Source organism: Spinacia oleracea, chromosome 3 (assembly GCF_020520425.1).
Source record: "Spinacia oleracea cultivar Varoflay chromosome 3, BTI_SOV_V1, whole genome shotgun sequence".
NCBI lineage: Eukaryota > Viridiplantae > Streptophyta > Magnoliopsida > Caryophyllales > Amaranthaceae > Spinacia > Spinacia oleracea.
Genome location: NC_079489.1, coordinates 56,126,997 through 56,199,085, shown reverse-complemented (window position 1 = coordinate 56,199,085; position 72,089 = coordinate 56,126,997). Strand labels below are relative to the sequence as shown.

At 36.9% G+C, this 72,089-nt stretch overlaps 3 protein-coding genes across 4 annotated transcripts; 1 reads left to right on the top strand and 2 right to left on the bottom strand.

Moving 5' to 3' along the window:
- The first annotated feature begins 25,645 nt into the window (after positions 1-25,645).
- LOC110803581 (auxin response factor 1) lies at positions 25,646-37,667 on the top strand. Of its 2 annotated transcripts, XM_022009109.2 has the most exons (15): positions 25,646-26,045; positions 27,698-27,821; positions 31,107-31,210; positions 31,679-31,774; positions 31,887-31,943; positions 32,199-32,351; positions 32,539-32,623; positions 33,028-33,118; positions 33,244-33,408; positions 34,220-34,339; positions 34,417-34,492; positions 34,758-34,929; positions 35,008-35,423; positions 36,240-36,430; positions 37,021-37,667. In XM_022009109.2, the coding sequence occupies exons 2-15, from the start codon at positions 27,776-27,778 to the stop codon at positions 37,193-37,195; spliced, it is 1,947 nt and encodes a 648-aa protein (XP_021864801.1). In that variant the 5' UTR covers positions 25,646-26,045; positions 27,698-27,775; the 3' UTR covers positions 37,196-37,667. The 2 variants fall into 2 exon arrangements, with proteins under 2 accessions (XP_021864801.1, XP_056696310.1); XM_056840332.1 differs by lacking the exon at positions 37,021-37,667 and having other exon boundaries at positions 25,683-26,045; positions 36,225-36,363.
- Positions 37,668-45,424: 7,757 nt separating this feature from the next.
- On the bottom strand, positions 45,425-46,435 carry LOC110803576 (uncharacterized). Its single transcript, XM_022009103.1, has one exon. The coding sequence runs from the start codon at positions 46,433-46,435 to the stop codon at positions 45,425-45,427; it is 1,011 nt and encodes a 336-aa protein (XP_021864795.1).
- Positions 46,436-51,035: 4,600 nt separating this feature from the next.
- On the bottom strand, positions 51,036-71,461 carry LOC110803579 (DExH-box ATP-dependent RNA helicase DExH9). The gene is made up of 14 exons (XM_022009106.2): positions 71,047-71,461; positions 69,770-69,970; positions 69,451-69,669; positions 68,209-68,544; positions 64,353-64,457; positions 55,504-55,614; positions 54,972-55,222; positions 54,617-54,740; positions 54,247-54,529; positions 54,016-54,170; positions 53,440-53,589; positions 53,134-53,366; positions 52,339-52,603; positions 51,036-51,665 (listed from the first exon to the last, which is right to left on the bottom strand). The coding sequence occupies exons 1-14, from the start codon at positions 71,308-71,310 to the stop codon at positions 51,387-51,389; spliced, it is 2,976 nt and encodes a 991-aa protein (XP_021864798.1). The 5' UTR covers positions 71,311-71,461; the 3' UTR covers positions 51,036-51,386.
- Between the last annotated feature and the right edge of the window lie 628 nt (positions 71,462-72,089).

Here is a 72,089-nt window from a genome sequence, read left to right as displayed (position 1 = left end):
TTACCCTTCACTTGGTCAAAATTAAGTTACATTATATAAAACAATTAAAAGACTTACTCTGCATTCACTATGACAGGATCATCCAGAAGGCAATAATCAGCAACTTCTTGATACAACCCAGGCATACGTTTCATGTTCCTCTTGTAGGAACGCATGAAATGTCCGATAAGGAATTGTTTAGTGTTAACCTTACCACATGGAATTCCAACTTTAGCCTTGCCATTAGAGAAAGAAGAGTGTATAATGGAATGATAACCGATAGTAGGATCGTAAACTTTTAAGCAGTTTCAGCACTTGGAAGAGGGTGAACACTTGGAAGAGGTTCAACACTTGGAAGAGGTGCAACCGGCTGCTCAGATAAGCTTGGCTGTACATCAACCTCCAAAGTTGCGAATGTAGTAGAATAAATGATTTCTTATCATTTAATGTGAAAAGGTTAAAGGTTTTTTTTGATATTTCTAACTTTTCAACATATAGTAAACTGGAATATAGTAAAGTTGCACCCATTGGTCTGCTGAGCTGGATCAGTGGTAGTATCGACAATACGAGGTTCTTCACACTGTACAGCAGTCTCGTTAGCGATTTGGTTGACATTAATTTGATGAAGAACTTGTTGAATCTTTTGATTTGGACTAACATCTCGAGGTATAGCAGAAAGTTTTCCATCACAATAAATGTTCTCCAAACCTCCTGGCATAGACTGAACTGAAACTACCATCTCAGCCAATTTTTGCATCATAGCATAATACCTTGGATCCAAATCATCTTCCGGCAGCGATGGAGATGCACGGCGCATCACTGCTGATTTAGCTTCAAGTTGTTTCAAATTGAAACAATTTCCAAGTTCCTCTTCATTCTAAAAACTCAGCATGAATTTCCTTCAAGATTCAGGAAAAGTTAGACTTTTTGAATTAAAAGTTAGACTACTAAAACCTTACCATTAACTACTGAAACCTTAACTTTAACTTCAGAAATCTTAACTTTAACTTTAGAATCCTTAACTTTAAGTTCAGTATCCTTAACTAATTTAGAATCCTTAACTTTAACTTTAGAATCCTTAACTTTAACTTTAGGATCCTTAACTTTAACTTAAAAATCCTTAACTTTAAGTTCAAAATCCTAAACTTTAACTACAGAGTCCTTAACTTTAAGTTCAAAATCTTTAACTTTAAATACATAATCCTTAACTTTAACTTTAGAATCCTTTAACAGCAAATTTCCAAAATACAATAAAAAATTTAATAAAATAATAAAATAATTACAAAAATGTTGAGAAGAAACTTACATCAGTTGCAATTGATTGAATTACTGAATTTGACAATTGACCATCAGGAATCATGAACCGTATATGGTTCTCATCATCATTGGCAGCATCATTCCTACCACAAATCTTGGCAAAACCATCTTCAAAACCCAACTTTTGACAAACAGGGTAGGTCACAGTATTTAATATACCACTGCCAAAGCAAGCTGAATCCTTTTCCAAAACAAGCCTCTCGTGAATTTTGGTACCAGACCAATGCTTCATCAACGAAACACTACAACTCTCTGCAATGCCTCTAAATTGAAGGCGATGAAAATAGACAACTTGTAAAACCCACAAACAACCACCAACATTACCCTGGCAGCCTGAAGTTTTATACTTCCTAATAGCTCGACAAAGTCTCTCATGGACATATCCACACCAATCGAGATTCTTTATTTCATCTACATCCTCAGAACTTTAACTAAACCCAAATCAGCAGTCCTATTAGCTATAGGAGCTAAGAAAACAGAGAATGCAAACATCACAAATATTCGCTTGAACATTTCTCCACCATCCACTAATTCACCCATCTTAATCTCCAACAGACGCAGTGGAATGGTTGCATTTTTTTTAACTTGAAAGTAATCTCTCCACTGATTTTTCAAACCTACATCCTTAGTCCTAGTGCTGCTATCTACAATAGTGTTGTCAGAATGTAATGGGAGAAGAAACACATCATGCACATCAAATGGACTAAATATGAATTCCTTACCAGCTTCTATTTAAATAACCAACTAAAAGGATCAAAATGATCAATCAACCATGGAAATAATGTTGTATCTAACTTAGAAGTTTGCATAGGTAAAGATAACAACCAACTGAATCCAATTTCCGAAACAGCGTTAATTTGATTTGTATTGAATTTTTGTATGACAGCAATCAAAGCAGTTGGTCTACACTGGGTAGTGATGTTTGAAGTACTGCAACCCCCATCCAAGCTGAAAAAAAGTTAAACAAATAAAAGTTAGACTTTTAGCAGTTAAAGTTTGGTTATTAACAGTAAAAGTTAGGTTTCAGATGATGGAAGAATTTCTTAATATTTGCAACAAATACCATAACTTTAACATACATAACTACAACTTTAATATTTAAAAGGAACAAGTTGACTTTTAGCAGGTAAAGTTAGGTGAAAAAAGTCAAAATCCTTAACTTTAACTTCAAAATACTCAACTTTAAGTTTAGAGTCCTTAACTTTAACTTCAAAATCCTTAACTTTAATTAAGTTCAGAATCCTTAACTTTAAATTTAGAAATCTTAACTTTAACTTTAGAATCCTAAACTTTTAATTTAGAATCCTTAACTTTAATTTCAAAATCATAAACTTTAACTTTAGGATTCTAACTTTAACTTTAGGATTCTTAACTTTAACTTTAAAATTCTTAACTTCAACTTCAAAAATCTCAACTTTAACTTCAAAAGTCTCAACTTTAACTTTAGAGTCCTTAACTTTATATCATTACAATAACTTTAAGGCACACAAATACAACTTTAACACAGAAAAGGTCAATTTGAGAATTTTTTTTTTTTTTTGTAAAACTCACATCTGGACATCATTATCAGATTCAACAGGAACATCAGCATCCACCTCAGCCTTAATCCTTGCCTTCTTCCCTTTGGCTTTTATTTCAACCATCTCACTCTTGACTTTCTTCTCCATGACTCCCGGCTTCTTCTTCCCTTTGCCGGCCGGTTTAACATTAGTCTCATCATCCAAATCAGCATTAACATCCTCGTCCTCGTCCTCATCAGTATTAACATCCTCGTCATCTTCATATTCAACATCGTCATCATCTTCATCATATTCAATATTATCTGAATCTAGATATTGTATTTCCTCATCTTCTTGTAAAATCTCCCTCTTATTAGTAGTTTTAGTTCTCGGCATGATTCAATGATGTCAATAATCACTGCAAAAGTTAAACTAACTTAGATAAAAAATTTGGAAATATAAAAGTAATAGATTTAGCTGTTAAAGTTAAGATATTAATAGAAAAAGTTAAATCTTAAATGATTGAAAACTGTCTTAACTTTTATGCCAATTTCCATAACTTTATTATATAAAACTATAACTTTAACACAACAAAGTACAACAGTGAAATAAAACAGACTGAAAACTCAATTTAGTTGAAGAAAGGTAAAAACGTGAAAGTTAGACTACTACCAATTAAAGTCAAGTTATACACAGTTAAAGTTAAGTTAAATGAAATGAAGTTAAGTTAGACTCTCTAACTGAGTCTTGGCTTCTACTAAACCAACAACAAGTATTTCTTAGGAAGATATGAACATTCAAAACCTAAACGATACAGATTTAAGTATTCATCATGCTTGCAACTTTGAATACAATGTTCTTCACTATTAGGTGAATAACCTTAACTTTAACATTTATATAACAGAAATTAAAGCACAAAATTGAAATAATATGCTAAGAAGCTATCTGTGCAAAGGAACAAAATCGCAACAAAAACAATTGAAACCTAAAAACCGCAATAATCGATAAAAACCTAAATCAAAACACACAAAAACAAATTCGAAACAACACAAACAAAGAAAAAAACAATCTCAACATAATTCGAACAATAATTCAAGTAGAACAACTAAAATAAAAGAACCTAATTATCAAAATACAAAAAACAAAGAAAATAGGTAGAAACCTAACATTGATGAACAGTCGAGGTAAATGTAACCAAATCGCGAAGAAATTGCAGAACAAATCGCGAAGAAATTGAGGTTGAACTCGCGAAGAAGAAGCAGAAGAATTCGCAGAAGAGAGAGAGAGGAGAGAGAAAAGAGATAACAGCGAAAAAATTAGAAGAGAGAAGATGAACGACTGAACAGTTCCCCCAATTCGAAAAAAAAAATTCACTTCACACGTGCCATATTTTCGGGTTGCCTAATATGGGCTTGGTGTACAATAATTTATTTTACACTCATTTTAAACAAGATTTTGTGTTGAAGGACACATAAGCAACACCATTTTAAAGACACGTGGCGGACACATAATTATCACCACTTAGAAACATGTGGTCAAGAATACATAATCAATTCTTCATTTAATACATAATAAGTCACCTCAACATTTCATCATTCCCTTTCCAATTTTAGTTTAACCGTTTAGAATAATTTAATTAGAGACATTGATTAATACATTGGCGGTTATGGTGAATCAAGAATGAGAAACGTTTCAGATGGTTATAATTCTCGGGTAATGAATTTGACTATTTATTAAACCTACATGTGTACAATTTTTTATGGACCGACATTCCTCCCTGACTTATTTTGCTAAATTTCTTCATTTTGAAGAATTTTACTATTTTTGTATAGGTGGCAAGGTGGGTGAAAGTTAAAACTATGTTATGAACGTCTAATTCATGCCCACCCCATTGTTTTATGAAAATATATTTTTTCTAATGAGGTTGGTATTAGTTATTTTTTTAACCCATTTAAATCAACGGTGCATCTTCTTTGCATCCCGTTGCCTGACTTGCCTCAATCGTCATCATATTTCAAGTTCTTTTACAAACAACTTAAAAAATCGACCCACGGATGCATTTTTGTTTTGAAATCTGTATGACATTTACCACTATCACACCCCTAACTCTATAAGCATAATTTTGAGCTTTTAAAAAATGGTTTAGCCTTTAATATTTTCCAGAATTTTGACATATCATGTTTGGTTAGCTTGATCAACAACTCTTAATTCTTAGGTCATTTTCCTATTTGGTAGTTTTCTTGATTGTGATGCAAAGGATAGAGTGCGAAACTTCATGTATACTTAGCAACTGAAACATAATTTTTAATCCAACAAACAACAATGTTGAATTTCTTAGCATATTGAAGATTTGTGGATTTCTTTGTTTTAATCCAAATTAAGAATACATATGCTTAACTTAGTTACTCTGTATTACCATATTTCTCTTATTCTCATTTTTTTTAAAACCCCTTGGATAAAAAGATACACTCCTAAACTAAGAATGTATTTGTGGTCTTGTGGAAGCTTATAATATATTCCATAAACGTAATGCTTTCCACCCAATATATCTTGAAAATTTTAGTTTGTCTACGTACTATCAAAATTATTAGAGAAAGTTTTTAGTGAATTATTATACATTTATAACTTTATCATTTTGGTATGTCAATTTACCATTTTTTTAATTGAGTTTCCTAAAATATAGCCCGTGCGTAGAACGGGCCAAAAGCTAGTTGGGTTTATATTCATGTCACTCGAATAGTTTTTCGGTTTTTTCACAAAATTCAATAAATACTACTCATCTTTTCAAAATGCATCAAATACCTTCATTTATAAACTTAACTAGTCTTTTATGTACCTGTTACGTGAGATAAAAATTCTAAGATAGTCATCATAAAAATGACCATGGTAGAGAATTAATATAGACCATACAAATTGGTTTTCTTTTTTCTTTTTTTATTTTTTTATTTTCTTCTATCTTTATTTTTTTATCCAAAACTCGTTTAATTGATTTTTGAGAAATATGAAAAATCAATATATTTAATTTTTTGAAAATCAATAAATAATTTCCAAAAATAATTAGGAAAATAATTAACTTTTGAGTTTTATTAATTTATGGGTTAAGTTCAATTCTCTCTCCTCTCCCTCTCCTCTGCCGGCGCCGGAAAACTCACCGGCGAAACCAAATCGAGGCGCGTTGTCACCATCTCCTGCCCCCGACATCCACTCCTCCTTCTCAACTCTCTCAGTACACCATAAGATGATTTCCATCATCTTCAACCTCTGCTCATACTCCAGGAAAAAAAATTGAATGGCGATGGTTGTTAACGAGAGATACAACGTTTCCGAATGCAGATTAATTTGATGATGTGGAGAAATGGTTGTCGAAGTTTGGTTAAGAATTGTTAAAAAAATGGTTTCTCAATTTTTCAGATCAGTATTGCTAATTTATGTTTTAGATCTAGAAATTTTGTTGACAGTGTACTTTGTAATGTTGTTTGGTTGAATTCAAAGTTACACATTGACACTTTGGGTGCATGTAAGCTATTGGGGGTCCGAGGAAAAAGATGCTGAAAATTGCGTTTGGGTTTAAAGGAAGAAGACGATGAAGAATAGTTAAATTTAGAATTAAGTCCGGCCGTGGCAATCACAAAACTTGAGTGACAAACCCTGATTATAGTACTGTCTATGAATATTAGTGGCCACTACCAACGTACAATGATGATTAAAAAACCACGCACAATAGGACATTACCAAGTATATATTTTTGGACATTACCGACCATATAAGATGAACTATAATAGTCTAGTAGCTGAGTGAAATCACCAAATAGGTGTAGAAGTTAGGACACTTATCAAACGTGTAAGAGAACAAACAAGTAAATCATATAGATTCAACAGATTACCTACCATCTGGAGTACCATACTTGAAGTAATTAGGAAGGCCACTGTCAGTATGCATATGATGGAAGTTAGGGCTTTAGGAATTTTGTGGGGATTTATGAGGGAATCATATTTATAGGTTTTGACAACCATAATGGGCTAGGATTAAGAATTCCCTTTCGGGCTTTCATTAAATACGAACTGGAGTTGTTTTAAATCGGTTGGACTTTAATTTAAAACTCCACTGGGCTTGGCTCGTTCAAATTCATTTTATTTTCTCAAAACCCAATTAAATTTCCCAACTTAATTTTAAAATTATTTTCTCTCCAAATAAAATTAATTAATAAAAATAAAATTAAATAAATATTTAAATGCAGTTGTTTATTTGTCTTAGTGATTTACGAGCCTTCAATAGTGCACAATCACGTAAGGGTCCTCCCTCCTCTCGCTCCTACAAATTCCCTAGACCACAAGCACATGAGCACACCGCCCAACCCATGCTCATGCGCGTGGTGGACAACATCTATCGCTTAGGTGATTTTCTCGCTCGTCCCCGATGAAACCAAACATCCAATTCTGTTTCCAAGTTAAAAAAATTTAGGTTACGTAATTTCATCAAATTAACAAATCCAATTATTAAAATTATGAAAATAATTAAATTAGGGCAATTTAATAAATTTCACAGATTCTAATTTATATAAATAATTAGTTTAGGGTAACATTATTCTAAAAATATGAACGAGTCCAATATAAAATATTTCGAACACTTAGATAAAATAATCCACCAATTTAATCCATTCCAAACAATTATATTTCAGATTTTTATAAAATTATGATTTAGGTGAACGATTAAAATTAACGAATTCAATCAAAATTTAATCTTTGAATTTATAAATGAGCCATTTACCAATGAAAACATATTCCCCTATTCACCTAAGCATTAATTATGATCCAACCAACCAATCCAATTAATTTTTGACCAAAACATATTAAAATTTAGGTTTTCCAGAATTAGGGTTTATGACTAACTATGAAGAACCAGTCTAATAAATTTACATCATAAAAATTAAAATCAAATAGTAAGAAAATTCACAATTAATTATTCATTGGTTAGCAATCAGAATAAAATTTGAAAGCTCGAATTATTCAAGAATTAATAATCCGGAAAACCCTCGAAAAACCACTTTTCGAGCAGAATTTGGTATTTTTCGGGCAGGTTTCGAAAAAGAATTGGATCTTTTTCATAATGTTATTTCCTCTAAGAAAACACTAAGGAATCGATCAAATCTGGCGATTTCTAACATCCTGCAGTTTTTCTACGAATTCATCCAATATTTTGAATTGAACTTTTTAATTAGCGAAAAAACTCTAAAATTGAAACCATTAATGTATTCCAGCCATATTAATTCAAGAAAATACATTAAATAACACTTAAAACATGTAGCTTCGATACCACTATTGGGATTTATGCTAATCTAATTAATAAAGCGGAAAGACAATCTCGAAACCAAGATCCATGCAAAAGTATAAAATAAATATAACATGCATTCTATGCGTGTACTCCCAATAGCTTTACAAACATGAACAAGATAACTTCACGTATAGTTCATCTACGATAGTCCATCGGTACGTTCAGATCTGCCTTGATTCCGTTATCTTAGAAGTTTCTCAAGGTATTTGGCTATGGAGGAAATTAGTTCAAACTTAGGATTTTTCTCTCACCGGAGACAAAACTCTAATTTAGGGTTACTAAGGTGAAGTATGTGTAGAAAAACATAATAGGGTTTAGTAAATAAGCCCCCTGTACAAGCAAGTGTAACCTGCCAAAGGCACAAGGCCTTGACCGACCACACGCGTGCACATAACCCATACCGCCGCATGGGCAAACAATCTAGGGGCCTAGCTATCGCCCAGTGTTGCTGCTTTGGTGCTGTTATGCAACACTTTTTAGCGCGCGTTCCTAAGGCAAGCAATGGGTCGCAACTTTCTACTTCTTGTACCAGCGCTGCATCACCCATGGGCCTTGCGGGCTTGGTTCATGGGCTGACAACGCTTGCTCGCGGCCTAATACACATGCTCATGGCATTGCGGACATAATTCATCATATAGTACATGACGATCTAATTTCTTACGATATGATGATTTGTGCGACCCAACCCACGACATACGCGATATGATATACGATTACAATTCAACGACTTATCGTATATGTATATTTTTCCGAACCGGATTTCCGATTCATTCAACTCGACAGTCCATTATATGCCATTTGTGTGACCTTGTAGGTTCAGTCAATAGTAAGTTGTGAGCCTGATAAGGATTAGAACTCACTCATCGGAAGCATTTCTCCAGCTAGTTGTTCCGATCACTTGACCTTACTGAATTAAATATTCCGGTAATTAATCTGAACCTTGGTATTAGATTTAAGGACACATTTCCTTCATCTCTCTCCACTATTCGAAAATCAAACCCAAATAATCAACAAATTACAAGTTTTTAGTAGTTAAAAACTCATATTCGACATCAAGTTTAACACCTAAAAAAATAAAAATTTAGTGTTTTTGAGCGATTGAGAGAGAGAGAGAGAGAGAGAGAGAGAGAGAGAGAGAGAGAGAGAGAGAGTAAATCAAAAGCATGAGTATTTAGCAAAGTCGGTTAAATTGTTTCGTAGGATCGACAACTAATTGAAGGAAATAATGCCCTTGGTCCAAGTATGCATTTAATGTTAAGTCTAATAAATGCGGTTCAGTATTAATTAACAAGTTAATAATTCAGTGAGATCAAGTGAGCTTAATGCCTAGCTAGAGGCCGCTTCAGTTCAAGTGGAATTAATGATATTAATCCACAGCTTACTCTTGACTGAACCCGTAGAGTCACACAAATAGTACGTAAACGGATCAAGTATTTAATGGCATTAAATACTCTATCTAATGCATATTCGGAATCGACGGATCTTGGTTTCAGTGGGAGCTGAGATCGTCAAAGGCAAGTAAATGAATACTCCGGAAACGATGATATTGCCGGAAACGGAAATATGGATCGTATCGGAAATATAAATATTATCCAAGTCGTAGATTTTGCCGAAAACAGAAACATGGTACGTATCGAAAAATTTTAATGGAAATGGAAGTATTGCCGGAATCGGAAATATTGCCGGAAACGGAAATATTGTCAGAATCAGAAATATTATCGGAATCGAAAAATAATTCCGAAAACGGAAATATTAAATATTTGTTCGAGACGGAAATTAATTCCGGAATCGGAAATGTTAAATATTGTTCGTATTGGAAATGAATTCCGGAATCGGGAAATTAATCGGAAGCGCGTCGTACGAATTAGCATCGGACGAGCTTGCTAGACGAAGGCCCAACACGAAGCCAGGCCCACGTCCAGCAAGGGAATCGCGCGCCACAACACGCCAGCCCAAGGCTGCGCCAGGCTTACCGCAAGGCAGACCCAGCGCGCGCCCAAGGCTGCGGCAGCCCGTGGGCTTCATGGCGAGTGGGCTGCGTTGCTCGGGCTGCTGCGCGCGCGCATGGCGCCCCTCGTGGGCTGCTGTGCGTGCGTGTGTGTTTGTGTTCACATACGAAACCTAAAGCATATAAGATTCGTTTAATGATTAAATTCCTAATCCTAAAAGATAAATTAATTAAATAAGAGTTCTACTAGGATTCTAATTTAATTAATTTGTATCCTAGTAGGATTCGATTATTTATTCCATGGCCTATAAATATGAGATCAAGGCTCATAATTTATAACGAGTTTGAAGTATTCAAAGGTAAGAATTTGAGCAAAAATTCAGCCATACACTTGCCCATAACAGCCGAATATTTTAGTACCTTAAGGGCGATTCTAGTTGGTCAATCTTAAGGCGGATCCGGACGTGCTGTGGACTTTCTACGGAGGGACGACACTTGGAGTCCTAAAGACTTGTTCTTGTTCGGTTCGGGCGCAGCAAGGGAGGGCACGCTACAAAAAGTATGCATCCTAATTATGCTAATTGTTATGTGGCAATTAATTTGGAATCCTGGCTTTTATGGTTTTTCCGCATGATTTATATTCGTTTATAGTATCATAACCTAACAGTGGTATCACGAGCCTCTAATTAATTCCATAATAATTGCGTAACATGGTTAAATTTTACAAATTTGCAAAGAATTAAAAGGGGTGATTAATTTTCGTAATTGTTAATTAATTGCAAATTGCGTTTATTTAATTATATGTACGCAGTTTTTCGGCTGTTTCTTCATTACTCAACGAAATCGAGTGATTTTTGTGTCAATTCGCATGTAAAAGGCATTCTAAAATTTTGACAAAAATACTGTTTTTCAGCCGAACCCAGAATTCCCAAATTCGAAGCCTAACTATGACTTTTCGGAGGTTTTAGTTTTTCGAACGCAAAAATTTGTAATTTTAAGATGTTAAATTGAATATTTGCGATTCTTGATGTTAAATCTTGAATTTTTGATTGACCTACTGTATACGTTTAACAAATTTGAATGCCTAAGCTTGTTAATTATACAACCTAATTTGTAATTGTAATTAATTTGTTGAAATTCGAATAATTTAGAATTGATTTGATTTTCATAATTAATTAACGATTTAATTAGGTATCCATGATTAAAAACCACCATAAAAATTGTTAATTTATGATAAATTTTAGATTTTTATGACCTAGATTTGAATCCATGATAATAGGAAATTAATTGATTAATAGATTTTCGATTTTTCGCCCTAAAATTATGAAATTAATATGATTTATTAATTTGTCATTGATTTTAAATAAAAGTTTTAATTTTTATGCAATTCGCTCATAAAACTTGCACGCACAAAGCAATGGACGCTACGTGTTACCCTTAAGGGGTGTTGTATAGTGCGGGCATGCGACGACGAGCAAGGGAGCTCGTCGCCCATGCGGTACAATGCAGCGAGCAAGGACCATGGCACACGAGCACAAGGCAGCACGCTGCCCTTGTGTCGAGTGCTGTGTGCAGCATGGGCGAAGGGGCAAGGGCAAGGGCAAGGGAGAGGGGCGTTGGCGCAAGCCAAGCGTGCAGTCGCGTGTGGGCAGCAAGCGAGCTGCGCAACAGCGCGCGCTGCCGCGCCCAGCGAAGCAAGCAGACGCGTCGAGTGAGCGGGCTGCGCGCAGCGTGGCCTGGGCTTGCTGTGTTGCGTGTGGCTTGCTCACGTGATGCCATACGATCAGTCAAGGGGCGTTGCTGCCTCGTGCACTCGATGGGGCTTGGGCGCAAGCCCAAGTGCCTTGTCTTGTTACGATTGATGCGTTTTGATTTTAATTTTAAATTTTCAGTTCGGAAACGATTTTAATTAATTTTAAACACTACTACAGAAATATCATTTAATAGCGTTTATTTAATAGCGCTTTTCCCCCTTCCGCTGTCAAAAATGTCAAATATAGCATATTATAGCGCTTATAAAAAACACGCTGTCATAAATACACATATTATAGCGCTTGTCCGATATACCCTGTCATTTTTCATACATATGATAACGCTCCTTAAAAAAACGCTTTCAAATGTTATAGGAAAAAACTTAAAAAAATATATACACTTTCAAAATTGACTGAACGCGGCTTGTGAGTGCCTACCTTCTCTCCTTCTCACACCTTCCTCGTTATTTTTCTCTCTCTCTTCTCACCTACCTTCTATGCTTCTACTCTCACCAACTCCTCTCACCGGCCGTCGAAAACCAATGATCCGACATGGAAGGAAATCATAGGAAGCACAACTACACTGTTGTGTTCATTCTTGTCGGCATTTTTGGAATTGAGTTTAGGAAATTAGGGTTTGTGAATTAGGATTTGGGGATTTGGGACTACGCGAGCATGGCGCACCAGTGCTCCACCACGGAACCACTCCATCTGGTCTAGCGACGTGAGTGACTTCCGGTAGCCGACATCGGTGATCGACGACGGAGCCAGATTTGTTTTTTATTTTAGTAAATTTTCAATTAAAATTCTAATTAAATTGTATTCAAATATTTTTGTAATTACGTATTATAATTTGTTAGCAGATTCGCATTGTCAATCGATCACAATCGGAGCATAGAAACCCACGGTAGCAATTTCCTTCATGTGGCGGGGCTTTCCTTCTCACAGCAAGAGTGGAAAATCGAATTTCAAGGTATACTCCATAAAATTTAAGGAGTTTTGCTGATTTATGTTTGGGTTGTTCTTAATTTTATGTTTTGAAATGTAGGGTTATAGTTAATTAATTTTCTTGAATTGGTTGTGTGGGGAATTGAAGGGGGGTTGAATTCAATTACAATTAATTAAATTATGGGTTTTGGTCATCTGAATTTGTATATGTAGGTTGTGAGTATTATGTGATTTCATTATTGTGTTCCGATTTTTAATTTGATGGGTTGTTGAATTGCCAAGGGTGGAAACAATGTCACTGTCATTTCAGGATGGAGGAGTACTGAGTTACTTTTTTTCAACTGGTTTTTATTAATCAAAATTTATATTTGCCTGAGATTTTTGATTTTTTTGTGGAACAAAATTTGTTCTTCTTGAACTGCTCTTAGCTGAAGTGAATTTTTTTTATCATAGCTTATCTTTGTTACTGATCTGCAACTTGCTCACTTGTACTTCGTATAAGCATACAACCTTTAAGAAGATGCATGAGCCCCATGAGAATTTAAACATTCAGTTTGTTGTTCCTCTACAGCTCTATACTTGTTGTTAGCTTTACATGACAAGTAAATATGGTAAATGATAAACTTTCAATGCTCCAACATAATTTATTTTTGAACAATAGAAGTTAGTACTTTTCTCAATAGTTGCAGCACCTCTAAGAGCTTCCTACAAAATTTAGAAAATTAAAGTTAGAATCATTCTAAAAACAATAACCGAAAGCTTTTTCTGACATCTGGAGGAGTTACAACAACAGGTATCTCTAAACTATAATTACTCCTTGTGCTTATTCTTAATCTGTTAGTCAATTCAGTTCGATTGTTTGGCAGTGAACTGAAATTAGAGAATTGCAACACCAACCAGCATTCTAAAAGTCTATAGTTTGTATTTTCAGTTTTGTAATGAGCACTTGTAATTTGGACTTGCATATGCGGGTTTCATCTAAGATGGGTAACTTGCAGATTTCCCTTTACTGGCTTTATTTTAATGATTTACATTTGCAAATTTACATTTTAGATAGATTAAATTCTGTTCTGAGGTAATTAAATTGCTTGAGATTGTCCATTACTGGCTTTATTTTAACGATCAAAAGCTGCTTGTTTAATCAACTTATTTTCTTTTGTTATGCCTATAAAGAAATCAAATATGATCTGGGTTTTAAGGCCCTGCAGTCATAATGGAAGACTTATGGCCCGTCAATAGGCGAAGAGTGTGTTTTTCTGATGTTGTTGTGTTGATATATGATTCTGTACTGTTTGTTTTTTGTTTCAGAATGAATATTAAATTGGAAGGATGTATTTCGAAAATTTGGGGCAGTTACTTCAGAACAATTTTTTATGCAAGAGCCTTAGAATGACAAGTAGAGAACACATACTGATGTTCAGTAGCACATATATCTTCAGGTCTTTGTTGATAAGATTACGATGAGTAAGCAGTTAAGTTTTGTTGCAGCTGATTACCAGAATGAAGCTGAGGTTAGGGAGGCACTTGCTGATGCATTTCAAACTGGGCTTGTTAAGAGGGAGGATCTTTTCATAACCACTAAGGTCAGTCTGTTTTCAAAGGGATAAAAGGGGACAGTGTTTCTAATTTTGGGAGATATCTGGCTCACTAGCTGACTACTGCACTCATGTATCATATCTGATCCCAATTGCAGCTGTGGAACTCTGACCAAGGACATGTACTTGAAGCCTGTAAAGACAGTTTAAAGAAACTTCGCCTTGATTATTTGGATCTGTACTTGGTTCAATTTCCTGTAGCCACAAAGAATACTGGTAAAATTAAAAATCTCGACTGTTGAATCATAAATTGCAAATATAGTTATGCTAGGAACAACATCTGACTGATATAAAGATGTTGGGTTTTTCTGATAATGCTACCGAATTGGTTTATAAATTGCACCAGTCTTATTGTGCCATGTTTGTGAAGAAGCTTGCTCGTGCTCGTGTAAGTATTATTTATTGGTTGGATACCTACGACCTCATTGTTACAGGAGTAAAGAGTTTAAGATAGGATACCCTGATAACTTTGCATATTCCTTGGTTTCAGTTGGTTTTTTTTTATCTTAATGATTCAGTCATTCAGACAAGGCTTTACTTCAAAGATATGGGTAAGCAGCTTAATTGGCCTGGTTAATAGACGAAGCAATCTCAGCTTAATAGGCAGCTTAATTGGCCTGGTTATCGTATAATATTGGTTCAGGCAAGGCTTTGCCTGAGTAAGAATCATTGTTTTTATGTCACAATGTTACTGGTCTTAGGGGTTGATTTATGCTTAGGATCTTATTCGCTGTCTGTGGAATCACGTTTTCTATAAAATGTTTTTGTTAATTGTTTTCTTTAAAAGAACTTGCAATCCTCTAGTGCTGATCTAAGTCAAAGATGAAGCTTTGCAGAATTGGAGATTCCATTAGTTATAGAAGTTGTTTACTTGTTGCTGCATTGAGCAATCATAATAATCAGCCTGTGGTTTATTTACGAGTCATTTGAATTGTCATTATAATAATTAGTCCCTACAGATTCTGTGTAGTTTAGTTTTAATGGGTTCTGAATGTTAATGTTATTGTTTTTTATTGCCGTTGTACTTGAGTTTTTGAGTAAATCGGATCACTAGATTCCTTGCTTGGATTACTACTGTCTTGTGTAACCGGTTACTTTGTCCCAGATTTGACATCCCAGATGCTTGTGAGAGACTTAATCCCCTCAGTGCCTTCTTTAGATTCACCTGGTCAAGTACAATTTATGATAGGAGATTGTTAAGCTGCAGGTAATGCCTTTCTCTTTAGTTAGATATTGCAGTACCTGCACAGCTTCAATTTATCAGCAAGGCATATTATTTTCTAGCTTCAATTTATCAGCAAGGCAATTTTTGCAATTCTTTTCCAATAGCATCATAATCTATTCCTATAATGTGAAGTTCATATTTTTTTCCCTTCATCTATGGCACTTATTGTTTATGGTAATATTAGTTCATTCGTTTTATTCCCTTCTATATATATATATGAATCCTTATGCCCCCATTGATTCGCAGTACTTTTCAGATTGACAGTTTTCAAGTTAGGACAAAGAGCGGATTGACGAAGCAAGAACCGAATGGGTGCGCCATGTTGTTCAACAATTGTGTAATCGCTAGGTTATGTTGAAGGAACCAAAAAACATACGATTCTATTAGTTATTAATTAATGTATTTTGCATAGTTTAATGTTTAGAATTTTTATTTTAGATCTATGCAATCGGTTTTGTAAGGGTGATAATTGTAAAAATTCTTTTAATAGAGGTTTGGAAATTAATTTCAACTATTTACTATTCTTCAATATATGGTGTTATTTTGTGGCAAAAAATGAAATGTTTTTCTAGTATATTATAAATAATTAAAAATAATTTAAAAATAACTTTAATAGCGCTTCAGATACATCCACTATTAGAAAATAATTTAAAAGTTGGCGGTAAATCTTTGACAGCATTTCTTTAATAGCGCTTATAATGTGATATGAAAGAAACATTTGAATTATCCTGATATGACATATTACAACGCTTTTGAAAAGCGCTATTAAAGGTACCTTTTACTTTTAATAGCGGAGCCATCAACAGCGCTTCAAGAAGCGCTGTAAAAAGCATTATTAAGCGCTATAAAAAGCATTTTTTGTCGCAGTGAAAATTCGTAATTTAAATTGTTTTCTCGGAATTTAATTTTGAATAATCTAATTATTATAAATTTTAATTTATACTAATTATTTTACTAAAATTAAAACCTTGAATTAATTTAAATTCCTTTTAATTCAACTGAAAATAAATTAAATGGATTCAATTATAAATTTATATGAGCTTTAAATTTTAATTAAATTTGTATGTTTCCGGTTAGACTAGGAAATACATTTTTATGTTTAAAATTAGTAAAGCATGTGAATTTATTGGTTTAAGTGGGAGCATTTTAGTCATAAACTCTTGATTAGGTCTACATTCCTTTAAGGTTAAACAACTTGATTAGAATTAATAAGGGCTGAATAATTGGTAGATTATTGGTGCCCTTTTTAATTGATGCAAATATTTATGTGATGCATAACATGTTCTACTAACCAACTATGTGGGCCATTCATGATAATGAATGGGTGAATGGTATATATTGTATATGTACTGTTTCGCAGGTTATTGAAAAGTGACTAGTATGGCCCAAATAGGATAGAAAATATGGACTACGTACCATTAATTTGAATGTAATATTGGTCTAAAGTACCAAATTTTATTGGTTTTAAATATGGTCTGCGTACCATCAAATAGTTGTAATTAGTTTAATTATAGCTTATCCTATTTGAAGAAAATGGCGCCTCCCATGGTGAAATTCAAGACGGAGTTTCCAATCCATTTTCAAGACGGACTTTGAAGTTGAAGCTTCAAGATGAAGTCGGGCCATACTAGATCACATTTATATCTTATGCATGTTTTAAGTTATTTATTGCTTTAAATATGTCTTAATTATGCATGAGATTATGGCTTGATTATGTTGCATGATTAAGGATTTTAGTTCACTTAAAATCTAACCAACATAGTAAGAGCCTTAAGTTCCAAACTTAAAAATTGAGTTAAAAGGTGCCATGCCAAAATAACACTTAGTTGGATAACCTTTACATCAATCTTAGTAATAGTTTTCAGCCATAGCGAGGTGTTACTTATTGATCCTAAAGGGGTAAGGTACACAAATAATTGTGAGTACATGTTAGTTTTGGTGAAACTCAACGATATAAGTAAGGAGTCCTTTTATGTCGTGGCAAACGGGATAGGTTTACCTAATAAGTTCTTAGACGTACCTATCAACCAAGAGTAGTTTCTAGACTATTAGCAAAGGATTTGCTTACCTAGAATATTTTAGAATTGAGTCTAAATACATAATGTGCTTAATTTTTCAATGATTTTAGGATCTTGGATTCATTTTATTCACACCTGCCGGAACAATAAATTCGAATAAAATGCTAATGACTTGTTTAAATTGCATGATTGCTTTAATTTTCAAGTTATTACTCATGATAAATGTTTAGACTTTGCATGCTTCAATGTATTTTTTAATTATTAAATATCTTGCACTGCAGTAAATCCTTTTAGAAAGGTAACAGTAAATTTCCTCGGTTGGTAGTGAATCCAAGAACGATTCACGGAAATGAGAGAAAGTGAGCAATTTAAAATGTACGTTTCTTATATCGACTTTTATGGTTGTTTTCGAGTATCAAAGTTGAATGGCAAACCGATTGGTGCTTGTGAATTCAAAATACAATGTAGTTTTGAGATCATAAAGCATTGAGTTTAAACACTCAGCTTTACCAATGGTTAACAACCTAATATCTTTGTCTATTTATTTCTCGAATGAGTCTAGTCCCTAGACATTCGAATAGATCGATGCTTAGAGAACTTTAGAAGCTTCTGGTAAGATCATCTAGTTGAAACAGAATATTCAACATAAATAAAATGGTAAGAACTCTGTTGGAATGACATCGGACATGTCTAACAAAGTATAAAAGTCAAACAGTAGAGAAGTTAATTCTTAAGACTATAAGAAAGGGTACAAGAAATAGGAAAACAAGGAACAAATGAAAGGAATTTACGATTCCGTTTCTACCTATAAGTTTATGTTTAAAGAAAAGTAACCTAGCAATCGAACTTCCTTGGTATCATATACCGCTTGAGGTTCTTACTTCGGTAATAACTCAAATAATGGAAGCTAGGCTACACTAATGGCCTACAAGTGGGAAATGAAGCATGGCAATGCTACATTAGTTGTAGGGTCATCTAGTTTGTTTTAAGTCCTTATAAGGCTGGAACTTAATGGCTATTTTGTTCCATAATAAGCATACCTAAATTTCTGTTTCAAACACAGAAAGACTCACATTCAAGAAAAACAAAAACAATGTTTGTTTGTTTATTTGGATGAAATGGTCATTTACGAGTTGAGTCAGTATGCTTGATTAAAATGAACACATCTTTAACAATAAGAACTTTACTAGGTTCAAATCAATCTCTTGATTTGAGTTCCACAAACCTTTAGCATTGTTGCATAGACCATGTCAACAGGTTAACATTCTAAAGCTCTATTTTAATGGACTTTTGAAAGTTGGTTGATTTCTAGATCAATTCAAGACAAGCTAGTCTTACTTGTTGAAAGTAACAAAGGATATGAACTATTGTTAGAACGCCTAGACAATAGAGTTCAAAGCTAAAGAAAGATTTTATGACTTTATTATTTCACATGGACTTGAGTGAATATAGGTTTATTTACTCAAATGTGTTATAAGTTTGAATCTATTTGGCTAGTTCAAAGATTCAGAAGTATAAAATCCACTTGGCAAGAAATCATAAAGATCTAGGTTAGATAATGTTGATGATTACTTATACCAAGAATGATCATCAATGATTGTGTGTTGTAATTTCACGATCTAGCTCCTATAGATATGGAAATATCTACGTTGGAATGATCGAAGTCAATTAGTACTTGATTCGATCAATGATGAATCATAAAGGATTTTCCTATAATTTCTAAACAAAATGCTCAACTACCACCAAACTAAACCAAATTCGTCAAAGCTATTGAAAAGTAATTTCAGAATATCTTTTCAGTAATATATATCTAAAGAGTTTCTAAACTCAGTGGGAGCTTAGTGTTTGTTATTTGACAAACTAAGGCCCAAGAATAGATATATGTTTCATTGTGATTTATTCAAATGAGACACAAGGGTATTGTTTCTACCACGAATTTTGAGAACATAATGTTTGTTTGCTCGAAATAATGTCCTTTTGGAGATTCGTTTCCAAATTGACAAGTGGAGAAAATAGACCTCGAAAGTATTCGAGGCGAACAACAAACATAAACGGACATTCCGGAGGCTTTTCGAAATTCTTCAGAAAATCCGAACACTTATTCTTAAGGACTTTAGAAGTGGCTTTAAAGAATAGACATCTCTTAGAAGACTTTACAAATTCTTCAAGGAGAACGGAATATTCAAAGGACTTTCAAGTGGCTGTTGATATTCTATTGTTTGATGTTCTATACCCAAGTAGGCATAGAGTTCAAGTCGATCACTGAAACTATGAGATTCTTCTATTAGATAGTGAAGAAACATAGAGTTCAGGTCAATGAAACTATGAGATTATTCTATTAGATAGTGAAGAAACCTACAACTTGCAGTCAAACTATTATCACGTAGATTAATGAGTTTGTGACTTGTAAGAAAGCTATGACGAAACCTAGATTCCCTAAAATGGTTAGAGGCCATATATAGACTCAATGTTTTAGATGGTTAAAGGCCATAAAACAGAATCAATGTTTTGATGACAAAATTGAAATTTTATTGATTTGCAAGAATGGTTTACATCTATTGGTTGCAAATTGGTTTTAAGGATAAAAACCATCAAACATTGAATTGTGTTCATACACAAAGCAAGCTAGATTAGTTGTTAAAGGTTACAAACAAATTAATGGCATGAATTGTGTTGAAGCCTCATGCATAATCTTAATGCTCAAGTCTATAATTCAAGCAATGATTGCATATTGGTACATATGGCAATTGGATGACAATACGTATTCCTCAATCAAATGTTGGAATAAACTACGTACATAGTATGTCATAGGATTTGTGGATCCAAATAAATGCTTGAAAAGGAAAGCTAGCTTATGAAATCTAAGTACAGATTTAAGCAAGCAATTGGGAATCAGAATTGTATTTTAGTGAAGCTAATAAGCATTTTAGTTTCATAAAATGTACATGATTCTTATAGATATATAAGAAGTTTAGTGGGAGTACGTAAAACTTAATTGGTCCTATGTGTATCACACACATATCTCTCTATTGTGAAATAACATTCAAATACTAATAACTTAGGTTTGAAATTATTCATCAATGATGGACCAAGGCGAAACTTAGTACATACTGGGTATTAAGATCTATTTACAAAGATCTTATGATATTGTTTTGGATTAAGTAATAGCATTTACTAAATCAAACACGAAAGACTCCATTGGAGATATTCGACGCATGTGACTAAATCTAAGTAAAGGATGTTTGAACTATGTATAAGAATTTACTAAGTTAAAACATCAAAGAGTCCAAATGAGATTCTTAACCTATATTATATGTCAAAGAATTTAGCTGGAATTAGTATCTACTGAAACTAAATGAGCTAAAGTTACATGAATAGAATTCAATTGGGAATTATTCTGCAAAAGAATTTATCATGTATGATATAATATGAGGATCGCCAAAAACGTATCGTATGACTTTAGGCATGACGAACATATACCAATCTCTATTGATCTAAGTGAAGATCAACTAGATTGAGATCAAGAAAAAATTATGGTACTTGAAAAGGTACATAGGAATAGTTCTTGACTCAAGGAAATAAAGATATGCTAAATATTTATGCTACACGCATAAACACTGGCAAAGGATCAAGCAAGATTCCTTTGGAGTTAACCATTGACAAGGACGAGCTAAAGAGCATCAAGTTTTGAAATGGCAACATGGATTGGAGACCATGCGTTGTTGCGTGGGAAATTAAATATTAATTTCTATGTTCTATGATACAGATGGAAAATCTTCCACATATCCATGAACTGCTTGGATAAGCAAATCCAAACAAGAGCATCACTAGCAACCTATACAGTTGAAGTAAAAAAGTAATTATTGCCTAAGAAGCAATAAAACAGGGTTGTTTATGTTAAAGAGTTCTTCACTGAACTTAGGTAGATCACATGTTTGTTGTCTTGATGGTTCTTCATTGCAAAATGCATAGAACCACTATTGTATCAAGAAAGACTAGATCACAAAATAAACATACTCAAAAGATCTTATCATCATATCTCGAAGAACATTCGATGAAAAGGATATTAAGATTGGCAAAGCATGATAACTAAACCTATGCAACAAGTGAGAAGCAACACTCATGTTGTAGCACTGGAAATCAAGCATAGCTTTGAATTCCATGAACTGTTTTAAAGATGGGTTTGAGGCCCATGGTTGTAAAACATTAGAGTTGAACATTTATCATATATGAAATGTATTTTCATATTCCATTTAATCTTGGTTTAGTATTAAATGATGAGTCCCTTCGATTTGACGATATATTCAAGATAGACTGTTTGGACCAGTCTTGTGACTAAGAAATGTCTATCAAGTGAACTTGAATGTCAAAAGTTGAAAATGGTCCCTGGTCGGAGTTTTCTATAAAGATGGACGCATAGAAAACGTTAGACGACTAGATTGCAAGATGACTAGTAGTTCTGTTTCTTGAACTATGTGGACATGGAAATGTCGCAATCATTTGCATAGATACTTACTTTGGGAAGACTAGTATCGGACAGACCTATGAAACTTTACTGTAAGAGATGAAAATCAGTCATAAGTAAATTTCATTAAAATTATTAGACACTAATCCTCAATACCTGAGTGATTTGAGATTACTTGTTTGAGAACTGCTTACTTTGACGTTGTCAACCGTCGCACCGTAAAAGGAGGCTATAAAGGCAACGCTCAGGTAATCACCTATCAAACGAAGTCTAATCTCAAGATCGCAAGATTGGGATTGTCCTCCCATAAATCGGGATGAGATGCTGAAAGTTGTACAAGGCCACTCGGAGAGCTAGAAACTGTAAAATGCATGGTCGTGCTCGGATGAATCATGGGCTATGATTATCTGTTTATTTGATCAGTTGAACTCTGAAACCGAGAAACACCTCTGGACATAATAAGGATGACAACTCTTACCTTATGTTCAAGAGCAAGCATCGAGTGACAAAGGAATTAGGAAATGCACATTTGTCCATAAGGACAAGTGGGAGACTGAAGGAAATCATGCCCTTGGTCCAAGTATGCATTTAATGTTAAGTCTAATAAATGCGGTTCAGTATTAATTAACAAGTTAATAATTCAGTGAGATCAAGTGAGCTGAATGCCTAGCTAGAGGCCGCTTCAGTTCAAGTGGAATTAATAATATTAATCCACAGCTTACTCTTGACTGAACCCGTAGGGTCACACAAATAGTACGTAAACGGATCAAGTATTTAATGGCATTAAATACTCCATCTATGGATATTCGGAATTGACGGATCTCGGTTTCAGTGGGAGCTAAGATCGTCAAAGGCAAGCAAATGAATACTCCGGAAACGATAATATTGCCGGAAACGAAAATATGGATCGTATCGGAAATATAAATATTATCCAAGTCGTAGATGTTGCCGGAAACAGAAACATGGTACGTATCGGAAAATATTAATGGAAAAGGAAATATTGCCGGAATCGGAAATATTGCCGGAAACGGAAATATTCTCTGAATCGGAAATAGTATCGGAATCGGAAAATAATTCCGGAAACGGAAATATTAAATATTTGTTCGAAACGGAAATTAATTCCGGAATCAGAAATATTAAATATTGTTCGTATCGGAAATGAATTTCGGAATCGAGAATTTAATCGGAAGCGTATCGTACGAATTAGCATCGGACGAGGCCTGCCAGACGAAGGCCCAGCACGAAGCCAGGCCCACGTCCAGCAAGGGAATCGTGCGCCACAACACGCCAGCCCAAGGCTGCGCCAGGCCCACCGCAAGGCAGGCCCAGCGCGCGCCCAAGGCTGCGGCAGCTCGTGGGCTTCATGGCGAGTGGGCTGCGTTGCTCGGGCTGCACGCGCGCGCATGGCGCCCCTCGTGGGCTGTTGTGCGTGCGTGTGTGTTTGTGTTCACATACGAAACCTAAAGCATATAGGATTCGTTTAATGATTAAATTCCTAATCCTAAAAGATAAATTAATTAAATAAGAGTTCTACTAGGATTCTAATTTAATTAATTCGTATCCTAGTAGGATTCGATTACTTATTCCTTGGCCTATAAATATGAGATCAAGGCTCATAATTTATAACGAGTTTGAAGTATTCAAAGGTAAGAATTTGAGCAAAAATTCAGCCATACACTTGCCCATAATAGCCGAATATTTTAGTACCTTAAGGGCGATTCTAGTTGGTCAATCTTAAGGCGGATCCGGACGTGTTGTGGACTTTCTACGGAGGGACGACACTTGGAGTCCTAAAGACTTGTTCTTGTTCGGTTCGGGCGCAGCAAGGGAGGGCACACTACAAAGAGTATGCATCCTAATTATGCTAATTGTTATGTGGCAATTAATTTGGAATCCTGACTTTTATGGTTTTTCCGCATGATTTATATTCGTTTAAATAAATTGAAGGGGAAGAAATAACCAAAAGTGGAGACAAGGGAGGCTGGCCGGCGACGGAATTCGCGGCTGCAAGCACGGTGGTCGCGGAGGCCGACGGGTGTGCGGTGGCAGCGAGGGAGGCGGTTGTGCGGTGGCTGTTGTGCGATAAATCAAAGCAAGAGAGTGAGGAGGAGGGCATCGAGAACCGAATAGAAAAAGGAAGAGACACGAGGGGAGAGAAGGGAGTTACCGACGACGGTGAGTGAGAGAAACCGGTGACGTGCCGGTTGGTGGTGGCGGCGACAAGCTCGCGGTGGCTGCTACACATAGATGGCAGTGCTTAAGGAGAAGCACAAGAAACGAAAGAAAACAAGGGGAAGAACGAACGAGAGGAGGAGGAAAGAATTACCGGCGGCGACGGAGAGGGACAACGACGGAGGAAGCGCCGACGGTGGTGGTGGCTGGGCAGCAGCAGCAATGACGGCAGTGTGGAGAGAAGCAAAGTTTTGAGGGTTCCTTGTTCTTTGTTCACGTGAATAGTGAAAGAGAAGAGGGTTTGCTGTATTTTGTTTCACGTGAAATAGAAAAGGGAAAGATTGCGTTTTGGGTTTTATTGTTTGGGCTTTGCCAAGTGGGCTTAGAATTAGGATTTAGTTTTAGGACTTCAATCCAAAATCGATTAGGATCGCTTTCTAAATTTAATCGGTTTTCATAATTCGATTTAACATAAAATTCTAAAATTATATTAACTTCATAAATCGTTGAAATATTTAAAACGTATAAAAATAAATATTCGTTACTTACATATTTATTTCTAAAATTCGTAAATTCTATTTAAATATAATTAACTATACGTTAAATTATATTAATAAAATGTATAAAATTACGGGGATTACAGAATGTGTTGCATGTGGAAGTTGGGAAATTGAGAAAGGAGGAGAGAGAAAGGATGGTATTATCGTCTGTTCACTTGAGTAAAAAGTAAATGCAACATGCATAATGGCGAGATGGTCAACACACTATTCTTAAGAGAAATTTGAATTTTTTGAAGAATGATGGTAAGGTTATTTTAGGCATTATTAGAAAGATTAAGGGGCAACTTTTGGCTTTTAAAAGATGTAAAGATTAGAATCAAATCACTGAATGCACAATCAATTTAGTTATAATCACCATTCCTTCTATCATACATAGTAATTTAACAACAACTTACTAATTTGGTTCTCACTTTTATTCCAAAGAACGAGTTAGGTAGATTTTCGTTGTTCTGTAAACCTTAACTTTCTTCAACCTCGCCACATAATTGTGGAACTAGGACACAATAAACTTTTTCATCTTGAAGTTCTTCACATAGTTTTGAACAAAACAAAGTCAACCACTCTTTTTTTCTTCTTAAAAACACTCTAATACCAATGTGCAAAGAAACCATCATTTAAAGACCAACGAACAATTCTGCTACTATCTCTGTAGTTTCTTTTAGTATTTGCAAGTGGTTTGTATTATCTAGTAGAACTCATATAAGCAACTTTGGTTGTGTATGGTTCTTTTTTGGTCTCAAACCTTGCTAATGAGTTTAGGTTGTCATTTGTGAACTTTTTGTTTTAGTACAATTGTATAGTAATAAATAATAAGAAATTAAAAAAAGGTGGTGGAATAAAATAAAAATAATAATTGAAGGGAGGGGAAGGAGCTGTCGGCTTCGACCAGGCAAGGACGATCCAAATCCACATCTCTTCCCTGCAGACAACCCTTTTACCTCCCAATTCCCCCACACCTACACCCATACCTACACCCACCCCTCTTTTTCTTTTTAATTTTCTCTCTCCTCTTTTTCCTTCTTTTCATTTTCTAAACCCTATTTCTTTTTGCTCAATTCCGAGCTTCTTTCCCCTCAATTTTATATTTTTCGTGTTTGATTTGTTGAATATTGACAAAAATATAGCTTCAGTTTAGTACCCGATCCTAGTTGTTTTTTTTTTTTTTTACGAATTTGGTGCTTGATTTATGGGACATTTTGATCTATTTTTAGTTCAGATCGGTCCTCCTGTTATTGAGGTATGCAGTTTTTGATCTTTTAGCATTTTTTTATGCCTTTTTTTTAGCTGTATACATGGTTCAGTTTTTGCGTGCATTTGATTAAAATTTTTGGGAACTGAGAAGTGTGTGTTTATTGTGCTGAACTTTGATGAAATTAATTTGTTTTAGAGTTAATGTTGACCTCACTTGACAGAAATTGCAAATGTCAAAGTTACCAATTAGTGATCAAGTATTTGTCTGTGGAACGTCACAGGAGGATTTCAGTTTCAAATTAATAAGCCACATTTTCCTGCGTTGCCGTTTTTAAGGGATCTTTATTAGGAATTTCGGTTTTTGAATTTGTATTTACGTGTATTGTTCGCTATAGTGTGTTTTGCAACTTCAGTTTGTGTAATTCTCATGCATTCATGAAGAATTTGACTACTTTACAACAAACATATTCATTGAATTAGAGTGTTAGTATGAACAAAAGAAAGGACCACGAATGATAAAGAATAGCCAAATGGTGAAGTGGGAAATTTATATGGAGTAAAGGCAATTACTAGGCATTTTAGAGAATATGTGACAAACGGAATTAGGCTTGTATGATAGAATATCCTTGAAAGGAAATCTGGTCTGTAATTTTATATTGAGGTTCTATGCTACTCCTATTCTTCATATCACCTCAAGTACCCGTGTAGGATACTCGATTTGAACATAGGAAATAACCCATCATCAGAAATTGTTTTCCTATTAAGTTTCATGTATTAGGAAGTGTCAAATTTTGTTTGGTTGATCATGGGAAATAAAACTTACAATGGGAAGTTCCATTTACTAGGGTGACCTAGGTAAGAAACTTTATACCCAATGTTTTCGCCAACCAAACAACTACATTGTCTTCCACTTCTGACGAAATACTCTCACTGTCCCTAAAGTTTGCTTCACTTACCTTTTTGGGCCATCCCTTTGATTTTACCCCATACTATAAATGACGATAAGGGTCCACCACTTTACTATCACAGTCACTAAATTTGATCCCGCTAATTTTCTCTCATCAACTCCACTCAAGCAATATTTTTAAAAGCACACCTTTATGAGGACAAGCAAAAAGGGGATAGAGGGAGTATTTCTCATTTTTTTTGAGGTGTATCAAGCAAACACTTAATTTAGTTTTTGGGGGTGCTGATGGTGTCTTGAGGAATTTATGCAGTTAAAAATAAGCTTCCCTAAAGACCTGATACTCTGATATAATGGCTGGTTTAATTGTTTCGTGGAGCCAGTTAAGCCCACAGAAAACCGGGAAGTAGTTTTGAGTAAAGGGGGCGGGAAGGGGATGGAAACGGAAAAGTTGTGCAAAAAGTTTGAGTCTGTTTCTACGGTAATGCATACTGGATTAAAAGACTGCAGATCTTTTGTGAGATGAAATAGGAGAATGATACCAATTTTGTTTAATTATTTGAAATCTAGAAGGATATGTGGAATTGTCTTAATCCCGGCATAAACAATCCTCTTAATTATGCCATCTCTAAGGTGTATTAACAATTGACTTTGGCTAATCATTAATTATTTGTTTAGTCTTTAATAAGTGTTATCACCGACTATCTGCCTTATCTATTTGAGTTAGTGGTTTTATGTTTAACACGCCAGGGCGACCTTGTTACATTTGACACCATCCCTTTACATGTTTGCAGTAACGAATTACACGTTTCACAACCCTGGGGAAGCATCTTATTATAAATAGGAAGTCTGCTGTGACTGGGTAGCCTCAAATGGCGCTCCAAGGCATTCAGCAATCTGGTGGACAGCAAGAGCAAGGTTCTCATTGTTTTTCATTTTGGTCATTGTGTGTTATGATTTTTGCTTACTCTGTAAGTCTCTAGGGTAGATGGATGCCCATTATTGCTGTTTTAGATGCTTTAGGCACCTTGGCTATGAGAAAGTTAGTCTGAATTTATTCTTCCACAACTGTGATATTGATAATGGAAAATTTTAATTCACCCTGTTTTTCAATAGGTCCTTTTTCGGTATTTACCCTATTCAGTTCGACGATCTTGATGTTGGATTGTGCATCCATGATAAAATTTGCCATTTTCCTTTTTGGCTACTTAAGCCTCACTGGGTAATTGTATTTCGTCAACCACCTTGTATCAGATTGTTCATTAGAACAAAGATTCGATTTATACTTGTTCGCAGATCCTATTTTGATAATTTTTTTTAATCTTTTCGAAACTTTACTAGAAAGTACATTAGTGGTGTATCATGTCGAGACTCAGAGGTTGTGTGATTTTCATTAAAAGGTCTTTGGCTGGTAATCCACTCAATCCAATTCAGTAACAAACCAAAATATAAAAGGATAAATTAGATTCCTGTTTTCTTTGTTTATTGCAAGTTTGCGACACTTCTATTTTGGGAAGTTTCACAATTATTGCAACAATTCTATTTATGGGATGTGTTCACACTAAGTTACAAGTTTTCCCTTACCCACCCCCTTGTTTTTTGCAACATTTCTGTGAGAAGCGTGACATTGGATTAACCAGATCTTACGCTTTACCCTCCACATTTCATTGATGGCAGTATCTTAAGTATATCATTTTTATATACGGCCAACCAATAATGGTGCCCAGCCTCACCTAACTCCATTTTTGTGTTCTATATTTTTCCTTCTCTCTCTTATCTCATCGTCCCCCTTTCTTTTGTCCCGGGCTTATTACACTGCTGGCCAAATCCCAACTCCGTATTTCTCCCTCCTCCATCTTCATCGGTTCATCCTCATAAACATGCATATACGCTTGAAAACACAATAGATAGAAAAAGTGAGAACCCAAGATACATCAACCATACATTTCAGATACATTGAGGACAAGTTATAAATACTCCCTCTATTTTTTTAAAAAATGCATCACTTGCATGGGCACATAGTTTTAGGAGGCCCATGCAAAATTATTATTAAATGGTGTAAGTGGGTAACTAGATAATTTATTTATTAAAGAAAAACAACAATGAAGACCATGATAGTGATAGTATGTGAGAGATGATGGTTTTCTTAATTATTTAAGTGAGGACCATGAGGGAGAGAAAAAGAATAAAATATTTTGAGTGGGAACTAATGAAAAAGAGAAATAACAAAATATGGTAGAAAGTTACCGAATGTGGAAGTGATGCATTTAAAAAAACACCCATAAAAGGCAAGTGATACGTTAAAAATAACCCCCATAAAAGGCAAGTGATGCATTTAAAAAAAGAAGGAAGGAGTACATTGAAAATACATCAACTTTTTTTGGGTATAAGACTATAAGTTCATCAGTTAAGTGTCACATGTACATCAAATTACCATTGGAGATATATCGAAAGACTAATGGTTGATCCCATGCCATAATAAATATGAATTATGTGATCCTAGCCTTAAGCTATGTCTTCTTCTCTCCAACATGTGAATGAACCAAGAATCAATACTTCCTCCGTTCCACAAATATCGCACCAGTTTGACTTTTACATTATTCATGATGTGCTTTTGACCATCTTTTGTAATATATACATACAAAATATGTAATCATGTAAGGTCTTATTAGATTCATATTGATATATATATATACTTTCTAAATATCAGTTTTTTTTTTTTTTACTTATGCACAATTTGAGAAATTAAGAGTCAAAGTCATGTGTTGGGGAGCGTAAAAGTCAACATGGTGCAATATTTAACGAACAGAATAAGTATTACAATTAGAAATCCTAATTACAAATTGAAATCATCATTGTTGGAGCTTGGTTGGACAAGACAATAGAGAAGGGAAGATAGTTCAAATGCTTTTTTTTAAACATCGGCGTAATCTGCCTCTTGTCGTCATTGTCAGGTTCTCTGTGTTAAATTATCTCCATAGTTGCAGGTTGAGGGAGGGCAGGAGGGTTCTTTAATTTGTTCAACAGAGATGTCGTGTTGAAGATAATGGCAGATTAGAGGAATACATAAAAGGAAACGCAAAAGTAGTAGTTCTAGGATTTAATCTTGATCATCGGTATTAAAATCCAGCGTCCAGAGGGGGGAGAGAGAGAGAGCTGGTACTTCTCACCTTAGTTTAAAAAGGCGCAAGGCGCACTAAGGCGCACAAGGGTCATGAAGCATAGGAGCAAGGCGCAAGGCTCAGGCGCGCGCCTTTTGGATACAAGGCGCACATAATTTTCTATTAAACCTTAAAATTCGGTATAGAAAAAAAGTAACACAATTTATACTCAAAACAACATATTTCTATTGGAGTGCCATATTTTCTTGCCGGTTCATAAGCATTGCGTGATCCCGTCCATGGAGTGTCAGAATTAGAACCTTCCATGGTAATTACAAACTGGAAATATGAAATTATCTCATATTATGCTACTTCCACTACCCAAAAAGCTAAGGTTGTAGAGGTACGACCGTTGATAGGTCTATGGGGTGTGTTTATATCATTAAAAAAGAAAAGAAAATGTAAATAAAAGATCCACGTCATCCTACTGCGCCTGAAGACTGAAGGCGGTAAGGCGCACAAAAGCGCACGAAGGCGCGCTCCTGGTTGACATCAGTGAGCCTGGAGAGCTCAAGGCGCCGAAGGCTAAGCCTAGGTGAGCCTTGCGCCTAGGCGCGCCTTGGGCGCGCTTTTTTTAAACTAAACTTATCACATGAGAGAGAGAGAGAGATGATACTTCTCATACGAGAGAGAGTTTTCCGGCTACCCATTTATCATCACAATCAGACCTTCAGGTTTTTTCCTATTCATAACTTTATTTTTAAATTCTTTTCTTTTTATTCTTGGTGTGAGGGGGTTTGACCTAGATTGATATTTGTGGCATTTGTTTTGCTTTTTTAATTTGGGTTGAACACTGGCTATATAGGCTTATGAAGTTGGATCTGATTGTCTACATCTAAACCCAAACTTCTTTGGGTACAAGTTTGGTATCCAAGTTCAATCTGAACTGATTTTATGTTTTGTAGAATCTTTATTCTGCTCTTCAAGTTCTGGAAAGCAGATTGGAAATTTTTTGTACTGCCTAGTTTGTTATTGGCTGATGTTTGCAGGTTTACCCCCTCTTTTCTAATGTCATTGTGAATCATTTATGAATCATTTGTAGATGCTTTGTACAAGGAGCTTTGGTATGCCTGCGCTGGACCCTTAGTAAATGTTCCCCGTGAAGGGGAACGTGTTTACTACTTTCCTCAAGGTCACATGGAGCAGGTAGGTGGATCTTTTTCTTTTCAATTGTAATTTTCCCTTCCATTTTCCGGGGTATCACTTTGGGATACAGTAGGCTATATATTGCTGCAATTTGACAAGGGTTCGTTCTGTTTGATTTTTTCACATATGCCTTGTAATTTTCTTTTGATATTTGGATATGCACTATTTTAGTAATGTTTGCCAAAGCATTAAAGATTGCTTGGTTGTTCACTGTTTGGACTACTCTCCGTTACTTTCTTTGAGTAGTTTGGTGAAGTTTTGACTGTAGGATAAAATGTGAGTATTTTGTTAGATGGGTGGGCATCTTGTTGGATGGGTGGGCATTTGACCCCAGCAAAAATTACTTTCAGTTTTTACACAGGATGTATTCTTGTGCTTGTTGTTTCTCAAGTGAAGCATATCTTGTCTTAACTTTTGATGTGGTTAATTGCTTTTCGTGCTGATGAGAGTAATCCTTTCGATCTTCAGCTTGAAGCATCAACACATCAGGGATTAGACCAGCAGATGCCTTCATTCAATTTGCCATCAAAAATTCTTTGCAAAGTGGCTCATATTGAACTTCGGGTTAGTTGCATTACCATCACTATGAATACTTTATGCCTTTGTGATCTTCTTCCCATGTTATAGGCTTCTAAGTGTTTGTGAAAATACTTCTAAATCTATATTTGTTGTGTAGGCGGAGCCTGAAACAGATGAAGTTTATGCTCAGATAACTCTGGTTCCTGAAAGAGATGTGAGTTTCTCCTTCATTCCCTTTCTCTCTGTTGATAAAAAAATATCTTTTCGCTTTGACGCGTATCTCACTCTCAACCGGAAATGGACAAGATTCACACATGTCATTATGAGTGCTCGGCATATGAGTTGCAGTCAGCGCTCTTGCTTATTTTAGTGTTACTATCTCCCCATGTCTGTATCAGCTCATTTAGTACTAACGTTTTATGTAAAGTATTAACAATTATCTAAATATGCTGCATTTCCTCTTTCCCAGCAAAGTGAAGTTTCAACACCTGATCCTCCAGTGCCAGATCCTCCAAGGTGCAATGTGCATTCGTTTTGCAAGACACTGACAGCTTCTGATACTAGCACACATGGTGGATTCTCTGTGCTTCGAAGGCATGCAGATGATTGCTTACCACCCCTGGTTAGGCTTTGCCGCTGAACTTCGTTATTCTTAGAGATCCCATAATATATTTCTCAACGATAGTATGCTTAAGAAGAAAATTGATGTCAATATTTTCTTGAGAGAAGCTGTGGATTTTGGTTTTTAAATGAACCTTCATTCCTTTTTTTTCCGTCTTCAATTCATGTTGAACTGGTCCACTCTGCAGGACATGTCTCAGCAGCCACCTTGGCAGGAACTGGTTGCTACAGATCTCCATCGCAGTGAGTGGCACTTCCGCCACATATTTAGAGGTGAGCAACCCTGTTAACAGATGTGTTCTTGTACCAAGCTGTGCCTTTGAGCATGTAATGTGAGGCTTTAAGGAATTGTGCAAGCAGAGAAGTTGTTCTTGTGCTGCTATTTTATCTGTCAAATAGAAGCCGAAACGCAAAGCAAAACCAAAAACAGAAATTGGAGACTGAGTTATGGACATAAAAAATGTTTAGTAAGCAGGGATTTTTGAATATCTGTTACAGTTTTTGAGGTTTTGAGGGTTGCCAAGAGATTGCTTGATGCTTTTCCGGTTTCTGTACATACTAGTGCACTCTTATTTTTTTGGTTAGATACACTCTAATCAATTTTTCCGCTATTGGTTCCCACGGGAGACCAAGTTATGGTTCTAGAGAAGTTTCTTACCTGTTAGGACATCATACAGGGCAACCAAGACGCCACCTACTGACTACAGGGTGGAGTGTATTTGTCAGTTCCAAGAAGCTAGTAGCTGGTGATGCATTTATATTTTTGAGGTAAATTTCATCTGTTTAATTTTTTATTATTTACACGGGGGGGGGGGGTATTTTCCCAATAAAATTGTTGCGAGACGTAGAAATATTACGTTTCTTGTTTTATAAGACCTTAAACTTATTGACAGAGGTGAAAATGGAGAACTGCGTGTTGGAGTAAGGAGGCTGATGAGGCAGTTGAACAATATGCCATCTTCTGTTATTTCTAGCCATAGCATGCACCTTGGCGTTCTTGCTACAGCAGCCCATGCAATTCAAACTGGAACCCTGTTTTCAGTTTTCTACAAGCCAAGGTTCGTGATCTTTCTTAATTTTAGACTTTCTATTACACATATTTATCCGTTTCCTTGCGGCGTAGAAAAGGTTTATTCTATGTGCAATTCCTAACTGACATCTGTTTAGAAGAATATAACAGGCCCCACTTAATTAATGAACCGAGTCTGCCATGCCGACTAGTGTATTTCCTTGCTGATTACAGGTTTTGTTGGGATGTCACCTGTTTTAACCCCATTAATTTTTCTGTTATTCTTTTTGTTTGCGAGATACAAGGCTTACCTATATTTTCATTTGGTCCACTTTTTATCTGTCATTCTGCACATCCATGCATAACTGCTTGGCACATCTTATTGTTCACAGCTCTCTAAACTCGGTGCTGCGTACTATTGGCTCTGTGTTACATGCTTACATCAATTCATCAGACCCCTTGTACATTGTGAATTCCTTGTATTTAGCCAGGATAGTGGGTGGGAATATTTGGTGAGGGGAAAGGGTGGAGGAGGTTAGGGTGTTATTCTTGTCACATTTGTTGCATGAGAAAAGAGCTTACAGTTTATGTGGCGTGCAAAATTAATTGAAGGATTACATACATGTTAAGGGACTGGTATCAGTTAACAATCCTTTTGAACTTTTATTTTTGACCCAAGGAGAACTATTTCTTTCAGATGGTCGGGATACTGTGTTTCAATCCTTTGTTGTGTATGATTTGTCCGTTTTGTCCCTTAAATCTGCACTTGGTCGATGTTAACATGTTTATTTGATCATTGGCTACGATAGTTTCTTTATTTCCAATTATATCAATTTCTGACTAGGGCTATATTATGACAGAACTAGTAGGTCTGAGTTCCTTGTGAGTGTGAACAAGTACCTTGAGGCCAAGAGCCACAAGCTTTCTGTTGGGATGAGATTCAAAATGAGATTCGAAGGTGATGAAGTTCCTGAAAGAAGGTATATCGTGCCGGGCCTTACTTTTTGTCGTAATCTAACCACTACTTGCTTATCTACTTGCTTCCGTAATTTGACAGGTTCAGTGGCACAATTGTTGGCGTCAATGATTCTCCATCATCAACTTGGGCAAACTCTGAATGGAGATCTTTGAAGGTAAAGCTTCTTTCTTGCGATTAATTTATTTATAACACGTAAAGCGTTGTTACTACATTATATTTCAATCATGTAAAAAGTGACAGATATCTCATGCTGCATTTTACAGTTACCTGTTTATCTCGGAGGGTGTCATGAGTGGAACTTTAGTACCGAATATTCCTTATCTCTGTCATGATTGACTGAGTTGCCTCAACTCTCAAGCATCTGATGTGAAAATGCTCTTCTTTTTCCCTTTCTGATATAACCCTTTGTTCCTTTCCAGGTTCAATGGGATGAGCCTTCATCAATTGTGCGCCCAGAGAGAGTTTCACCTTGGGACTTGGAACCACTGGTAGCAACTAATTCTAGCAACTCCCAGCCGACTCAAAGGAATAAGAGGCCACGACCTGCGATGATGCCATGCTCAGCAACAGCAACAGATTTGTCTGGGCTAGGTGTAAATTTGTTACTTCTTGGCTCCAATGTGTTTTAGTAGGGATCTCTACTTATTTTTATTCTTCTCTTCACCTCAGGCATCTGGAAGTCTACGAGTGAATCTCCTGTTGCTGCATGTTCTGAAATCGAGCGTGCACGTGATCAGTTTTCATCTGTGACAAAGGTTGGTTCTGTTGGTTTTACAGCAAACAGTTCCCTTCCTGCCATATCCAGCCAGTCAATTTATTGGTCCCAAAGAGCAGACAATGTATCAGAATCACTCGGATCAGTTGTTAACAAAGAATCTGGAGAAAAGAGAAAGAGTAGTGCAGCTGGCTGCCGTTTATTTGGTATTAATTTGGATGAAACTTCTACGAGGGTTGGTGAGGATCAGCCAGTCCCGTCTCTGGAAGCTGAATCTGATAGATCCAATGTTAATCGATCTGATGTGCCTTCGTCGGGTGGTGATCCTGACAAATCTTCTCCGAGTAAGCAAAGTCGTACATGCACAAAGGTAAATCTCACTACTTGCAGTTTATTACTTTCTTGTGCTTTGCTACTTCACCAAACCCCCTCTTTATATCCTAGTTGGCGTCATATATGGTTACAAAGAGGAATGAATTAGAAGATGTAATTGGGCTAGATCTTAAAGCATTCAATGCCAGATATAGACTTCATATTCTAGTGTACTTCCATGCCTTTGCTGGCCATTTCTTGTTCAGGACATGATATCAAATGTGCACTATTGAGGCAACCCTATTTATTTTATTGTTCAGATATATTTGCTGGGCTTTTTGCTATTTCATTTCCTTTTGCTGTTCGTTGTGTAGATTAGACCTATTAGTTTCCTACTTGATGTTGTTTCTTAGAGTTGAAATCTTGTTTAGCTGATATTTTTGGTTGAGAGTGTTGGTCATTAGGTTGAGGAATGTTTAATGTTGGATTAGTAGTGATTATTCAGACTCGAAGTTTGTGTCTGGTTCCATGACTGAAGTCCCAAATTTTGTCTGGTTTACATGTACGGATCGTAACATTGAGCTTCTGAAACATCAAGGCTCTTTTAAGATAGTATGTACCTTTGCATTTAACCTTACAATTCTGAATGCTTGGAATTTAGAACCATTCATTTTTTCTAGGTAATTCCGGGGAACTACTTTTTAAGTCTTTGCCATTGTATGTCTGAGATAGTATACCTTTTTAAATTTAGTCTTTTACTAACGTCTGCTTGTATGTTGTACTTAAAAAAGAAAGAAGCTGCCTATTATCTTTTTTAGATTAAACAAGTGGAGTATTTGAAATTTACCTAATATTGCAGTTAATCATATTCTAGGTTCATATGCAAGGTGTAGCTGTTGGGAGGGCTGTAGATTTGACACGTTTTGACTGTTACGAGGACCTCCTTAAGAAACTAGAGGAATTATTTGACATCAAAGGGGAGCTCTGTTGTTCATCAGGGAGATGGCAGGTTGTCTACACAGATGATGAAGATGACATGATGATGGTTGGAGATGATCCATGGGAGTAAGTTTAACAAGAACATGTCCTGATGCAAATTCCCCCATCCCAAGGACACACTAACAATAAATTAAGACCCGGAAGAAGTAAACAGGCCTTGGCCTCATGAAAAACGTTATCGGCTAACAACTTGAATAATTGGATATGGAAATGGGCTAAAAAAGTGAACCTACTGGGCAGTTATTAATCGCATTGTTCAGTGCTTGTACTCTTGTTATACTACCTCCGTTTCAAAATGATCTTTACACTTTCCGTTTTAGTCGGTTTCATTATGTTCTTTACACTTCGCTTTATTCTATTTTTGGTCATGAAAATGTACTACCTTATCCTTCTTGCCCCACAATATTTCAAATATCCACTCACTTTCTCTTTTTTTATTCATTTTTTCTTATACACCCATATTTTTACACATTTCTCTTACTTTATCTATATTTTATTATATTCAGCCAACTTTTCCATTTGTGCAAATAGTAACCGTAAAGATCTTTATGAAACGAAGGTAGTATAAGATTGGAATAATTTACGTTTGATAACACCATGAAAGCATGTTAGTATGTTATTCTGTGGGCTGCTTCTGAGATTTGGTCTTTTTCCAGGGAGTTTTGCAGCATGGTCAGAAAGATCTTCATCTACACATCTGAAGAAGTCAAGCGTCTCTCACCAAAGAGTAAAATGAGTGTTGAAGAGGAAGCCAAACCAGGTTATACTGGAGATGCTGGATTGCCAGCTGCCTCTGAGGAGCAGTCATCTGCTGTCGGCCCAAGTAGCTAACTTTGGCTATCCTTCTATCGTGAGAAGAACTAGCTCAAGTAAAAAAAAAATGGAAGAAAAAAGACGAAGTAAACTGCAGTAAAGAAAGAGGAGGGAATTTAGGAAGAGGGGAAAAGTTGATATTCAGCAATTTGTTACTGTCGGTTTTCACAAGTTTTATGGATGAGCAAGTATACAGCATCTGAAGGGGAATTACCAACTCTCAGTGTGCTTTGCTTGTTGTTGTAGTAGTAGTTTAGAGTTTTGTTTCATAATTCATATTTTGGCGAAGGGGACTTGTGCTGTGTTCCTCATCCGGAAATAGGTTAAGGAAGCTGGTCTCCTCTACTTGACTGTGTTCCTAAAGACGAGGGCTGACTATTTAGATTGCTGCTTTGTATACATCCCCTTGTATCTTGTTCCTCACTTTGATAATACTTTGCTTTTTGTATATATAAACAAACATGGCTACTTATAGTCGAGTTTACCTTAATTTTGTTGCATTTGTTTAAGCTTCGGATGTGCAGTGGGTTGTTTAAGAATGATGGCTCCAGATTTACTTTGAAGCTAATAATTTGTCAACTGTGTAAGTGATAGTGAAGAATTCCAGCAGTAGGATTATCAAGAAAATTGAGAATGTGGAGGAGTAGCACACCACTTCACTTCCCTCTTGTCGAGAAGGCTAGACGAGAAGAAGACAATCTTGAAGACGCCTCGGGCGTAATTGTAAGAAGAATTATTCTTCTGGTATCTCGCTAAAGGACGTTTCCTAAAATCTGAGCATGTCAGTTGGTTTTCTATGTGGGTTTAATGTCTTAACCCTTTGACTAATCTCTCTCGATTTTGTTATTTGCAGGTTTTTTTTTTCTCTTTTTCTCATTCGCGTTCAAAGTTTCGCCTTTCGGAATTTTTTATAGGTACCCAGTCTTTTCACTCCTTTTCCTTTTTTCTTTCTTTTGCTTTCTATTTCTGTGCTATTTTAGAATTTTCTCACCTAGGCATGAGTAATTCTTTGGGTGGGGGTTTGCCTTCTTCTTCTCGCCCCACTGAGTTTTCTGGTTGGTTGTACCTCGCGAAATTAACTGTTGTTGGTCCAACATTATGCCTACTTCTCAATGACAACGACTCGCGAGTTCGACGAGGGTTTAAGCCAGGCCGAGAAGGAGCGTTGTTTCGGTTTTCACTAAATGCGTGCTCGAATGGAAAGAGATTTGCGGCCTCATGAGCATAGTGTTCGTGACTCTGAGCCTATATTAGACATCTCCCCATCTCTGTGCAATATCACATCGGGTCTTTTCGGGAACTTACGGATTCTGCCGGTAGGGGTCATGGGGAGTATGGTACTAACACTGGCAACTTCGGTACGATGGCTCCAGAGCAGAACGCTAGTACTAGCGGTCGCCGACCTAGTAAGGAACACGTCGAGGATGATGATGAGGTTGATACCGGTGAATATTCTAAGGGTGATTCTATTTTCGACAAATCAGAAGTTAAGAGTGGTGGCGAACACGTTTACGATGATAATGCCGGTACAAATGATAATGAGGCCGGTATCGTCGGGGGTAATGATAATGATGATGATGCCGGTATTGTTTCTGATGATGATGATCCGGCCACTGTTACAGTAGAGGAGGTACTTGCATATGAGGCTAAGGAGCACCTATTTTTTTTTACAGACGAGGAGTCAAACCAGCATAGGCTACCCGTGTTTCCTCCCTTAACCAGTGCTGCTCGAAAAACCGTAAACTTGAAGACCTAGCGCGAGATGATCGTGAGGAAGAATCATGAAGTGCATGGTTCCACCTTTCTTGGTTTGCCGGCTGGCTACAGACTGAAAGTACCGCTTGCGGGTGCAAATATACTTGACTGTCCTCCCGGCCATATCGCGGTATATGCGAAGCATTTCGATTTTGGACTTCGTTTTCCCTTACATTCCTTCATCAAGAAGATATTTCAGGCTTGGAATGTTTGCTTGGCCCAAGTTACTCCAGTCGTCAGAGCCGTCGTCGCTTATGGTTGGATGTGCTTATTTAAACAATGGTTGCTGACATTGAATTTGTTCAAACGGCTATTGTGGCTGAAAAGGGATGGGGAGACTCAGTTCGCCGAAAAGGAAGACTGTGCATCCTCCCTTGTGTAGCTGCAAAGACTGGCAAGACCGTTTTTATTTTGTTCAAGTGCATGAAGAGTTTCCTCTCAGACGGACTTTCTGCAAACCTCTACCCCGGACGGGTCAGTACAATCAACGTGGTTTGGGCCGTCGCGAGAAGAAGGCATACAAATACTTAGAGTGCGACCTTCTGGATGTTGGTCTTAGCAAAATGGATGTTGGTCTTAGCAAAAAGCAGGTTGTTAATCGAAATTGGCTCCCTAATGTTTATTATATTTTGGGCAACAAGCCATTGTCTGCTGTCGGCCTTAGCCATACTCATTGTTTTGGTAATTATGCCTTTAATTATTTGGATCACTATGCTTTTTGCCTATGCTCCACCCTTCTCTTTTTTTCTTTTTTTATATATTCACCTTGACTGTCTTTCTTTCTTTTAGGGCTCCATATTCTCGATAAGGAAACCCTTGGCTTTGACGAGAAGTGGCAGCCATTGTATACGCAGCCTCCTATCCCCAAACGTCGGTACGATACTATAACCACTTATTCCACCCGAGTTTTCAAATGTCGATCTACTACGACCGTCGCCAAAAACCGGGTGAGCAAGGATAGTGCTAAGCCTACTTCTTCTTGTGCTGCTGCCCCCAAACCTTCACTTGCATCTGACATGCTGTCCAATCCAACCTGTCGCCGTGGTTACCGCCGGAAGAGATCCTCGCTTGTTAGTAGTCGAGATGATTCGACAAAAAAGTCCAAACACTGATGTGGATGAGAATATATTTGTTGCTGCCAGAGACACTCTCGACAAGGCTGGGGGGGGCATGATTGATATGTTCATATTTTATAGTGTTTTTACCCCGTCCCTTGATACTTTTTGATCTCAAATGAGCTCTTCGGAGCGATTTTTAGCACTAATGTGCTCCTTGTAGTGTGTTTGTAGTTTCAGGTTCATCATTGTAGGAATTAGCATATTTATGTGCATTTCCTACTCATTTGAATCAATATAAGAGATTATATACTTTCGAGAGCACAAACATTAAGTTGGAAGAGTTTTGAAGCAAAGCGAATAACGAAAGAAGTAGATAAATGACTGTAGTCCACTATTTTAATCATAACTCAAGTTCTACAACTCCAAATGAAGTAATTCCAATTGGGTTGGATTCTATACTTCAATAGCTTTCCAACAAGTGGTCACTCGTCTAATTCCGACGAATAACGAAGGAGATATGGCGTTTTGAAGATAGATGATTGTGCAACTTGTACGCGCGCCCGATCGGGCGGGATTCGCCCGATCCGGATCGGGCGGTCATTTTGGGCGCTGTTCTGGGTATTTCGCAACCACCCGATCGGGTGGAATTTCGCACGATCGGGCCGCTTGTCGAGCAGAATGCACGATCGGGCGGCTGTCTGCCCGATCGGGCGACGCCAACCCCTGCTGCTTTTTCGCGAGTTTTATTTTCCGGTTTTGGGCTATATTTTGGGCATACTATAAATACTAGCCCCTTTTATTTTTAGTGACATCTTTTATTCTAGTATTATCACTTAGTTTTATTTTAGTTTTCTCTCTAAATTGTCCCAAACACTTACTTTTAGTTTCAATCAAAGCTTCAATTTTTAGTTCATCCTTTTGTTCTTCATTTAGGTATTGATTTCTATTTTGCGTTATTAGTTACTTTTCATCATGTTTTCTATTATATTGATTGCTTTATTATTTGCTATCATGAGTGAGTAGTTTAATTTCTAGGGTTTAGGGGATCCATGAATGCATGATTGGGATTAATTGTGGACTTGATTAGTTGATTAATTAATTGTAATTTCTATAGCTTATTATTATTGCTCTTCAATTCTGTTCGGCCGGACTATTTTGATTTGAGTTTGATTAACCTTAGATTATGCGCCGAGAGGTATAAATCTGATGTTTTTGGTCTGTGGCTATTAGATAGGAATCATTTCTAGTACATAGCGAGAGCCTGCTAGGTTTATTATCCTAAGGAATTCATAAGATTCGACAGATGCATGTTTTCCTAGTTATGATTATTAATTGATTGTTATTGTCCGTTGTCCAATCCCGGTCTGCATTTGTGGTGAACCGCTGCCCTAGATTCCCTTAGCATTGATATTTTCCATTTTAATTATTGCTTTAGTTTAATTTACAAACCAACCCAACCCTTTTGTTGCCAATAGTCTAGATTAGTTAATTAATAGTAGAAAGAATGCATGTTTCCCTGTGGATACGATCCCTACTTCCCTTACTATTTTGTTAGTGGACTTAGGTTAATTTTTGATAAGGTACGCTACCGGCATATTTTGTGATACTTATGTCTTTTTTTTCTCTTTTATGATACCTGCATATTTTGTTACTTATTCATTTGTTCTCATTTTTAGGCACTTCAATCTAACATGGATGTGTACTATGTCTACCGTTGGAATCAGATTCAGTTGAACAGAGGTGCTGATGATCTTGCTCGTTTGAGGAGCGAGCTGAAAAAGCTGAGTCCAACCTGAATTTGAAAATGAAGGAATTGGAGGATCTGGACACCAAGCTGATAAATGCAACGAAAAGGGCCGGCGAGGCTGAAAAGTATCTTGAGGCTGCCACTTATCAGTCGAAGGAGTTGGAGAAGAAGCTTATTGACTTCGGTAATGGTTTGCCGGCTGTAAAGAAGGTTGTTGTGAAGAAAACAGTTGCCAAACTTACCAAGTCAGAGTGGTTTAACGACCTTCTCACCCTTCGACACAATGCGGGTTGGTGTGCAGCTTATCGTGTTGTCTTCCATCTTAAGGGTTTGAATGAGGATGCCTGGGCTGAGTATGAGGAAGCTTAAAAAAATTGTTTGAGGCCATCATTCAAAATGTTGACTCGCGCACATTGCCCGAGATGGAAATACCGCTTTCTGCCTATTTATCTGAAGATGAAATGGCGGTTTGACGATTTTGGCAGTCATCACCCTCCTCGTCCTGCGGATCCTCAAATGTCCATAGTCGACCAAGCACATTGTAGATTGTTTTGATTGTTTTCCGACTGCATCTATGTTTTTGTATATGCTGCTAGGGCACTTATCATATTTTTGCTCAAACTTCGTGATGTAATATTTTGTTGAATACTTTGTGATTTTGTTGATGTGTTTTTTCTTACCGGCATCATTGTGTCTTATGTTCAACTACTCACTCCGCATGGTTTTTTGGGTGATGGTTGTCGATTTTTCGTGGCAGTATTTATGTTTGAATGTTTAACTAGCCGTCGAGCTGTTTTTGACTTTTGCTATTTTTAACTTAATCCCTCTTTTCCACCTTTTATATATACAAGTACCTTTTTGGCAATTATTGGTTACCTGTTTACCTTGATGGTCTTATTTGTGACTACTTTGCCTCGCGTTATTTATAAACTTGTGGATCATCTATCACCTCTGCCGGCGTTTATTTTCTTTACATTGTCAATGTAATTTATGGATTATTACTCTTCACCGCGGAGTTCCTTTACTAGTATTTATTTTCTCCAAAGTTACTAATCATACTAACTTTATTTGTTGAATGCTACGCTTCACAATGAAGTACCCTTAACGGCATTTATTTTCTTCAAAGTTACTAATCACACTACCTTTATTTGTGGAATGCTACGCTTCACGATGAAGTGTCCTTAATGGCATTTATTTTCTTCAAAGTTATTAATGATACTAACTTTATTATGGATTATTACTCTTCACAATGGAGAGCCCTTGTCGGCATTTATTTTCCCCAAATCTACTGATCACATCCATATATTTCGTTGAATACTACGCTGCACAATGAAGTGCCCTTATCGGCATTTATTTTCTCCAAAGTTACCGATCACATCAACTTTATTATGGACTGCTACGCTTCACAATGGAGTGCCCTCGTCAGCATTTGTTTTCCCCAAAACTACTGATCACATCCATACATTTCGTTGAATGCTACGCTTCATAATGGAAAGCCCTTATCGGCATTTATTTTCTCCAAAGCTATTGATCACATCAACTTTATTATGAATTATTACTCTTCACTTATTTTCCCCAAAGCTACTTATCACATCCATACATTTCGTTAAATGCTACGCTTCACAATGGATTGCCCTTATCGGAATTTATTTTCTCCAAAGTTACTGATCACATCAACTTTATTATGGACTGCTACGCTTCACAACGGAGTGCCCTTGTCAGCATTTATTTTCCCAGAAGCTACTGATCACATCCATACATTTCGTTGAATGCTACGCTTCACAATGGAGTGCCCTTATCGACATTTATTTTCTCCAAAGCTATTGATCACATCAACTTTATTATGGACTGCTACGCTTCGCAATGGAGTGCCCTTGTCGGCATTTCTTTTTCCCAAAGCTACTGATCACATCCATACATTTCGTTGAATGATACGCTTCACAATGGAGTGCGCTTATCGACAATTATTTTCTCCAAAGTTACTGATCACATCAACTTTGTTATGGATTGCTACGCTTCGCAATGGTGTGCCCTTGCCCGCATTTATTTTCCTCAAAGCTACTGATCACATCCATACAATTCGTTGAATGCTACGCTCTACAATGGAGTGCCCTTAACGACATTTATTTCCTCCAAAGCTACTGATCACATCAACTTTATTATGGACTGTTACGTTTCACAATGGAGTGCCCTCTACGACATTTATTTTCCCCAAATCTACTGATCACATCTATATATAAATTACCTTGAATGCGAAATTTGATGTTTTCGCTCTGGGTACCAGGTTGATGTTGAATTTTTCTAGCTGTGTCGACACTTCCTTCAGCTTATCTAAGTGTTTTTTATTGATGGCTCCTTTGCCTCACATTCTCTATTAAACTGGCTGGCCACTAGCTGTGAATTTGTTGTTAGTGTTACCCTTTTGGCGTCGGCCGCCAAACACATTTGGATACCAACGATTGCCTCCTCGTACTCTGCCTTGTTGTTTGACGTTGCAAACGTAAATTTTATGGAAGACTAAAAAATATCTCCCCCTGGGGATGTCATAATTATTCCGGCTCCACTACCGGTCTGCGCTGCTGACCTATCTACTGAGACCTCCCATGTTTCAGCCTTTACTTCTTCCTCTTGGTATGAGGCTTCGACTATAAAATCTGCCAGCGCTTGGGCTTTTATGGCCACTCTTTGCCGAAATTCCAGATCAAATTCTGATAACTCTATTGCCCACCTTAGCAACCTTCCTGATGTATCCAACTTATGGATCGCTTTCTCGAGCGGGAAGTTTGGCAATACCTCGATTGAATGTGAATCAAAGTATGACCTCAATTTTCTCGCCGCCACAAGGACCGCATATGTCATCTTCTCAATAAGCGGATATCTCATTTATGGGCCATTCAGCACATGACTGATAAAATATACCGGCTGTTAATTGCACCTTGCCTTCTATTTCATCTACCAACACCGCCGCTATTGTTTTTGGTGATGCCGAAATGTACAACTGTAATTTATCACCCTCCTTTGGCCTTGCAATCGTCGGCAGCTTCTTGCAATCGTCGGCAGCTTCTTCAGGTGATCTTTCAAAGACTCAAAAGCTTCTTCCTTTGCCGGCCCCCATTAAATTTTTTTTTTTGTCGCAGCATTGTGAAGAAAGGCATCTGTTTGTCTGCTGACTTACTTATGAACCTGTTCAAGGCTGCCATCCTTCCGGTCAGCCGTTGTATATCTTTTATGCATTTGGGCTGCGGCAGGCTAATGATTGCATCTATTTTCTCCGGATTCACGTCTATGCCTCTTTCCCTGACTAGAAAACCCAAAAAATTTCCTCACTTTACGCCGAAGACGCATTTTTGGGGGTTCAACTTCATTTTGTATTTTCTTAACGTCTCAAACGTCTCTCGTAAATCATCGACATGATCTTTTGCTTGACAGCTTTTCACAATCGAGTCATCGACATAGACCTCTACATTCCTTCCTTTCTGGTCAGCGAAACTTTGTCGACCAGCCTCTGATATGTCGCCCCTGCATTTTATAGCTGAATACTCCCGCATATGTGAGGAAGGCTTCCTTTTTCATGTCTAACTTATGCAAGCTGACCTGATGGTATCCCGAGAAGGCATCTAAGAAGCTTAGCAGTGCATGTACGTTGGTTGAGTCTACTAGCATGTCGATTCGTGGCAAAGGGTAAAATTATTTTGGGCATGCTCTAATAAGGTTGGTGAAATCAACACACATTCTCCAAGATCCGCTTGGTTTTTTCACCATGACTACGTTTGCTAGCCATTCCGGGTAGTCGCATGGCTCGATGAAATCTGCCGCCAGAAGATTTTCCACCTCTTCTTGGATTGCTGCCATTTTTTCTATGGAGAAATTTTGCTTCTTTTGCCTTACTGATCTTACGTTTTTGTATGCGTTCAGGCGATGAACTATGACATTAGGATCGATACCCGACACCTCATTCGCCGAGAAGGAAAAGACATCAGCATGCTCCCTTAATAAACCTATAAGGTTGACCCTCATGCCAACCTCCGTTTCTGTGCCGATTACATCTGTTCTTCCTTGTCGGCCCACTTCTAACTCGATTTCCTCGGTTAGACCATATGTTGACGGTCTTGGTGTTGTTGCAGGTCTTTCATCAAAATGTTTCATGTTAAGGTCGGCTCGCCCTCTTTTTGCGCTGGCCTCTCTTGCCAGGTTTACCTCATGCACTATCATGCTTGGTGTTTTCAATGCTGTTAAATAGCAAGATCTCGCCGCCTCTTGACTTCCCCTTATCTTTGTCGGCCTTTCCAGATTCGACATGTATATCATTGTTAGGTGGTATGTTGACACTATTGCTTGTGCGTCGTGTATGAAAGGACAACCAATGATCACATTGTATGCTGCCGACACTTTGATGCTTAAGAAATCCACCATGAGGTCACGCGCCTCAGACCTATCTCCAATTCTTACCGGCAGCCTGATGCTACCCTTTGGATACATTGTGGATCCCGAAAATCCGACCACTGGGTAATTCACTCTTGTCAGCTCCTCCTCTGATATGTGCGATTGTTTGAATGCTTCCCAGAATATAATGTTTGCCGAGCTACCTCCGTCTATCAGCACTCGATTCACGTCAGAGTTTGCAATGTCCAATGCCAAGACCAACGGGTCATCGTGTGGGAAGATGATGCCCCTGTAATCTGCCTCTGAGAAAATCATTACTTGTATGCTTGGTGTCTTTGGCCACACTCTTGCGCTGTGGTAATTAACCATAAGTCGATGTTCTTTTAAACTTCTACTGGCACCGCTCACCGTCCCTCCATGGACCGGGCCACCAAAGATGACAAATACAACCGGGTTTTTTTCCATTATCCCCTTGTTCTACTCTAGCACTGGTTTCAGGTGGTCTTTACTCTTTTTCGGATGCCTGATATGGTTGCTCAATCTTAGGATATTGATGCTGATGTTGTTGCTGTGGTGGCCGGTAAGAGTTTCCACCACTGTTTCGGACCTGATTATAGTTATTGTTTCCTTGTCTCTCTGTGAGAACTACCCTTTTCTCACCATGTCTTCAATATTATCCTTGAGGTCCCTGTAGTCCTATGTAGGATGACCATGTTCATGGTGGATGTCACATAAATTTTTGACATTTCTCTCCCTACTCATCATTGGTGGCAGCCTTTTCCTACTGTCCATTTTGTTATTGATGTTGTAGATTGTTGTTCTTGGTGTATTCAACGGAGTGTAATTATCGAAAAATCCGCGGATTTCTCTTCTTTCCTGCCAGAGTTTTCCACCCTGGGGGTTATTGTTTTCTCTGCTATCTTTTTTGAAATTGCCTCCTCCATGATTATTGCTCTAATTGTAACTGTAGTTACCTCCTTGATTGTTATTCTGATTGTTTCCCTTTGCTGGATGTTGATTGTTATTGCCCGAACTATAACCTGAGTTATTTGCGACTGGGGTGGTGACGTTTGAGATTCTCATCATTTCATCTCCCCTTATATATTCGGTTGCTTTATGCAGAACGTCTCCCAAGTTTGTTTATGACTTTCGGCTGAGATATTTTTTGAACTTGCAGTCATGCATTCCTCTCATCAATGCCAGGACTGCCACTACCACTTCTTGTTGCAGGTTCGGGATGGTGATTGATTCATTGTTAAGGCGGTTGCGGTAATCCCTAAGAGATTCTCTATCTCTTTGGAGAAACGACATCAACTCTCCTGACATCTTCTTCCTTTTCTGCTTGTTCATGAAACGGGCAAAGAACTCAGTCTGCTACTGTCTGAAACTGTATATGGAGTTGGCGTCTAGTCCCTTGTAACAACTAGCCGCCACAACGAGCAGCGTGGATGGGAATACCTTACACCACATAGCGTCAGAATCTGTGTACAACATCATGTGTTGCTCGAAGGTGGTGCAATGATCCTCCGGATCAGTTGTACCATCATATTTTCTGGTAGGCATTTTGATCTTTTTCATCCTTTCTTCTAAAATTTCCCTGCATAAAGGAGAGACTTTTGGCTGGATAGTTGGCCGTCTGGATATCTGGAGTACCGGGGTTCTACGCTCGCCTATCGGAGACAACTGTTCTTCGATTTCAAGCTCTTCCGTTTCGTTTGGGTTGGGGTATTTTCTTTTTTGTGTTGTGTTTTCCTGGTTGAGGGACGACAGAAGATTTCTGACTGGCATGTGAGGTGTTACGGGCTCTGTCTCACGGATGTTACCACTTCTGCCTGAGTTTTGAGCAGGTGTTAGCTCAGATAACGCCGCCATGACAGTTGATAGCGTATGACATGGGACAACTAATTTATCAACGTTTGCGCGAGAGGTGTGCTGAGCTGCTCTCTGCCAGGACTCTCCTGTCCGATTTCTTCGTCATCATCTTCGACAGTTACTCCCTTTGGAGCCGACTAAAGAAGGCCTCTTATTATTGGGCTTATTACCGGTTGTTTTGATGGCAACATAGCTGTTGGAGTGGTAATTGCCGATTAGGTTTTCGTCCTCCCGCTGACTGCGGAGATGTTATTTTATCTTGACTTTTCTTCGATTTCTTACTGCTGTCTTTCGCTGAGAGATTCATGTTAGTTTATGAACCATCAAAAGGGATTAGGGCCCCTCCTTCTAGCGCCAATTGTTCCGGGTGTGGAGTGGGAACAGCTGATTGCGGGAATATCAACTTCTGTTGAGGTCGCCGACTGGAATCTGCACAATAGAATGGATTAACTAGCCTCGGGGGCGATTCGAGGATACCTCCTACGATGCTTAAGTAAGGTTACTGAATGTAGTTAAGCAGTAAGTAAGGTGTGTGTTTAAGTATTTCGTACCTTGTAGCAATAAATGAGGTCCTCCTTATATAGACAAATTGCCTTGATGATTTTACTCATAGGGAGTTCTGTCGGTATGGTAGGACACCCCGTACAACATCCCATCACGATAAAAGAACATGATGTGTATTTTTATTTATATCAATTACATAGAAAACTAAGTACAATTTTATGTTGTTTTGTAAGAATGACATTGTGTTCTTTTGGCGAACAATGCATTATGCTGAATATTTGAAGTAGCATGAAAGGATGTGATAAGTATAATTCAACACTTGTATTTACCAGAAAAGTGGTAAAGTATTAAACAGATGACATAAATGTTGCTTTTGGGTGGAAGGTAGGGTCCCAAAGTTTAAAAAGCTCAACGGTCACTAATCATCATTCTATGATTTCAAACAAATGCTTCTTCATTCTCATTCTCATTCTCAGAAGGTTGTCAATGCCACTTCTGCCTATCTGCTGAGCCATCAGCACCACCCTTACCTCCATGGGTCGATCCTCACCTGCAACAGGAAGAGCATGAAGTAGGTGATCATTGTATAAAGTATATCCCAAGAATTAGAAATAGCTGTAAAGACTGCTAGTACTACTGCTGCAGCTAACAGTAGTGGCCAGTTGTTATAAGGGAAGACTCAAATACTTGATTCGAGTAGAGGAAAACAAGTTGCAGAAGGAATGTTTGGATGTGTTTTGGACGTCCGTGCTTTACTCTTTCCCTTCTTACTTTTATCTCAACGTCATCGCCTGTATCATTATAACTCCGCTTCCTTTGTTGTTGCTGATCTCACCTTCCTTGTCTAGATTTGCAGTGATAACTCTAGTAGTGACCGTGGTTTGTATGGCCCCGAACATTTATTTGCGTCCCCTTACTCTCTAGGCTTGTTGCTACTGCCTGCAAGTCACCCTTGTATGCTATCTGAGCAAATGGTGGTGCATTCAAGAAGAATTTATATTTATGTCCAAGTCCAACAAACATCGATAATGCATAATGTGCAACTTTGTTGTCAGCTCTAGAAATATGCTTCACAGTTAAAGACTTAATTCTAGTCATCAGACTAGACTAGCAACATCAGAACCAATTCATGTTGATAAAACTTATCCAGAGAACCTAGCATTGTCACCAATTCTAACTTCTAGATATTGTAATCCACTGCCATCAAATCTTCTCGTATTGCATAAAGTTCAGCAGCTTCTCATCATCTTCTCTCAATGTACCCCCACTCAACAAACACCCCCACAAGATCTAAACCGACATCATCTTAAGAAAATCTATCTAAAGTAAAATTGTTATCACAACAAAAAACAGATTACGTATATGAAAAAGTGATGCAATTTTAGGTATATTTGATGACTTTTGAAAACTTTTAGGGTACTCCCAAATTTAGGTGTATTTCTTGACAATTGTAATATTCATTTTGTCTTAATTTAATTCAAGTATCGACCAATTCCGAATTCCAACATAAGGTGTTCTTTCAAAAAAGGTCCATAATGCAGTCTTTACAATTTTGTGTTTAAAAGGTATTAGGGGCGCGTTTGGGCGGTACGAGCAGCGCGACCGCGCTGCCCCCCCCCCCCCCCCCCCCCCCCCCAAAATAAGAGCCCCAAAATTTGAATATATCCTAATTGAGTTACTTAAATACCAAGAAACGATCATTGGCGCAGCGGTAAAGTGAGCACACTTAGATTCAGTATTGCCGAGTTCGAATCCCGTGGGATTGAGTTTTTAAATAAATATCTCTCTTTATTTTCTCTCTCCTTTCAGTACAATTGTACTCCATTAACATCTTATAATTTTCTTTCCTTTCCCAAAATTCTCTTTGTTGCTTCGGTGCTTCCCATTAAGACTGATGTTTTAGTTTTCAATTTCCAAAAATATGTTTGATTATAAATTTACTACCCTCTCACTGCCTTATTAATCTTTCAGTTTATTATCATTAATACGATTTAACAACTAACGAAAATGAATTTAACTTCGTAAAATAATCAATTGGCAACCAATTTCGACACAATATTAAGGGCGTAATGTCTACTATATTACATTATAAAAGCAAATACTCCTAACGTAAAGAAAATAAAAAATGACCTTATCTATTTATGTGTTAGAAATATTTGTTTATTAATGATGGATAATTGCCTTAATAATTTTTCTGTTTTGAAATACCTTTTTCCCTATAAGATAGACGAAGAATTATTACTTAGTATAGTTTTTATTTTAAAAAATTTGAGACGTTATTAATGGTACAATAATGATTTTGAAAAGGGGACATTTCAGTACTTAAGAGATAAGTTACACAAAGTATTTAAAGTTGAAACTTGTAATACTTGGTATATGCTTGTAATTTCTTTTTTTATCCAGTTTACATAGTATTTATTTTGATTCAAAAAAGGGCCCCTAATTTACAAATTCGCACAGGACCCCACTTCACTTTGCCACACCCCTGAAAGGTATCTTTTCCTGTGCTAGTATACAAGTGATTACTTTTCATGACGAATGCACCCTTAAACAGAGAACTAATGGTAATTCAAAAGATGATCGTAACAATGAAGAAAAATAGAGAACAAAAAAGTGATTGTACTTAATTCTGGCTAATATATTGATTTTCCCCGAATAAGTTAACAAAAAAACAAATTGAAAGATACAAAAGGACCTCATAATCAATTAAAGGTGTTGTGCACAAAAATTACTGCATCACTTGGAACTGTCTTGAGTGCGTTGCAGTATCTTCTTCCATGCGAAAATTGAGCCCTCAAATTGGTTCTTCGGGTAGTCTCCACGAAAGGACGGGCTTCTTTTCCTTATATATATGCTATAAACTGTTTAGAAAAATTTCAAACTTGTGCAATCACAAATATAAAGATGCAGCAAATACTATATCCCTCTTGATCTTCGAGACAGCATCTTCAAACTTAGATTCAAGCTCCGTCTCCCCAATAGATTTAGCTGCGAGAATGAGTTGCTGAAGGACTTCTTCCAATCTCCTGATAGCCCTAATCAAGCTCCCCTCAAAAACCTGTGTAATTTCCATGATCTCGTAGAATTTGGATCCTTTTGCCCAAGCATAGACTGCCTCCATTATATCAGGCCGGAATGAGCTCACAAAATTCTCCACATCAATTTGGACCTATCATGCAAAAATTATAAGAGAAGTATGATTTCAATTCGCTGAAATTGACAAAGGATTCTCTGGTCAGTATGCAAATGATTGGAAATTTTCGCTTCCTATGACCAGTTAAAATATAAGATAAGGAAATATATTAAATTTTCAGTGCATCAATTCTTTGCCTAAAATACAGAATTAATCTTTACACAACACCGCCTCTATCTTCCCTTTCCTCTGTCTTGAGTTCCCTCAGTTTGTTTTCTAACACGCAAAAAGTAGATTGTGTGGTATAAATTTTTTACAAGTATGCTTTAGATGCATTCTAGGCACCATCAATCGCTCGAGAAAAGGAAATCTGACTGAAGCCTAATTTTCCGAGTTCCTCAGTGAGGAAGTTACTCAGGTAACATTTTCATAGTTGCTGCTTTCAACAATGACAAACAATAATATAAAATCAACCCAGTTAAAATATTTAAGTTGTACGAAAATCAGTTCAGCACATTGAAAATAAGTTTTGTTTTGGTTCAGCGAAATCAATACTCCAAAATTTCTCACTTTATGATTATAATAGTAATTCTAATAAATACTTAAGTTATTTCTGTTATTATAATTGTTGATTAGCTCATCTTGTTATTATAATTGTTGGTTGGGTGGGAGACACTTAAAAGCAAAGAACACGCGAATGCCAAGTTACCTTGCACTCAAGCTGGACTTTGGCAACCGTCCTAGCTGTATCTTGTAATTGTGCAAAAAGCAGCTCAAGTTCTTCTCTAGGTTTTTGAGCATCTTGAAGTTTTTCTTGCCATACAAGACATGACAAAAGGGCCACCATATCTTCAACCTTTATGTCCTTGAAAACACCATTTAATATAAGCTCTGTCAGCGTCAACTCATCAGCACTACTAATTTCAGAGGCAATCTTCCCCTTCAACTCCACAACATCATCATTGGTAACGTATCTGCAATTGTATCAGCAGGAGGGAAAATCGAGAGTAACATCAATAAACGCAATAACAAAAAGTTTGTGGTTGTCAGTTATCTGGTATGTATACTAAATATAAAGCGCATATCAGACAAAGTTTTCCATAATAGCAACAGACATGTATTGTCATATAGTCGGCAGTAAACAAAGTATTTCTCAGTGGAGCTAGATAGCAACCATTTTATAGGTCAAAATTCAAAGCTCCAGTGTCCTGGCTGGAACAGATATACAACTACTTTAGAATGACAGCAAATAATATGAAAACGAGACAATAAAAATGATCAACAGGTTCACATGGTGACCCTAACTAACATAACATGTATTCTACATAGAGACAAGCAGGTAGATGTCAAATTGTAGAATAGAAAATTCCTTTCTTGATGCTAGGGTAAAACAAGTTTAAAGGGCATGTACAATTAATTTATTAATAAGTAATAAAAGAAAATCAATTTTGATAAAAAAAAAAAAGCACGGGCAACGTTGACCAATAAAGACAAGAACTGTTACCCAAGCCGTCTCAAAACCCGTTTCCTTGCTTTGAGCTCGTCCTTAAATGCTAAGGCAGTAGAGGCACGCATCTGTCTCTTAATAGACTTTATCTTGGCAGCAAGTTCTTGCTTCTTATGCAAAGTTTGAAGCTTCTCCTTAATCAAAGGAGACTTTGCAACTTCGTGCTTATCAAACAGACTCTCCAATGCTTCAATTCTACGTACAGCTTTTCTGTATGAGCTGCTTTGAACCTGAATAATACAAACATTGACGTTAACTGACAGGAAGGAAGAAGCACAGAGGTTGAAATCTCAAGTAGTCTACCTTCATATCTGCTTCAGGATCTAGCAAAGGAACCCCCTCTCTAGAACACCTGGAAATAACTTCTGATACCTTCTTCAAGGTGTTTTCTCGAGCCTCTAATGGCAAAAGATCCTTGGACATGATCACACGTATGCAACTCAAATTGTAAACCTGTGGTAGATAAGTACATTAGAGTTCAGCCTCTTGTTCTTTGGCAAGCACAAAAAGTAAAATGCATGTGCTTTGAACAAGATTATTACATCTCAGAGCCGAGTATCAAAAATAAGAGAAAGATGACAAAGGCTGTGTTCACTTTAACTTATTCTTATTGTTTATTACGTATTCTTCTGAAAATCAGGCCAGACCAGACCAGAAAAAGCACTCACAGAAAACATTCAGACCAGAACAGACCAGGTGAAGAGAATAGAGTCTAATACTTACTTATGTTCTATGATACAAAAAAATAAAATTCTTTCTGAGTAAAATTGTAAGTCCTTGTAAGAAGAAAACTTCAAATTGCCTACAAGTAAGTTATTTCAGTCATGAAAGGGAGAGCATATACAGGAGTATTAAACAGAAACAGTAAAGGTGATCTACCTGAGAAAGTGGAACAGACACTACAACAGGCACTCCGGGATCCTTTAGTGGAACAATTTTAGTAGTTTTCTTTGCACCACCCTCTCTGCTCACCATACATTTTGCAAGAACATCAAGAGTATAGCTTGCATCCTCTGGCTTTTTACTGCTTTCATCTGAAGGAATAATTCTCAACATAAGAAAACAAGCTATTAACATATAGGAAACCGATGACATAAAGAAAATATCTACCTTCAGAAGTACTCTTAATCCTTTGAAAATTTATAATAACACCCCATGTCACATTATCCTCAATGGAGAAAGATGGCGGGTCCTCATCAGTTTTTGTGCATTCAATGCACACAAGTCTTCCAGGCTGCAAGAAAGGTAGGCAATACTTTGGAGAATAAACAATAACGCGCACATCTTTCTTTAAACTTTTGTATTGCTCAATTAAAGAGTAATAGTTCTTCAAGGTTTCTTCTTCTTCAATAATAATTGAATCCTTCTCCTCTTTAAGTTGTTTAGCATGTCTCTGGAGAGAAATGAGGTCAAATATTAGAAAACAGCATTCATATTGAAAAACAAATCTTCAAAAAGATTCTGGATGAAAAATATTAACCTCCAAATCAGGAATTGCACGATCAGCTTGAAACTGATAGAAGGAATTGCGAAGCAGATTTTCAGGGTTACCATCTTCACACCGTAATTGATTCAAAATCATGTTGTAGCTCAGATGAAAGGCACTTCATCAGAGAAAATGGAGTCACACAGATGAAATTTACAGGATATTGGATATTGCATGGACAATAAATAGTGAACATGAGTATCCACATTTTGATTTTTGTGACAGTATCATTGACTTAGAAATCATGTCAAGTGACTCAAGTCAAAGTGCAACGACCACAAAGATTTGTACTTTTTCTATTCAATAATAACTCAAATTATCATTGCCACAAAGCATCATTGATGGATACCTGTTCAAACTATCAGCATTTCCTTTAAGCATCATCTTGGCTGTTGAAGGTTCAAGCTTCTCATCTACCATCAAAATGCATATCCCACGCTCATCAATACCTCGCCGACCAGCACGACCACTCATTTGTATATATTCTCCACTGGATATCCATCTGAACTTATCTCCGTCGAACTTACGGACATTTGTAAACACAACAGTCTTCGCAGGCATGTTCAAACCAATGCTAAAGGTCTCTGTTGCAAACAAGCACTAAAGAAATTTCATTCAAATTTGGCACTCGTGTGACGAAAATTTTCATGAAACGATATTAAGAGATTGCGATACATACAGAGAATGATAGGGAGTGCTCAAAGTACTAGAATCTGATTGGAGTTCAGAAAATCTAAAAGCACATAAAGATCCTTCAAACTCCTTATAGAATCTCATTGATTATTTTTTGGACATAAAATTACGAAGTTCAACAAAATGATAATTTCTGATTAGACTCTACATGAGTACTTGAAATATAAAATGAAGTGTGCCTTCTTTACCTTGATAAGCCCTTCTTGAAAAAGAATTTCAATTACTTCCTTCAGAATTGGCAGCAAGCCAGAATGATGAACTCCTATTCCGCGCTTTAAGAGAGGTAACAAATTTGTAACCTGCAGAAAATCAAGTGCAGAAAAGGTTCACAACAGTTTCGAATAAAAGTGCTGCGAATCAAAACTGCAGACTCGGCAACAAAATGGTGATTACAGTTGGGAAAAAACCCGACTTCAAGAGAAGGCACCCACCTTCGAGAGAAAAGAAAAAAAAGAATACACTTCGGCAAAAACAAATTATTAATCTCACAACATTTTCAGGTATTGAAATCTTGTACCATTTTCCTCATCTGCTCCGGGATCTCTTTTTAATTGCATCACTTTGACTTGGCATTATTCATATGTTAAATTTGACTTGAAACTTTTACCAATATATAGTAATCAAATTTTATTATGTAAAATATTGTTGGATTAGTCACAATACATATTTTCATAACATCAACTTTTTATAATTTTAACAAATAGAAAATTAGAGATTTTTAATAGTCAAATGATGCATTGGCACCGTAAGTCTGCTCGTCCAGGTAATGCAATTAAACAGAAACCGGAGGGAGTACAAGATTGTAATCATTGTATTATTAAGGAAAAATTAGCCTCAAACAATAGAAATAAAAATTATGGCCTGAGTGCCAAAACGGCACAACCTTTGACTAATAGCCAAAAATACAAAACGGCATTGTGTTAGAATCCAACCTTCCTTGCCTTGTACTTTTCTTATATTTCCTTGTATTTTCCTTATATTTCCTTGTATTTTCTTATTTAAGCTTTCTAGGACTTTTTTTTTAAAGTTTCTAGGCATTAGATAAGATTATTATGTTTGAGTCAATCCAGTGTTCACTAGATGTTTTTAGCTAATTCAAAATAAATCTCTACGAGGGGTATGAACCAATACCTCTAACCAGAAGTTGTCTTTGCTTAATCACTAGTGTTGTTGTAAACCTTTATTGATGTTGTGTTGTCACTTGTTTTTAAGCTTTCTAGACTAATAAAGTCTCCCCGAACAGATACACTCGTGTCGTCGGCTAACTTGTTGTGCACAAACAAGTGTCCGATCGACGCTCGCGTCCCTCTCTTGTTGACAATAGACAAGAAGCATCTTCTTTCAGAAACCTTTGCTCGCTCGTGCTTCACGAGCCCTTTGAATTCGCTTCGCACAAGATTTGTGCCCTTACCGCCCACTAGGTAAGAGCACGCCGCACGATCCGGTGCCCAAAACATTCGAATCGTGACGGTTGGTATCAAAGCCAAGGTTCAAACCTAGGCCTCGAGAGACCCTAGTAAGAGCAGATCAAGATAGAATCGACCCAAGAAAGACTAGCCTGGCTAGAGGGCAAGCCAGAAACATGGCACCAGCTCGAGGAGATTGTCATAAAGCAAGATAGGCGAAGTGACGAGCTCAAAGATGGCGTCGAAGAATTGAAAACAGAATTGACGAGCACGAAGATGGCAGCTCATTCGGGATTTTCGTCGTGGACCACACAATGTTTTGAATGCAAGCGCAAAGGAGAAATTGATAGTTTGTAAAAAAAATTGTCCGCCATGACTATTTTGCAGCCAACTCTAGAAGATGAACAAGAAGAGTCGAAGTACGGTGAAGATGAACCCTCAAAACTAGGTGTCGTCCACAAGATGTATGCCATGGGAAAAGACGTGATGTATACCATGGGAAAAGAACCCCAAGGTAAAGAACCTCAAGGAATTGATACTTGATGTACTGACAAATGTTTTGAATGCAAGCACAAAGGAGAATTCGCAGCCAACTCTAGAAGATGAGCAAGAAGAGTCGGATGTCGGAGTACGGTGAAGATGAACCCTCAAAACTGGGTGTGGTCCACATGATGTATGCCATGGGAAAAGAACCCCAAGGAGAGAGATCTCAAAGTACTTATTTGATGTATGTGGAAGTCCAGGTAAAGAGGAAAGGAGCCGAGATATGGTAGGTGGCACTCACAACTTCGTTACGGAAGACAAAGCGAAAAGGCTTGGTTAAAATTGGTGCGTTAAGGAGGTAAAGAAAAAGCAGTCAACTCGGCAACTAAGCAAATTCACAGCATTGCAAAGAACATCCCCACCAAGTTGGGAGATTAGAGCGGACACCTCAACTTCACATGGCGACTATGAACAACTTCAATCTTGTACCGGGCATGGATTTCGATTTCATCCTGATGCCATAATGGGTTCATTACTCATGGCAGGAAAACAATCCTGAATTCTCAAGACATGTGCTCCATGACAAGAAACGAAGAAACAAAAAGGGCCTCTTTGTATCAGTTATATAGTTGAAGAAATGGCTTAAGAGGAATAAACCTACATTCCTCGCAACTCTATAGATGAAACATAAGGAGATGCCTCTCCAGATCTCATGGACCTACTTAGAGAGTTTGTTGATCTGCTTCCAGAAGAACTTCCAGAAGTTCTTCCGTCGAGGAGGGTCATTGATCACGAGATTGAGCTAGTGCCCGGAGCCAAGCGTCGCACGAGTTCCATATCAAATGGCGCCTCCAGAATTTGCTGAACTGGAAGACAGCTTTACGATTTTCTAAAGGGAGGGTTTCCCCACCCTTCTAAGGCTCCCTATGGTGCATCGGTGCTCATCCAGAAGAAACAAGACGGAAGACTCCGCTTGTGCATCGATTATAGGCACTGAACAAGGTGATTGTGAGAAACCACTATCCAATCCCGATAGTGGTGGCAGACTAGTGCGATCAGTTGGGGGATGCAGTCTACTTCACTAAGTTACTTGAGATCAGGGTATCATCAAGTTCGGATGGCTCGAGGCGACGAACCAAAGACAACATGCGTTACGAGGTACGGAGCATTGGAATGGCTCGTCATGCCCTTCGGCCTGACGAATACAGCGGCCACGTTCTGCACTCTCATGAATCAAGTCTTCCATGAATACCTCAACAAGTTTGTAGTGGTATACTTAGACGACATTGTTATAACCAAACGCCTGCCACAAACGATTAGAAACAAACCCGCAAATAAAATATAGAACAAATAGCAAAAACAATAATAAAAGACACAAGTGTTTGTGAGGAAATTTAGATTTCCTCCCCACAAATATTATCGTATTATTAAGTTCCTGCAAAATAATACAATAACCCCTCAATTGATGATTCCTCTCACCAATGTATTTTTCCCTCTTATTTTCTAGCTAGGCTTAAACCCCCTTTTATAGGCTAAACTAGAAACCTACATCTACTAGAATTATACTTGCTTCCCAAGTCTAAACAATTATAGAGATTGTTACATACCAAAATATATCTAGTTTCCTAATTACAATTCTAATTAAACTAGGAAACAAGATATTAAACCAAACAAGTTTATTTCATATTCTTGTCGACTTAACTAAGTTGTGTTTAATTCCTAGCCGACATTGTGATCTATAGCAAGACCCTTGAAGAACACGTTGAGCATCTGAGGTAAATTTTTAGCTAATTTTAAATAAACCTGTATGAGGGGTATGAACTAATACCTCTCACCATAAGTTGCCTTTTCTTAATCACTAGTGTTGTTGTACGTCTTTATTGATATTGTGTTGTCGCTTGTTTTTAAGCTTTATATACTCAACAAAGTCTCCCCAAATGGATACACTCGCGTCGTCGGCCCCACTTGTGATTGTTGTGCGCACACAAATGCCCAATCGATGCTCGCGTCCCTCTCTTGTTGCATGTAGACAAAGACGCTCCTTTCAGAAACCTTTGCTCGCTTGTGCTTCACGAGCCCTTTGAATTCGTTCCGCACAAGGCTTGCGCCATTACCGCCCACTACGTAAGAGCGGGCCGCACAATTTGGTCCCTAAAATAATCGGACCGTGACACATTGCGTGTCAAAAATCATACATATGATCCTAGGTTCTACGGGAGTCAAAATTTTAAAAATAAAAAATATAAAAAATCACTTTTTCTTCCGCAACTCACGTGACTTACCTAAACCTCCCACATACATCCTTCTTTTGTTCTTTTATTTATTTATTTGTTTATTTATAACTTCTCAAACTCTTCTTCTCTTCATAATTCCACACCTTCAATATTAAATAAAAAATCAAAATTTGAAGAACTTCACTTGAATTCGAAGAGGAAAACACAACCATGGAGGATATTTCTTCTCCTTTGGTAAATATATTGAACTACTTTTTTTTGTAATGTTGAATTCTAAGTAATTTTCGTTAATTGTTGTAATAAGTAGGGTTTGGATTTAATCGATTATTTTGTTGTTGAATCTTTTTTATGTATTTACAAATTCAAAGTGGGGCGTTATGGAGAGAAAAGAAGAAAGTGGGAAGTTAGGGAAATAATAATAACAAAAAAGAACAAAAGGAAGAAAAAGGTGGAAAGTTTAGGTAGGTAAGTCACGTTAGTTAATGAAGAAAACATATAAATTTAAAAATAAATAAATAAAAATTATTGACCATTGAATTCTTTTTTGTCTCTTTGCGGAATTTAGGGTTGCCGGTGTGAATTATGAGACACAATGCACCCTTTGTAAAAGTTGGTGTTGTTTTGGTTATTAATCAGAGGTTGTGTTGTTGGGTGGAGTTGTTGATGCCAATTTTGCCTATTAAATAGTATCATAGGTACTTTCCGAGAAAGCCAAACTAAAGGAAGCGAGGAAGTCATTCTTAACGTAAATTGGTTTTTACTTTGCACAAGATTTTCCCTTCTTAAACATTGATCATTTAGTTTTACGATTTCCCTCGTACGGAAATGAGAAGACATTTACTTAAATACAGGAAAGGGAATAGCAAATAGCAATTCTGCAGAGTTGGCAGACCATTGCCTAAAGAGAAACAATAATATTCCTTTCTAAGGGAAACAAGTTATCCATTACCCTTTTCCAAATGGAGATATATATCCTTTCTAAGGGAAACAAGTTCTCCATTACCCCTTTCCAAATGGAGATATATATGCAGAAGCAACTGCAAATGGTAGGTGATTATAAACATAGCTAAATGACTTTGCAAACAGACTCGGAATGACAAATGAGATTCACACTCTATTTCTTTTTCTTCTCTCTGCATGTGTTCCCTGTGTTAATTGTCAGTACGATGTGTCCAAGACTCATACTCATCTTAATTCCAAAAAACATCATAAATAAGTACCTAGGGTCCATAACCTCGTCAAAGTGTAGGAGTCACAACAAAAACCAAGTTGTGTAAAAGGAATGTAGGAGTCACAACAAAAAAATCAAGTTTTGAAATTCTTGTGAAGAATGGAAGATACGTATATGTCCCCATGCAAGGCCTCTAATTTCCCCACCCACCCCCACGCATAAGGAGTTGAATTCCAAATAAAGGGAGTGGGAGATGAAGAGTGTAACAACTCCTCATCAAAGCTACTAAAGCAACAGTTTGGTTACATAAATTAAGAAGACTAAATTTAGACAAAGCATGCTTTTTACATTGATACATCAAACGCGTCTATTGATTCCGATTTAGGTTTATTTGGCACTATGGGTTTCAATTCATTTTAAACCACTGTTGTAGTTGGCTTTCAAAATTTTCACCCAGAGTTGGTCAGTAGGGTGGGGAGGTGTGATTTGGTACAATTTACAAACTTCTTTTTTTTTTTGAAGGAAGTAAGAGACGTTAAATTTAATTAATCAAACTCATACGGCATCTACTATAGATACTCAATACAACGAAAACAAATCTATCCAAATCAAAGAAAAATCTTCTGTGAAAGAACTAATAATCCAATAGCATAAATCTGATAATTCTGCAATCGTTGTCTTCAACTTACCACGAGGGAATTCGTCGCTCCATCATAAATTTGAGATGAAAATTCTTGTGTTAATTTAGCAGATTGCAGACAAATAATTAATACCCATTGCAAATGTGCAGAACCAAATTATCAATAAAGATCTCACAAAACAAACCAAAAAATTGGCATGATGAGGTTCTGTGGGCAGCAAAGAAGAGCAGGAGCACTAGGGCTAGGGACATCTCTTGTAGTCTGTTTTTCATTGAAACAGTTTATGCTATTTGGCTTCAAAGAAATAAACTGTTTTCAAACAAGCTTGAACCTAGTAGATTGGTTGTTAATAGGATTGTTTCCAATGTAGCTTGTAGGAGGCAGATGTAGGTTCTGTTTTATTGTGTTCCTGTTCGGGGTTGTGTCCCTTTGTATCAGGGTTGTTTAATTGTTATGATGTTTAGGGGGCTCTTATAGTTGTTACTTTGGTAATTAATAATAAATAAATAAACCAAAAATATCCTACACATCCTTTGAATAGTCAGAAATCTTATTGCTCCTACGAGAAGAGCAGAAACCCATCGAAATATGGGATAAAATGCTCTCCTAAGTCCTAATGCGAAAAAAAACATTATTGCTCTACTTTACATCATAAGGATATAGCATTCTAGCTTATCTTAAATATGTTTCATAATATGTATAGCTATCAGTATCAACCTAATCCATAGCTGTTTACATTCCTGTCAAATGGGTGGGGTTCTAGCAATGTAATGGCAGCCCCTAAACAAAGAAAATTAATTAGAGTTTTTAGGGGGAGAGAGTCAGAGAGGGGAGGAAAGAGGCAGCTGCCATTTTACAATTTACGCAATTTTTAAAAACATCAATTCAGGTCGGCAAAGCTCAATTTTCAGATTTGAAGTCCCTCTTTATAAATGTAAATTTCAGCTTTTCCAAATCACAGGCCGCTCTAAACTTGCCAGATTAAAGCCTCAAATATCTCCCCTAAAGTTTTTCTCCCACCTCACTATCTTCTTCTATTTCAAGTTTTTTGCCCACTTCTTGAACTTGTTGGACGCTTGAAGCTAGTGGTTTTAATGGTATAAGGTTAAAAATACAAAAACCCCATTACCTCTTCTTGGGCTTACTCTGTATATCTTCACCAATTACTATCTGATCGCCAAAAAATCATTTTTATAATTGATGGCCAAAAGACTTGGTTACCAACAACAACAAAGCCTTAGTCCCAAAATGATTTGGGGTCGGCTAACATGAGAATTAGAGTTGCAAACTGAGGCACTATTTTCCGTATCTAAAGAATATATAAACACACACTAGAATTTTTCATAGAAAAGCAGAATACCATAGCAAATAAAGGATATAAAGATTATTAATTTTCATTTGCATAAAAGATCCTGCCAATTCCACAGTTACCATTCTGCTCAAACACACTTAAAAAGTATAATATGTTCAACTAAATGCAAATAACACATTCACACGAACCATAACTGCAACACAAATCAGTGATTCAAAAAAAGTAAGAGATGCATGTGGTGATAGATGTCCTGCAACCTAGGCATAAGGTAAGAGGTGGAGCCGTGGAATGTGTAGGCAATGCAAGGCACACGTTTATTAAAATATTTTTTCTATATCATACATAAATTCATGGATGATGGGAACTGATTTTGCTACATAATGATACCTCACAACATTGTATCATAATCCCTCTGTATTTTTTTACGATTGACACTTCCCATTTCCGGCCGTATTAGTTTAGGAGTTATACTTCTCTTTTAGGGAACCTTCTTTATTACTCCCTCCATCCCAGATTAGTTGTTACACTTACCTTTGCACAAAGTTTTAGTTGATAAGTGGTTGTTTGGTTATCAATTGTTATTTTATTGAAAAAGTAGATGTGATAGGAGTAAGTGGGTGTATTTTTTTAATTGAATGAGAGAGGGTTTGGGGACAAAAAAAAAATAGTGGGAAGAGAGAGACAATATAATAATTGTGGGGTCATTACTAATTTAGAAGTGTAACAACTAATCTGGGACGGACGAAAAAAGAAAGTGTAACAACTAATCTGGGACGAAGGGAGTAAAATATTACATCTCTCTCCTATTATGGTCCCACACCCCATTAAATTAATTTTTCTCTCTCTCCCATGGTCCCCAGACTCCCCACACATACTCACATCATCTTTTTTCACAATAAATTATTCACCCACTAACAAATATTTACAATAAAGAACTAACACATCCACTCCAGTGTTACCTAATCCTCTAATCAGCCCACGAACCGCGAACCGAAAAAGCGAATTATAACATCAAAATGGTATACTTTTGGTCTAATTTAGCAAATTAGGTAGCGAATTGCGAACCCGTACCCAGTCTCATACTAGCGAACCAGGTAACAGTGTTCCACTCACTTTCATCATAATATAAAAGATCTACTCACCTTCCTAAAACTATGTGCCATTCAAAGTATTACTCCTAAAAAATGGAGGGGGTACAAAAAGAACACTAAAAAGAATATTTTTTTTCCAAAAATAATTAAGAGATTTTATTTCTTCACCTTATTTCAAGAACTTATTACTTATTCTTAACAAAGTCGGATCAAAAAAATTCAAATGCATAGAATGCACGCTTCACGTTTCAAAGAATGCGTACGGCGACTTGTAGTATATTAACATTGAAAACATAAAATTTAAAATAGTACATAAATGTAAGGATATTAGATTTTTAAGTGGGCACTAAACTCCTCAAGAGTTGGCTTATATAATAGAGATATGTTTAACACCGTATTTGTAAATATTATGAAAACTTTGTAAATTTCACACTGAGACTAGTATTACATATTACAAATATAGTCAAACCGTCAAAGCTCAGTCAAACCGAAAGATTGGATCAGACCGCACCTCAAAAAGTTTCGGGGAGAAAACAAAGCCTAAGTCCCTTTAAAAAAAGAGACTTGTGAACATCTTGCACACAGAGCACCTCACACCACCCAAGAGGTGATCACCACATAGCCTTTTCCCTCATACACTTAGACTCAAGAGCAATTTTTAATGCATCGAAACCACTAAATGGAAAGAGGCAGAATTACCTGAGGAAGCTTCTTGTCATCATCAGATAGCATGTCCATCGCACTCCAGAAAATAGTTTCTATGTTAACCTTCTCATCGTCCCCATTCAAATCCATCTTTGCCATCTAAAAGAGAACAAAAGAGTGCAGGACGCAGTTAGAGAAAAAAACAACCGTAACAGATCTGTGAAGTAATTGCATGCCAGAAATGCATAATGTGTATTTCAAGCGTTAAAAAAGTAAGGAAAATATGTCACTCACTACCTAGAAAACTAGTCACTTTGTCACTTAGAAGCCGCTTGGCCAAGCTCCTACAACTGTTTCTCAAGTGGAGAGAAAGAAACTAGGCCAAACAAGGGTTAGAGTAAAGGTAGAATTGGGCTCCAAAAGGTTTCTTGGAGGCATCAGAAATAGAAGCTACAATATGTAGCTTCTGAAAACAGCTTCTCGAGGAGCTGAAAATTGCATTAAAATGAATATTTTACTGGACGATAACAGCCCTAATGAAAAGACGAAATGACCACTTGTCCATATATTAATACTCTTTCTCTTCCCTCCGGTCACCTCTTTCTTCTTCATCAATGGTGCTCTCCATTGATGTAATGAATTTTCTCTCTCCTCGACATCCACCTTGGACTTCTTTTGCCCGTGATTAACATGAAATAAGTTACACCACCCTCCGCAACCATATTCGCAACATGCGATTTACCAACTAATCACTAATAACACACTCACAGCCACAATCCACCATGAGCAACGAGCAACAACCGGTGATCTTGGGCTTTGTGTGTTTTTAAGTGGGGAAGTTTTAATTCATCAAGTTCGTGAGAGAGGACGGAAGGTGATGTTGAGGTGGTCGGAGCCAGGGAAGAGAGAAAATAACTGGGTTTGCTACTGGAAGTAGTTAATGGTTGCCTTCGATAGGAGTGTTATTGATGATTAAAATTAGTTTGCATATGAGATAATGGGAGGATTTCAATCAATTTCAATCTTTGGCGTGTGGATCTGATGGTTAAACATCACATAACAAGTAATATAATTGAAGTAATTTATTTTTTGTTTGCAAGTACTACTCCGTAGTCCGTACTATTTGCTCTTAGATTTTAAGTGAATGTTACAATGAAAAATAATTAGGATTTTAAAAAAGTATATAAATGTAAAATTTGAAAGAAAAAAATATAGATTATCAAAAATCAAAATGATTAATTTCAAATTTCAATGTATTAGACTCCACTATAAAGAAGGCCAATCAGTACAAAACAGTTTCTGTTTCTAAAATTGAGTGGACAAACACCTAAAAATTTAGAGAAGCACTTTTGAGTTTTGAGAAACAAAAACTGCTTTCTAGAAACTTGGCCAAACAGGCCCTTACTACCTTTTGAAAAAAAATATGAAGTTTCAACACCATTACATTGCCGATTGGTACCTTCTCCCCTTTTTCAGCAACTTTAGTCTTCAACGTCATATTTGAGTATTTTCCTTTATTTCCCTATATAATAATGCATGTAACTAAAAATAAAATAAAAACCTTCATTAATCCCCCTTTCCTCCAAAAAAAAAAACGGAAATTTCATGAAATACCCCCGATTTTGCCATAATTCACCAAAAGCCCATCATGTTTCAATAATTCATAAAATACCCCTCACAAATGACTTAATACCCCAAATACCCCTTCATGACGTCATCATCCTCATAAACTTGGCCACACAGGCCCTTACTACCTTTTGAAAAAAAATTATGAAGTTTCAACACCATTACATTGCCGATTGGTACCTTCTCCCCTTTTTCAGCAACTTTAGTCTTCAAATGACGTCATATTTGAGTATTTTCCTTTATTTCCCTATATAATAATGCATGTAACTAAAAATAAAATAAAAACCTTCATTAATCCCCCTTTCCTCCAAAAAAAAAACGGAAATTTCATGAAATACCCCCGATTTTGCCATAATTCACCAAACGCCCATCATGTTTCAATAATTCATAAAATACCCCTCACAAATGACTTAATACCCCAAATACCCCTTCATGACGTCATCATCCTCATAATCATCCAACTACGATCTAATTACCCACCTAATCCCTAATTAACCCCCCTAATACCTAATTACCCACCTAATTCCCCACTAACCCGCCCATTAACCCTTTAACCCACCCATTTACCCACCCATTTTATTTTCTTTTCTCTCTCCCCTTCCTTCTTCCATTAACCCACCACCCACCTCAAGGATTCCACCGGAGTTTGATTTTCCGGCGAGGGAGAGGGCTTTTTTCATGGCTGCCCCCCTTGCTCACTGCCATTCTCGTCTCCTTCTCACCTCACCACCGCCCCAATTCCTCTGGTTTAACCCACGGTTGACTCTCCTTCTCTCTTCCTTTCCTCCACACCCCTTCTCTTCCTCACCACCGACACCCCACACCCCGCACCCCTTCCCTTCCTCACCACCCCACACACCGCCACCGCCACCTACAGAAAACCCCGAAATTGCAAAATTAATTCATTACCAATTACATATTAAATTGAATTGAATAGCTAGTTCATCAATTTAGGGAAAATGGAAAGCAAGGGGCTGATTAAAATAGAATTTTCCTCTGATTTTTTGAAGCAAATCGTCTTCTTCGCTATTGAATTTGGTCGAAACGAACCCAAAAATTCCTCCTTCACCAATCAAATCGAAATGAATCCAAAAATTGAATGCGAACGGTGAGTGGATTTCCAGTAGCAAACGCTAAAATAGTAGCAACAACAATGGTGGTGATAATTTCATGAATTACCTACCCCACGATGAAGTTGTGGACTTGTGGGTATTGGTTTGGTTCGAAGGAAGTGAAATTGGGGATTTATTTCACTCACTCTCTCTCCTGTAAAAGCTGATCTTAGTTTTTTTTTTTTTTTAATTGTGCGGTGGTCACTGGTGGTGCAGAAGTGAGGGGAAATGAGCTGGTGGTGCGGCTGTACCCAGAATTTGGGCGGTGCAAGGTGGGTAGCCATGGAGTAAAGGTCATGGAAGAAGGAAGGGCAGAGGAAGAAGAGGCGGTGGAGAAGAAGGGAGAGGAAGATCGAAGATGGGTTAATTAGGAAAAAAATGGGTTAATTAGGGGAAATGGGTAAATGGGTGGGTTAATTAGATGTTAATTGAATTAATTAGAGATAATGACGTCATGAAGGGGTATTTGGGGTATTAAGTCATTTGTGAGGGGTATTTTATGAATTATTGAAACTTGATGGCCGTTTGGTGAATTATGGTAAAACTCGAGGGTATTTCATGAAATTTCCGGAAAAAAAAATTACCCCCATAATTACCCCCTCCTTTGTTTTATTAAAGGGGTTTTATTTTTCATTTTTAATTACATGTATTATTAAATAGGGAAATAAATGAAAAATACTCAAAATATGACGCCATTTTAAGGCTACAATCACCAAAAAAGGAGAGAAGGTAAGAATCGGCAATGTAATAGTGTTAAAAAGGTAGTAATTCAAAACTTTTTTTAAAAGGTAGTAAGTGACAAAGTCGCTAGTTTGCTAGGTAGTAAGTTACAAATTTTCCCAAAGTTAATGCAAAAGTAATCATACAATCAATATCCTGTAAAAACTATTACCCGTATGTTTTAAAAGCCATAATGGATGCAAAGCGGTCACTAATAATTCTTGGTACCAAATAGAATAAAGAAAGAGAGCTCCCTAATAATTCTTGGTACCAAATAGAAAGAGTGCATAAATTATGACAAGAGTGGCTGAGCAAGCCCCATCTAAACGTAACAAAAACATGAACTCCAAATAGAACAGTTCCCAACCAACAGAAGGTAAAAATTAAAACAGAGAAGTTCCAAAGGCACTCTCAAAAGACTACAGAGGGTGATAAAAGTACTGTTTTCTTACCTGCATGGCAAGAAATTCACACTCTCTTTTGCTGAAGCTAAACAATATAACAGGATCGTACTGACGCTGTATAAGCATTTTCACCAATTTGAATATATCACTTTCTTCTCCCAACTTACCAACGACCACACCCTTTTGCCACTTCCCATTCTCTCTCTTCTTTTCACCCCCACCAGGAGCTAAAGCATTCAAGGCTTTCTGGAAACTATCTTCACGAAATTTGGCCTTCTCATCCACCACCAAGTACAGGCCTTTTCCACCTGAAGGAAATATATAGTGTTGAAGTGGTGTTGGCCGATAATCTGTATAAACAATATGACATGGTTGCTGGTGAACCTGCATCAACAGTAACACATTCAGTCATCACGATGTTTTTGCGGCAGATTCATCATCATAAGAAACTTAAACTCCGTAGCACAATCACATGACCTATTGCAAAGTGCAAACAGTCAACAAGAAGTGCAGAATTGAAGGTTACCCAAAATAATTAGAGTAGAAAGAAACATGAATACGCCAAAAGTAAAACAGTATAAAGTCATAAAGAAAAAAGTTGAGGTATCCATTTAAATTTGGGACAAGAAGTGCCACCTTTGATCCAAATTGAAGATAATGACCACCTTGAGTGATACTCCCTCCGTCCTTTTTGTTTACCCCTCCTCTTTGTGGTGTCCCTTTGAGAATGCTCCATATTTTAAATGGAAAGTTTTTCCACTTGCTCTCTCTCTATCTCTCTCCTCATGGGACCACTTTATCAACCCATGTGCGCATTTTACACCCAAGTTTTAATAAAGTGAATTTTGGCTAAGGGGCAAACAATAAGGGACGGAAGGAGGAAGTTTAAAGAAAGCAGTAATTATTCAACACTCCCTCTGTTATTTTAGCGTTTTGTACTTGTTTCTAAATAAGTTATTGTTTTTATCATTAAATGAGAAAGAAAAGTTAAGATATGACCCCATCTATCATTATAATCCCCATGAAGTGTCATCAATGATCTAATCTCCACCCAATGAGAAACAAGAAAATATTGGGGACGGAAGTAAAAATTAATTGTATTTTATTAGGATTACTGTTAATAGATTAAAGAAACTAACCCTACAAATTAAACCTTAATCCTTGTCCGATACATAGGCTGAAACATCAACAAGAAAAAAAAGGAGGGAACATATAGTAGCACATTAGGACTTAATGCGAAAAAATTATTGACCACATAAAAACCAATTAAAACTCAAACAGAGACTTCACCTTTGCAACCCAATCTGCAAACTCCTTAGCGTTAGGTACAGTTGCTGAAAGGAACACAAACCGGGAGTTCTTTGGAGCCATCACTATGCTTTCCTCCCATACCACACCTCGCTCCTTATCACGCATATAATGAACCTCGTCAAATATTGCCCATGCCACCTCCCTTGTAATTTCAGATCCTCTATATTGCATACTTCGCCAAATTTCTGTTGTCATCACCTACAAAATGACATAATTTAGAAACCTAAAAAAAGAATCAGAAAATCAAGCAGACATGATACAACTCCACACGGCCCAAACGTAGCCAATACAAACTTACCAAACAAGAAGCGTTAGGATCAATGGTGACATCCCCTGTCATTAAACCAACATCTGAAAACTCTTCTTTAAATTCTCGATATTTCTGGTTGCTAAGAGCCTTTATAGGGGAAGTATATATCACCCTTTGCTTGTTGCGCAACGACATAGCAATAGCATATGATGCTACAACTGTTTTACCAGCTGAGGTATGGGCTGACACCTAACATGAAGAATAAGTTAATAGGGTATAACTTGAAAACTCGACAGTAAACAAGCATCAAGTCAAGGGAACCTGCACTAAGTCGAGTATTAATATTAGGGATTTAGGTCATACAACTGTTGGCAGATCCAAAAGGGAATTCAGCATACAAAAAGTTTCAAAAAAATTTGAATGAAGTGCGTTGAACAATAACTTATCATTCTACAGCCTTCCTATTGTATAGAAAAATGCAAACCCAATCAACACTGATTCTGAAAAGATGAATATGCAATTGTGTATTATCAATACTTTTCTACGAAAGGCTGAGTACAATTTTAGGAGAATATGTTATAGTGGGGTATGCATCAGGTTAACCTCTTCAACATCCACCTTCACTTATTGCTTCTGACAAGTTGAACATCAGTATAAATTTCCAAATCTTTTTTCTTCCTACTAAGTTCAAGAGAATTCTCTGCAGTAAGGTGTACATCTTGATAACCTCTTATACACCCGCCTCACTTATTACTTCGGTAAATTTGAAATTTTGGTGTAAATTTCCAGGCGGATAATGTAGGATGATTCTTGTTTTAGCACACCTTTTTGCATATGGATGAAATTAAGACCCCTCTGGAGATCATCTAATCTTAATTATAGAGAAATACAATTTCCAAACCTAAACTAACAATAGTAATAAACTACTAGTACAAATATGGTCTTCATTTTCCAAACCTAAACCAAGTACGATGCCACAATCAACAGTCAACTGCAAACCTAGCAATTCACTCTAATGACACACTTCATAAGTACAAACAAAAGACCAGCTTTCTACATCATTAGTATAAACAAAAATGACCAGCTTTTTAAATCACAAGTATAAACAAATGACCAGCTTTCTAAAAACCACATAATACATCAATATTCAACGACACATCTTCATCAAACCAAAAACCCAAAAATATTCACAAAAAAATGCAAAAAACAAAAGGAAAATATATCAGAAAAATTCACCAGAACCCCGGAAAAATTCATCAAAACCCCAGAAAAAATCATCAAAGACCCTAAGATAAAATCATCCCAGAAAAATAAAGGAAAAGTACCATAACAGACTCGCCATTTTCAAGGCACTTGATAGCTTGAGCCTGAAAAGGGTCGAGGGAGAAGGGGAATTCCTTAGCAGGGGTAGAGGTAGAGCTTGAATTGGAGGTAGAAGAACGAGGGACATAGCTATCAGGGTATGAAACATCATGAAAGCAGGCAACGGTGCCGCTATTGCTATTCTCTCTCATCACTTTTTGGGGTGGTGGGTTAGACTCCATTGATGGGTTTTCCTCTTCTACTGATTTCCTCTTCACAGAACCCATTGATTTTGGGCGAAAATCGAAACAGCAGAGAATTCAATTGAACTATTACAGAGGCAAGCAGTCGTTTATGGTGGCAGAGTGAGCAACGAGAGAGGCAGGGAGGACCGGGAGAGACTTGGAGGCCCTAATTGGGTTGTTGTTTTTTTCTACTACGGTCATAATAAAATCACTAACCCCTAACTGTTGTATTTGGGTTACAACCAGCTTTGGCTATAGTGTTGTACCCCTCCCCAAACGACGGGCTTGTATTATTTGTATTTTTATTTTTTGTACCATTTGTTCTTGTTGTTTTTTAAATTCTTCATAAAATTATTCATAGTTGTATTATTTGTATTTTCTTCTGAAATTTTATGTTTTTTTTATATTGTTTGTTCTTTTTTGTTGAATTATTTGTTCTTTCTTGTTTATTTGTTTGTTCATAATAATCATCTAGTTATTGTTCGTAATGAAATTAAGCTCTTTATCGATCTTTTATGTTTTTACAAGCACCTGTATTGTTTGTTCTTTCTTGTTGTACTGTTTGTTCTTTCGTGTTTTTTTAAATTCATCATAAAATTGTTCATAATTATTGTATTGTTTGTTCTTTCTTCTAGATTTTTATGTTCTTTTTTATATTGCTTGTTCTTTTTTGTTGAATTGTTTGTTCATAATAATCATCTGGTTAATGTTCATAATGAAATTATTTATGCTTTTTGTTTTATTTGTTCATACCTTTTGTATTCTTTGTTTTTTCTTGTTTTATTACTAAGCATTTTTTAAACCCTTGTTCTTTCTTTTTA

Excerpts from the sequence above, each read along its gene's own strand:
- LOC110803581 (XM_022009109.2), top strand. The coding sequence starts at position 27,776 with ATGGCGCTCCAAGGCATTCAGCAATCTGGTGGACAGCAAGAGCAAG. Across the intron at positions 27,822-31,106 it reads TGGTGGACAGCAAGAGCAAG|ATGCTTTGTACAAGGAGCTT; the intron begins GTTCTCATTGTT and ends AATCATTTGTAG. Across the intron at positions 31,944-32,198 it reads CTCTGGTTCCTGAAAGAGAT|CAAAGTGAAGTTTCAACACC; the intron begins GTGAGTTTCTCC and ends CCTCTTTCCCAG.
- LOC110803576 (XM_022009103.1), bottom strand. The coding sequence starts at position 46,435 with ATGATTTTCTCAGAGGCAGATTACAGGGGCATCATCTTCCCACACGAT.
- LOC110803579 (XM_022009106.2), bottom strand. The coding sequence starts at position 71,310 with ATGGGTTCTGTGAAGAGGAAATCAGTAGAAGAGGAAAACCCATCAATG. Across the intron at positions 54,741-54,971 it reads AATGCTGATAGTTTGAACAG|TGCCTTTCATCTGAGCTACA; the intron begins GTATCCATCAAT and ends TCTCTGATGAAG. Across the intron at positions 54,171-54,246 it reads GATTAAGAGTACTTCTGAAG|ATGAAAGCAGTAAAAAGCCA; the intron begins GTAGATATTTTC and ends TTATTCCTTCAG.